At 37.9% G+C, this 72,089-nt stretch overlaps 1 protein-coding gene across 1 annotated transcript; it reads right to left on the bottom strand.

The window, feature by feature from the left end:
- Window positions 1-24,810: 24,810 nt before the first annotated feature.
- On the bottom strand, window positions 24,811-69,768 carry LOC112169853 (glutamate receptor 2.8). Its single transcript, XM_040508506.1, has 6 exons — window positions 69,552-69,768; window positions 53,162-53,299; window positions 26,468-27,786; window positions 26,171-26,369; window positions 25,504-25,910; window positions 24,811-25,365 (listed from the first exon to the last, which is right to left on the bottom strand). Exons 1-6 carry the CDS (start codon window positions 69,766-69,768, stop codon window positions 24,811-24,813), a joined length of 2,835 nt encoding a protein of 944 aa, XP_040364440.1.
- Between the last annotated feature and the right edge of the window lie 2,321 nt (window positions 69,769-72,089).

Below are 72,089 nucleotides of genomic sequence, written 5' to 3'. Positions count from 1 at the left end.
TTGAAGAAAGCATTGTAAATGTTGCTTCCCTAGAAAGTAAATCTATTGATTTGGATGATAAGTTGTTTAATACTACAGGAAAGATTAGGTTTCATGTCTTCCACGAGATATCAAAACCTTTTTTCTTAAAGAGGACTCTGAAATTGGATAACAAGGTTGAAGAAGCAATTGCTTTTTCAGCCTAATGGGAAACTTAATGGGGAACTGTCGCCATTGTCATCTCATTTGCCATGAGCAAGGTAGTTATGTTTGATAACTTCTAGAATTGTTGTTGCGATTGTAGTAGATAAAGGGAAGGCAAAACCCAATTCAGTGTTGGCGTTTGCAGAAGGATGATTCATGAATGGAATTTTTCATTTTTAAGGTGTGCAGACTCGCATCCTACTTTCAATTGCTATGTCACTGTTTTCTCTATAGTTCAGCAAAGAGAGAAGACTAGTGGTGATAAAGGATGGATACCAAGTCTAATTCAAGCATAGATGACTCATTAGCGTTGGTACCAGTGGAAGAGAACCAATCAGCCTAAAATGGAAGATCTGCTTCACTTTACACTTCTCCCGAAAAGTTGAAATCTATGTTGTTTTCATGGATTGATGAGGGGAGTGGCCTTTTTGTGCCAGCAAAGAAAACAAAGAAGCTTGAATTTACTTCACGCGTCATTGCAAAGTCTCTAGGACTAATTGAACTATCAAAAGGTACAATGTTGCCAAAAGAATCTATAGAGAAGATAGAGCCAAAGAAAAAACAAGGAAGACCATTGGGAGCCAAGTATAAGAACTCCCAAAGCAAACAAGAATATATGATGCTACTGAGGAAATTCTGATATTAACTTAACCTTGTAAACTCCTAGCCCTAGTTTTAAGGGCAACGAGAAAATTTAAGTTTTGTTTTTACTTTGCCTATGTACTATGCAATGTTTAGTCATAGTATCATAGGCTTGTTTAGAATAAGTGAGCATCGAACGTTTAATGAGTAGACCTATTTCTATGTACCACATCTTCTTGTATGTCTATAAATGCCAGTAAAAGAGTATGTAACTACCATTTTGGCATAAGATGAATGAAATCTTACATGATTTATTAAAAAAAAAAAAAGAGGTGTAAACTTGACTTAAAATATTATTCTCCTATCTTGACCATAATCTCTTCCATACCCAGTCAAGTCATGAGGTAAATGGAAAAAATATTATTTTTTTGAATGAAGAATTTTTCTTCTTAATATTAGAATGATTAATCCAAAACACAAACCCATAGACTCGAAACATGTGCAGTTGTTCTTTTAGGCGAGTGACTTGATACAAATTTATGCAAGCGTACGTATCGTTGTCACAAGGATATCTGGAAAGGCTAGGAGATCACCATGTTCCTCGCATGCCCAGTAGGGGCCGACCCAACCATGCTAGGTTTGAAAATAATAATATACTTGAAAATATTTACTACATAATATTGTGCACGTTTATCAAAAATACTTTAAAAAAATAGGCAACCACAAACATTTATTTCTTTTATAAAGCATATGCAGTATGCTTCACACAATTTGGAGCTCCGAGATACTTACCTGCCGGCTAATATAAAACAAATCGGTGACCGACCTGGTTCATCCTGAATTCGAGAACCGGCCAACTACTCTATAGTACTTGTGACTACAAGTAGCGAAAGTGTCCATTTCCTGGCCCTGAGTCTCCTATGACTGGTTCACTGTCTATACTTATCTTTCCTCGACAAACATAGGAGCACGGCCCCCCTCCGGAGGTTCATGGTTATCAACACCGTGGGATCCCTAGGAATCTACGCGTCTAGGTCCCATTCACTTTCAGGTCACAAGTGTAAACATACGATGGGTACAGTATCTCAACATGCAAGTCTAGCCTCGGTTTTCGCAATAAACATTTATCAGTTTTGGAAACACGGATATCACGAGGCATCGACTAATGAACGACCCAAAAACGTACTTGCAGGCAACATATTAATATACTAAATCATTCCACATATAGAAAAGCCTCTAACAAGGAAGGGACAGCTCACCCTACCTGGAATCGGAGTGCTCGCCCAAACTCGGCTTCGTTTCCGACGTCCAATACTTCTTCCAATTTCATGTGCACACACTCGAGTCCTTGAACAAAAATCATACCGATAAGTAATTGATTCATAACTCACTTTAAAATTCACCAAGTAACCCATGATCGAGAATTATTAAAAACCATTCCCGAACAACTCACTTAGAAAAGTAAACTCATTCGGGATATGGTGATCATACTTCTTTCGATAATATAGTTCGGATTAAATAGGTGGTACCATTGTCTAGCATTCCTTTCTTAAGCAACAAATACACTCACCATTCCCGAATAATCCAAATGATCGATGTAGCATTTGAATCATTCGTGATATGGCGATTATACTTAGCACTTTCACTTTCCTTTATTTAGCATTTTACTTTAAGAAAACAAAGGGGTAATTTACCATTCTCGAATGATTTAGCTTACATGTTCATTCCGAGATATGATACCACTTGAGTACTTCCATTTGTAAATTGTTTCATGAACTTTAATCCAATATCCTAATTTAACTCAATCAAGCAAAATCCACCATTTTCATTTCCGAACCCCACTCAACATTGATAATTACTCAAGCTCCTCATTTTCTTTTTCAACAACCATTTACTGTACAATATGACAATTCAAACTCCATTATCGTTTTAACTAACAACACTAATCTTCTCCACACATTTATTCATTTCATGCTTGTCCACAGTATACTTTATTGTAATCGATAACTTTAAGAGGCATTAATCAATCAAGCAATTAACCGGGTTCCAACCATTTAATCAACAACAATTCAAACTCAATGCTTTCAATCGATAAGCCACACTTACAACCATTTTAACATCACCACACCAACAGTACTCGGTAACTAGAGACCCAGACCCTTACCAATTCTTCTTCTCCAAACTGAGGGCTAATTCCAATTGCTGCAATCTACCATAACAGTCGTGTAACACCTTCTCCAGTTTCAATTGAAACTGACTCGGCCAGTAGTCATCTCCTTCTCCAAAACTTCCAGAAACGCAGAAATCCTTAACCTCACACAACCCAATTTGAACAACAACCATTAGGGTTTTCAATCTAGACCAAACCATAAGCTCCAACTAAAAGGGGAATCACGAAATTACGTAATCAAAAAGTCCTGACGATTTCCGGAGACCGTGAGCGACAGAGCTACAGTGGTCCACGTGCCTGCGGCGGCGAGTGTAGCTAGTACGGTGGCCCTAGTCAGAATCGGAAGGCGGCGTCTCGGGAACAGGTGGGTAGTGAGGTGCTGATCACATCCAGGGAGGTAGTCCAGCTCGATTTGGACTGGAGGTTGGAGAACGAAAGCATGCAGAGCTCAATTTCCGGCAATATGCGTTCGACGTCTTCTGGTGATGGGATGTTGGGGGCTTGATGTTCAGTGCTTTCGGAGCTCACTTGAGGCGGCAGTGTAGTGAAGGGATGGCTGGGAGCCGGCGAGGGTCGAGCAGCAGTGGCGTTGCAGCCTTGGGTGGTCGTGCGCAGAGGCTGCCGGCGATGTATTTCGACGGTAAGGCTCGGGCGTGGATTGGTTTTGGATGCTGCATCGATTGGTGAAGACGGTGTGGGGAGATGGTGGCCGGAGATGGAGTCTCTGGTGGTGGCAGAGAGGAGGATAGCGGAAGAGAGAGGACGGGTCGATGCATTGCTTCAATCTCTTATGGGTTTAGGTCGGATTGAGGTGGTGCTTCGATTGGTGGTAGCGGTGATGTGAGGCGGTGGCCGGACGATGTGGTTCCGGCGATGGCAGAGGGAGAGGATGAGAGAGTGAGGTCGGGGAGAGAGAGAGTGTGCGGCCAAGAGTGAGGGAGAAAATGAGAGAGTTTAGGTGTTAGGGTTTCTAATTTCCTATTTATACTAGTGTGTGAGAAATGTCGATTTTGCCCTTTTGACGAGGTACAAAACTCCTCTAACTAACTGCTTTCGGTTTTGAGCTCGTAACTTTGCTTTTATTCTTTTTTCGTCGTAAACTTCCCAAGTTAATTCTCGACTTCGTATAGGTCCAAAACTCGATTTGCTTAAGGATCCAATTCATCTCTTTGTAACATAACTCCGACAATCCTTTATCTCGGTAACACTTGGCGATCTGTTCGGCCCAAAAGGAAGACTTTGGCCCAAACTCATATTATAAGGTCCGAATCGTGATCTCGAGACCAAAATAGTCTACAAAGTCATTTCCTCCACTTAAATCACCTTGCGGAAAAATCTTATTGGTGAGAAATTACCTTCTAAAAATTAAATAAAATTTTCGGGGGCTCACAATATTTATCAAATAAGGTTTCCTGATTACATAAAGATTACAAGGAGGACGAAATGGAGTCCACATACATTGAATTCGGCAAAGCCTTCCTACTTTCCAGATTCAAGCTTGATTTCTACTTCTTTTGGTAGATTTCTATTGATCAGATGATGCGGAAGAAGTAGAGAAAACCCTAAACACTAAGGCAAGCCGTGCACTATATATAGGAAAGACTATGTGGTGTTAAAAATATCTCTCAACTTTGAATCAATTCTGCATACACTTCTCTTCTTTCTCTCAAAGTTTTGGTTCTTCTCGAAGTTTTAAGCATTGAAGTCGTGAACATCCTCTATGAACATCTCTTGCCGTAGTTCATTTTCAACGTCTCCACCACCTTTGAAGTTTCTTATTGCGTTCTTGAAGATTTCAAAAGTGTAACCATGACCATCTCTATATTATTTTCGGTTTTCTTTACTTGTAATTCAAAATAGATTTCTGCTATGAATATTTGGATGGTTCAAATTCTTTTGATATTCAAATTTATATGTTGATGTTTAATTTTCAAATACCATGAAGCATGTTTAACGTTTTAGGTTTTTCAAAACAAAAAATTGCAATTTTCATTATGTCATTGTTTGTTTGTTGATGTCGTGCTTCAATCCCACCATTAATATGTTTTATAATCTTTGGAAGCATGATTGGAATTATGAGCATATAATTGTTTCCATATTAAGATTTGCTAGCGTTGTAGGTCATAATTGCTAAGTGGAAAATCTATAGTGCCTTAGATAATTCTACAATGAGCTTCGCATGATAGGATTGGCGTTCCAACTTGTTATCTTTGCTTAAATCAATCAACCTACCATATGTTCTTAATGCATCAAAATTGTTCTTGTTAGTAGCAATGTTCTAAAAAAAGTTAGGCGCTGATTCGGGGATTAATGCTTAGGGGTTCAGGCGGGGACTATGCGATTTTTTATTTTTTAATTTTAATAATATTCTATGACATCATTATATAAATAGAAATATTTTTAAATTCCATAATTAATTGAGAATAGTCAAAATAATCAAAATATTAGGGAGAAAAAGTATTTTAAAATTTAACAATCATTTTATCAGTTAAGAAAAATATCATATTTATTAATTAAAAATTAATTGAGTGATATAAATCTAACAATATGTTAGTCAACCATACCCAATATTCTTAGAGCTCAAATAAGCACTATCTTATCTCATCTATTGGTTGCATAGAAGAGAAGAAGAGACTGCACAACAGTGGCGTCGCGTCTTCATCATCGTCATCACAATCATGGCACTTGCTATCTCGCATCACCTCACTCTCTTTCTTTTCTTCTCTCTGATATGATTCTCTCCTATTCTCACCTACTCTGAACTTGAAGACTTTGACGTTATCGTCGAAGACTCCTCTCACCCTGTGACCACCAACCATCCATCCCATAGTCTTCACCAAGATCGCCACCTCCCAACCCGACCTTAAATCCAATTGAAATTGAGGAGAGAGACGGACTAATGTGCGGCCGTAAAGCCTTCGAAGAGAGGGAAGAGGCAGTAGAAGAGAGATGTCGGTTTGCATATAGTTCAGTGCCTAGTGCGCAGCCCCAGGCTGCATCCTCCTAGCCTGCCTAGCAGCCTGCCACCGGCAAACTATTAGAGAAAAATCCGAACGGTACCTGCATGCCTAGCACCTAGGCATTGCCTAAGCCGATTTTAGAACATTGGTGATTAGGTACCACTAGTAATTGTATGTTTAATAGGGTTAACTATGATGTGTTCACCTAGTTAATTTAATTAAGGCAAGTAATAAAGACTTGGTATGCGTTCATCTCTATTCTTGATTGATTTCTTGCTATGACATGTTTAATTCATGTTTGATGTTTTGCTGCCTCGTTAATGTGTTAATGGATTGTTAATTTCGTCTCTACTATCTCCATTCACCTAATTCTATCTTGATTCAGATTTGTTTGATCATTGGAGTAATTTAATTATATTAGAATACAAACACTTTTAAACCTTTCTATCTCTTGTAATTTTCATACATGATTTATAAATATATACTTATATTCTTTTATTAATTCTTGCAACCCTAAAAGTATTGGCCACCTTGTCTAGCAGTGTTGTTGGCACGAACATTAGGCAACAAATGAAGGAGAGTTTGGAGAAAGATCACATGGCACAATCCCTCGTGAAAATGGTGAAGGAGGGGAAGAGTCATTGGTTCTAGATGGAGAATGGCATATTGTGACAAAAACAGGACCAGTGTTTGTTCTACGAGTTGACAGACTATGGAGGATGCTCATGAGTGAGTGTCAAGATACCTAGTCGGTGATACGCTCAAAATGAGTATTCAAATTAAACTCGTAGAAGATTGTAGTAAGATAAGTATGGATCATTCAAGCCGGAGATTAAGGGTAAACCTGAAAATTCACGCTACAAAATAATTGTTATTTGCAAATGTCACAAGATTTATACAAGGGAGAGACATATTTAACAAAAATATAAGAAATGGGGATTTTAAAGTATTTATCATAATCTAATGATCAAACAACAAAGAATCATGATAAAATTAGATAAATGGAAGAGTTAGAGAAGCAATTAACAACCACTATTCACGTTTAAACATCATTACTAACCCTAGAATTCAAATCACAAGGTGTTGAGAAAGAAATCAATCATGAAACAAAGATGAACGCATACAGTGTCCCTTACTTTACTTCCTTTAATTACATAGCAAGATGAATGCACCATTAATAAACCTACTGAATATGCAATCAAGATATAGAACGCTATCCTATGAATATCATATACAGTGAGTCATGCTCAATGCATTAAGATTGAATGGAAGTTTGATCGATTTTAGAAAAACAAATAAATGTGGAACGCCTACCTTACATGCAATCCTCATTATTGATTTATCTTTCGTCCAAAAGCCTTCCTATTTATGAATTAAGATCACAAAACACTGCTTCCGTAAAACTAGAAACAATTATACACTTATATCCTAAGTTGGCCATCAAAAACATAAAAACATAAAAGATATCTATATGCACGAAATCAACAACCAATCATAACATAAAGTCAAATCCAAAACAATGGGTCTATAAATCAAAACGTCATAAACATGAATAGGGTTCAAAAATTATCTTTTAACTACAAAGCATTAATCTCACAAAATTTCGAATCCAAAATACCAAAACAAAAATATGTTCTAAATTACAAGGAAAGAAAATCGTAGATCTAAAGAGGGAGGTCATGGTAACACTTTTGAAGTCTTCAAGAATGCAAGAGGAGCTTCAAGATTTGTCTATGGCTTAATTATGACGGCTATGGAAGAGGAGGAGCATGACTTCTTGACTTGAGAGGAGAATATCAAAACTAGGAGAGAAAAGGGAGCGATTTGTGATTTGATCAGGGTTGAGAGATGAAAAACTCGACATTAAAGCTCTCTCTATATAGAGGACGACAAACATAGGTGACTTGTTGTTGTAGACATCTTCTGCTTTGCTTCCAAGACAAATTCTGAGTCATAAAATTGTCTGATTGGTCTGTGTGTGTCACAACCAATGAAACAATGCCATGTCACCTTTTTTGCATCATTTAAATGAATTCAAGTCCTTGAATATCTCATTTGCCGTCCAACATTATCTCTAAAACTCTCTCCTTGGTCGCGATTAGGTCTAGATCCATTCAGGGTAAGATTGAGACGTCATTATCCAGAAAAAATCTTTGGAAATTCGTCCAAAATCAATCTTTTTATTTATTTATTATTTTTTTTTTTTTTGCAATCTAAGTCCAATAAGGACTCCAAATCTGATCTTTATTCATCTTTCTTTGTCAAAAACGACTTCCTATCCATATTATTTTTGTCTAGGATGTTCTGGACTTCTTCTAGATGCTTCTTGAATATTCTTATGCTCTCCTAGTCCACTTAAGTATCCTCATGTCATCATAACTCCTTAAGTAATCAGGTTTCCTAGTCCAATCAGGACTTCTTTCTCACAACATTTTGGAACCTTCTTAAGTACTTGTTGTGGAACATGGACTCCTAGTGACATTAGGTTTCCTAGTTATAGTAGGACTCGTAGAGTTTCACTTCAAATCAGATTAGGAATCCTACTCCAACAAGGACTCATTTCTCTAGCAGGATTAGGAATGCTCCATCTCTTCATTTCTGCGCCTTATTTGCCTCTTACGTTTCATTTCTTGCATCTCATATTCTCTTGGGCCAATTTCCTTCATCATCTGGTCTAATCTACCTATGAACACTAAACTAAGTTAGAAATGATAATGTTAAGAGAATAACTTAGCATAATGTGGAATGATGAATAGTTAAAACATTGCATAAAATGTTTTTATCAGTGGATAGGTCACCCTTACTGGCAAAGAACCCCCGCACTTTTAAAATAGGGTTAATATTTGCCTCAGATGCAGGACGATGTCATAGAATACACCAAGACCTGTCTACAAGAAGAGATCGAGGGTCAAAAGGCTCCAGGGCTGTTGGAACCATAGTCTATTCTGACTCGCCCATGGGAGAGTGTCTCCCTTGACTTCATTACTAACATCTCGGAGGCGGGAAAGTTGTCAGGCATCCTTATTGTGGTTGATAGGTTCTGGAAGTTTGATACTTTTGTGCTAACCCCAAAGTATTGCTCGGCGGAAGATATAGCAAGCCTCTTCTTCAAGCATGCTGTGAAGTATTAAGGTGTACCATAGAACATTATCAGTGATCATGAAACCAGGTACACATGGACATTCTGGACCGAGCTCAACATATCTTCGAGTTATCACCCTTAGAGTGATAGACAAACAAAGAGATTCAATGGGATGTTAAAAAAGTACCTACACCAGTTCATTCATGCCAATCAACAGAATTAGGTAAAGTTGTTAGATGTTTCACAATTTTGTTTCAACTCGAAGATGAGTTCATCCACCAAAAAGAGTGCCTTTGAAGTTGTCACTAGTCTACAGCCTCTCTTACCTCATACTATGCAAGAAGTTTGCAAAGGAATGAAACTACGTGCTTTCAACTACACAAAAGAGTGGAAGACCAATGCTATGATTGCTCAAGCCTATCTAGAGAAAGTGTCTGGGCGAACGAAGAAATTGGTGGATCAAGGCCACAAGCCTAGAGAATTGAAAGAAGGAGACATGGTTCTTGTCAAGTTGCTCCCAGAACAGTTCAGGTTCCTAAGCTCCAGAGATAAGCTACTTTACAGGAAGTATGAAAGACCATTCCCCATCATTTCTAACGTAAGGAAGTGTTCTCACAAAGTTGACATTTCTATTTGGATGAGAGTTCACCCCATCTTCCATGTCAACATTCTCAAGCCGCACTAGCCAGACCTTGAAGATCACACACAAAACCAGCCCGTTCGAGAGAACATCAACATCATACCACCCAAGCCAAAAGAAGTAGAGGAGATCCTTGCAAAAAGAATGATAAGAGTATTAGACTGTCCACGCCAGCAGTTCTTTGTCAAGTGGAAATACCTCAAAGATAAGAGATCAGTTCGGAGAATACCGAAACCCTGAAGAAGAAGTACAAGAAAAAGAGTGAAGACTTTCAAGTCTAAGGCAGTCATCGAGAGCATCGATATAGAGCTTAAGTAAGGGAGGATGTTAGGGGTTGCACTTGTAATGTCGTAAGCGACCTTGTCCAGGGTCATTAGTTAAGCATTGGGTTGGTTGCTTCTGTGCTAGGGGTGTTTTGGAAATTTATAATTTATGTATTTTATTTTTCTTAATCATTTAGTTTCCTCAGTCAAATAGATGTTTCCCACTGGTTTGGCCATTTAAGCCCGTTTATGCTCTTTAGGGAGGGTATTCGAGTCTGCGTAGTTTGGACTACAAAAATATTATAGGTAAGCACATGTACTTTTGCCTCACTTGATGTCTTACCATCAATAAAAGGGGAATTATTCAATCTGTGTGCCGTGAGATCATTTTTTAATCTTTCCTTTTAATTATTTATTTGTTCATCGTGGTTGTCTACCATTTCTATAATTGTGTTCTTGCTTACCGCTGGCCACTTTAACATCGTGTAACTTTCATTGTTCCTTGCAAGATACTTACTCAGCTGACTTACCTAACAACAAGTGCCGCATGGTCCTCTTTGCACTGCGCAAAGTAAGGCTCATGACACATGGCTTCTTGTCCTATTTGATTGAAAACGCAGAACTATGGAAGCTAGAGAGGGATTTCAGATTTTGTGTGAGACAATAGGATGTTGAAAGGAGAATTTTATATTGAAAATATCCTCTCTATATAGGGGTTGGTATCCTACAATTCCTTTTCCAACTTTGCTTCAATTATTCAAGGAATCAATTCATTGGTCCATATAATAAGAACCAATAAAATAATTCCACGTCATCACTTTGTATCATTCAATCAATATAAATCCTCTAGGAACAAGTAGAATCCAATAATGAATATGGGAAGTATATCTTAGCCAAAATCCCCTCAGTAGTTATCTCGATGTTTCGGCCAAAGAAATATTATGTAAGAAGGAATCCAAATCTAAAAATTATTCTTCTTTCCCTATCAAGTATGAGTTGTAATCCTTTTCTAATTCCTTCTCTTGACATCAACTTCTAGATTCTTCATGATTTTAATGGTAACAAAACTTCCTTCTTGAATTAGGGTTCTTCCTTTAACATTTTCTAAACCAATTAAGTTTAGGTTTTCTCTTGTTGCCGAAATACACACATCTTCTAGAGTTTTCTTGAACATTCTTGAGTAATCCTGATGCCACATATATAGTCTCCTAGTGCCTTCAGGTTTCCTTGTACAACCAGGCTTCCTGATCTGGATAGGTTTAGGTATCATCGTCTAACTAGGAATCCTCTTAAGTCATTTCCACTATTTTTTTGAGCTTGAATCCTAGTTGACCTAGGAAGCCAACTTCAGTTGGGATCCTATTCTAGTAGAATTAGGAATGCTTCATTTCTTCATTTTTGATCATTTATGCGCCTCTCATGCTTCTCATGAATCGAAAAAACACTAAGACTCAATGTATCGGAAATCTCATACTTTAAGGGCACCAAGGTTAGCACTCAACCAAGAATCAATCATTAGATATTCGAGAATTAGTTGAAACACATAGTTCACATATAAATGCATAGGACACGGGGTAACAATGGTGATGTGTGGAGCTCAGCATGTTTTAAACTAGTATGATTCAAAACCTCATAATTCCTTATAATACGATGGTTTTGTGTTGTGGCATTGGGTATTTGCTAACTAAAAAGCTTCAATTTTCCCTTATCTGATTTTAGTGGTGTTAAGTTATTTCAAGCATTAGATTTGATATGGTTAGAACTGCTGAACTAAGACAAGCAATGTGAGATCCCAAATTTTAAAGTTAATCGTATTTTGTTTTTGAGGTTGGAAATGGACAGTAGAGGTTGCCACGAGTTCGCAACATTTTTCAGGTTCCCGATCCATTTTTAAGAAATTTTTGAAGTTTAATTGGAAGAAAAAATTTTACGAACGTGGAGAATTTTGATTAGCTATTGGGGTGACATGTTACCTGATTAGTCACATGAAAATGGTTGGCAACATGGCAGTTGATCATGCCATGACGTCATCCATGTGGATAACGGTGACATTAACAAGGAGGATTATTCACATGACATGTGGCAACAAGGCCAGCAATCATTAGTTTACATGTGTCTTCTTGTAGGGATATAAATAGGAACCAGCCCCATCTTCGTACGTTTTCCCATTTTTCCCTAGAGTCTCTCTCATCATTTTCTGTCTCTAAAAATTCCACGGATCAAAATTTTTGATAATTTACTCCGATTTAGGATCTGCGAAAAGCTACAAATTTGCTCCCTTTCTATCCATGGAGGTTTGAGTTAGATTCAACGTTATTTCAAGAAGACTCATTTTAGGAGGCTCGGTTTATGATCGATATTCTAGGAGGCGATTCATATTGTCGAGGTAAGTGATGGGATACCTCGGAAATTCATTTTGGTATGAGTATGTAATTCGGAGATGATGTGGAAGTATTTCGGACAAATAATTTCTCATAATGTTTTACTTTCGAGGGGTCAAAAGATTGACTTTTTAGTAGTTGGGTTTCTCCGAAAACTTCCTTCACAAATGTTGTAGAGCGCGTCGATACGAGTTCATGGACATATGACACGGGTAAATTAGAATTTGTACAAGAAAGTTATGGTTAGCGGAAAATTTTCTATTTTCAGAAATTTTCCTATGAATAGAAATTTTCCAAAAATAATTTCAGAAATTCCGGATTATCATTTTTGGAAACCCCAAAACGCGCCGTTCTCTCTCCTCAGAAATCCTAGGTTCAGTCGAACCCCAGCCAACCCAACCAAACCTGACATTTCCGGCGCCTCGTTTGTAAATTATCTAGTTGTGTGAAGACGCAGTGAGAATTTCGAGGTGAGTAATCTTACAATGTTCATTTACGAACGGAGTTACCTTATTATTTTGGGAGTTATTTATTTAACTACAAACCATAGTTGGTATTAGTGGCATTCCTGAGTGAATGATTGTGTGTGTGTGTGTGTGTGTGCGCATTTACGTGAAATATATATGTATTGGTGAATTTGTTGTGGTGCAAGCAATCTTTGTGAGTGGGTTTCATATTATTGTTTTTAGGTGTGGCTTTCCAGGAACAATATATTGTGGGAAATATGATACGCTAAAACTGAGCGCTCAACTTAACCCTGCAAGATGTAGTCGTTAGCAGTATAGAGTAAGCAAGGATCGTTCGATGCCAGAGATTGAGGGTAACCAATTAATCATAAAGAAAAATAAACTAAGCTAAACTCACAAAGAACACAAATCAAACAAACAAAGAAAACTAACTAAAAGAAGAACAAAACGCAGAATAGGAAAAAGGAGAGAGGAAACAACAAAATAGAAAAATAAAATAAATGTTTTGGGGGTTTTTAGGTTTTACGAAAATAAGAGGAAAACAAAGAAAGCAATTTTGATTTTAAGTTTGAGAAAAATACGATGGAGAAAACGTTAGAGACTCGGAAATCCACCACCAATTATTTTCGAACAATGTTAAGTTAACCTAGTTTCAATTACTAAGGTGTGAACAGAAAAGAACCAAGAAACAAGTCGGAGCAGATCATGTCCCTTATTAATGTTTCCCTAATTACTTAGTCTATGTGAACGCATAATAGCTAAGCCTATCAAACATGCAATCAAGGTATAGAACGCTATCCTATCAACAACACATATAGTGTCAACATATTTGAAGCATTAAGATCTCATGGAAACGATTGATTATAGAGTTGCAGTCTAGTGTGGAACGCCTACCTAGCATGCTCTTCTAGTTGTTTAAAACATCAACTTTTGTTCAAAGCCTTGCATACTTGTGGATTAGAAAACAAGACGATTAGGTGAATTATTTTCTAAACCTAGCTCCAATTACATGCATAAATCCTATGTTGGCCACCATAAAACAAACACATGTAAAAGTTTTCAATCAATCAGAGATAAACAACCAATCCACACCACAGATCAAGAAACTAAATTTAAACAAACATATGTTCTACATAATTGGGGCTTCAAACCTCGCCTCTAACAAAAGGTAACCAGCCACACATCGTTTTAAATTCAACAAATAAAAGCATGAGTATTAGATTACAAGATGATAAAAACCGTAAAAGGGAGAGTATGAGAGCCACGAATTCACTTTTAGGCAGCCTTCAATGCAAGCACTCCTTCAAGATCGGTCACGGCAGAAGCTTGATGCATATAGGATGGTGCTTGATGCACGGTTTTTGCACGGTTTTTGCTCTTGAAGACTTGGGAATTTTAGACTTTGTGTACTAGGGTTTGGGAGCAGAAGATGGTGCTGTAGGATGGTGCTTTTCAACGTGTTTAGAGCCTCTATATATATAGAATATACAGCCCAAGTTTCCTATTCCAATTCTACTTTGAAAGCCTCTCCAAGTTGCTTGAGGATTACTCTACTTGGTGCATAATTAAATGATTTTCAAGCCTCAATAATCTTCCAAAAATCTTGATGAATCATTCTAGGACTCTCCTTCATATCTGCAGCAGCAATAACCTTCCAAAAATGCCCTGGAAATCCGTCCAAAGAAGAATCTCGGCCAAAATGCCCTGTTTTGACTAGGATTCAATTTCTGTCTCGGAAGCTTCCTTCTTGGACAACGAACGACTTCGTCTTGACAAGTTTCTGGATGGTTCTTGACTCCCACGTGTTCTATGACATCATATATTCAAGTTTGATCAACCACCTTTTGGAAGAACTCCAAGAAAATCACCAGAAAAGATCTCCCAAAAAGCTTCGTGAAAAGCTGACAGTTTCTGCCTTATCGGGAAGCCTATTTGCGCTTGGTTTCCTACTGTCTCGTTGATACTTCTGACCAGGTCTTTGGCTCTGGTTGAAGTATAACATCATATCTTCAAGGTTCGCTGGCTCTTTCTGCAAAGGTGCAGCTGGAATGATGCAAGAATATCTTCTCAAAACCGTTCCCAGAAAGCTGATTCTGAAACTGCAGTTTTCTGCTTTGCAGCAACTGTTTTGCACAACGATTTCCATGGACTTTCCTTGTAATTTCTGGCCAAATGGTTGATCAATATTGATGCTCTGCATCACTTCATGATCCATGGCTCCATTGCTCCCTTTCAGCTCCTATTTCTCTTGAATCACTCCACAAACTACCTAAAAAGAAAACAAAGTTAAAACTAACTTTTTAAAGGAAATAAGTAAGAAAAGTGTAAAGGATTGCACTTTGTATTTATTGCATTTATGCTCCTATTAAAATAATATTCTCTCTTGTTTTGAAAAGTGTTTTGAGATTTGGGTAATATGTTTATGTTCGGTGTGACCATTTTAATGTTTTTATCTAACGATCGGTGTTCTGAAGGTTTGGGAGTCACAGGTTGTGACTTCTCCTTTTGAGATTTGAGTAATATTTTGGGTCTAGAGGGACTCGTTTAATGTTTTGATCTAAGGGTCAGGTTGACCTAAGGATCTGGGGTTGCAGGTTGTGACCTCAGGCAAGATATCGAGAACCACGCCATGGTCAGGTTAGTGGTTACAATCAGTTAGAGCTCTAGTTTGTCTGCCATCGTACTTCATGATCTAAGTAGGTTAGTTACAACTATTGTGGACAAATTTTTATTGTCCAGGTTGGACCGATGTATCATATTTGACTTGTTAGGTTAACAATACATATGTTTTATCACTGTATTGACTTTTATTGTCCAGGTTGCACCGGATTTTCATAGTGAATTGTTAGGTTAACGATTTATATGATTTGTCACTGAGATGACTTTTATTGTCCATGTTGGACCGGATTTTCATATTGATTTGTTAGGTTAACATTTTATATGATTTTCATCACGATGTGGCTCGTATTGTTTCTTTTGAGAAAAGAATATTGAGTTTGTAAGGAAATTGATTGGTGTTTGTTGTTTCCTTAAATTGAATCGGAGGATTCCTCTTGGTTTGGGTGAGTTGTTTTCTTCGAGTTGAAAGGTTTTTCTCATTATTCATATGAGTTGTTTTCTTCGAGTTAAAAGGTTTTCCTCGTTATTCATGTAAGTTGTTTTCTTCGAGTTGAAAGGTTTTACTCCTTATTCGCATGAGTGGTATGGTTTTTATATTTGAGTTTACTAATACAAACTTTCATAAGGTTATCGGGTTTGTTGTGTGGTAACCCGGTACACTATGCAATGGTGTAGAGGTCTAGAGGTTAGAATAATCGTCGCTAAAGCTAAGATCATGTATTTGCAGCTTTACGATAGGAAGCCAATTTTATGACTTTAACGTTGATAAGACTTCCACTTTGCAGTAAGCTCTGAGGAGCATTTACGTTTTATTTTGTTGCGACAATTTAATTCATAAACTTGTGTAATATATGACTCTGCGGAGGGAGTCTGTATTGACATAGTATGTTCAAGGCATCAGTATGTACTTGGTTTAAAAGGAAAAAGTTTTCAGGCATTTTGTATTGATGACTGAACCATCACACATGTATAATTCTAAAATTTATATTGATTTTTAATTATGATTAAAAATCTGGGCATGGCAAGTGAGTTGTGTAGTATATTTCAAATATTCTTATTTGCTATAAAAATAGTGGAAAAACACGATTTTAGCTATTTACGAAATATCTTTTTTTTTTTTAAAGTAAAGCATGTCTATTTATGAGATATTTGGGGTTTTTATATGTTATGTGTTGGATCCATTGTTTGACTAGTCATGAAACATGTGAACTTTTTTATTGATTATGCCGAGGTAAGGATGTGTCACACGGTGGTATAGGGCTAGAGAAAGCCATTAGGGTTCCTGTGGGGTACCTTAAATTGAAGGATAATCAATAAGAAGGGATGATGCGATGTGATGAATTGATGCGTATACGATATATTACCTTCTAGCGTGTGTAAAATGACATGGCTTTACAGGCATATTACATGATCTACTCTAGGCCTGGGAATTCCAAACCGACAAACCGAGACAGAAACAGTCCTATCCGAGTCGATACCGATCGGGTCAGTTCGCAAATTCAGTTCCACATATTCCCGAATCGAACCGTACCGAAAAGGATGTAAACGGGTCGGCATCAGTATGGGTCAAATAGATGCCGTATTGTCCAACCGGACCTGATTTTCTAATCTTTTAAATAGGAAGTATGACTTGTCATAAATGTCAGCCACTCAGCCCTAAACTCCCAATTCATTTCGGGTTCTACCGTTCTCAACTCACACAATTCACAAACCCTAAATTCCTAAACTATGCCTCTCCTCTGTGTCCTCTCTACCCTCCATCGAAGATTCAAAGGCCCAGAGAGGAGATTCAAATTCGAAGGCTCTCACTCCTCTCTCCCCTCCATCGAAGAATCGAAGGCTCTCACTCGGTCACTCCTCTCAGTCCTCTCACAGAGACCAAATTAAAGTTCAAGAGTGAAGAAGTTAAGACTTAAGAGCCTTGATTTGACTCAACTGATTCTTCAAGCCTCCTACTCTGAATCAATGGGAAAACTGCGGGTAAGTCTCTCACTTTCTCAGATTTTTCTATTTTCATTCATACTTTGTACTTTGTAGCAGCATGATTGAATTTGTGGTTGATTAGTGGTTGGATCTGTGAGGTTTCTATGAATTTGGGGTTGATTAGTGGTTGGATTTGATTTGTGGATATGTTGAAAAGTTGGAAACAACTGAAACAAGAACCATGGTTGTTTGAGATGGAGTTGTTTGTAATTAGATTTGTTAATACTATGTATAAATGTTCATACTCCATTGCATTTTTCATTTTCATGTTTGTAACTTTATAACCTGTATTGCATTTGCATGTTTATATGTAATCGACTAATCTGACTATTGTGTAATTTACTTGTTTCAGTTTAAAAGCATTAAGAAGAGATCTCAAGGATACAAAGAAGCAGATTCTAGTCTAGTTGTTTCTTCAACTGGCACCTCTCCCTCAATCCTTGAGAGAGCTGAAGAAGATGTCACTCAAGCAGGAGCTCCATCTTCCTCGTCTGAAAAGGTTAGTAACAATCCTCGAGCTGATAGAAAACATAGTTGGATGTGGGAGCACTTTAAGGAATATAAAGATGTAAAAGTCACTAAAGTAAAGGGTCAAGAAGATATTGTAGAAGAATTTAGGAGGGCTCAGTGTATATATTGTCCTAAAGGTCCTGTACGAGACTATGCTTGTGATTCTTACAAAAATGGGACTCAAGGGATGATTAGGCACATAAACAAATCATGTAAGTATTATCCAGGAAGGAGAACGAGAGATAAAAATCATAAAGTGCTTGCTGGTGATAAAAGTAAGGCTAATTCTATGAAAATGGTAGCATTTAATCCTGATGAAGTTATGAAAGCATGTGTTGAAATGGTAGTAGTTGATGAGCTTCCTTTTAGCTTCTTTGAAAAGCAAGGGTTTAGGCATTCTTGTCATGTTGCAGTGCTGATGTTTAAGGTCCCTTGTAGGAAAACTTTGGTGAAACATTTTCTTACATTGTATGATAAGACGAAGAAGAAGTTGAAAACTGATTTAGCACACTATAGGGTCTGCCGAACCACTGACACTTGGACAAGTGTTCAAAATTTCAACTACATGGTGCTAACAGCACACTTTATCGATGATAAGTGGGAAATGCATAAGAGGATAATCAATTTCTGCACTCTTTCTAATCATAGTGGGAATTCCATAGGTCTTTTGATTGAGTCTTGTTTGCTTCAGTGGGGGATTAGCAAGGTTTTAACCATCACAGTAGATAATGCAGCAACCAATAAGTGTGCTATTGAGTTTGTTAGGTCCAAACTTAACAAAAGAGAAAAACCACAATCAATCTTAGAGGGTCAGTACAAGCATGTTAGGTGTACTGCCAATATTTGTAATTTGATTGTTGGTAGTGGGCTGAAGAGACTAAATAGAGCAGTGCTGGCCATTAGAAATGCGGTGAAGTTTGTTAGGTCTTCACTAGCAAGGTTGGATAGTTTTAAGGCATGTGTAGAACAGGAACAGATCCCTTGCAGAGGATTGGTTGTTATGGATGTTCCCACGAGGTGGAATTCAACATTCTTAATGTTGGAAGCTTCCTTGAAGTTCAAAGCAGCCTTTGCAAGGATGGAGGAGCAACCAGACAGTGGCTTTTCAGTCTATTTCAAAGAGCCTGAGGAAGAGTATGATGAGGAAGAAAATTTGGTTCCAAGTAAAAGCAAGAGGCCTAGAGTGTGGCCTCCATTCAAGGAAGAATGGGATAAGGTGGAAGTGTTTGTGCAGTTTCTTAGGGTGTTCTATGAAGTAACTCTAAGAGTTAGTGCAAGTAGTAGGCCCACAATCCATACCACTTTTCATGATGTGTTGTCAATCGAATCGGAGATTAGCAAGCTCTTCATAGAACCTGAAATTGCAACAGGTTCGGACACCGAGAAGGTTTTGAGTGATATGGCAGCAAATATTAGGTCCAAATTCATCAAGTATTATGGTGGCTTTTAGGATTTGAATCCTTTGGTGTTTATGGGGCTGATCGTTGATCCTAGATTCAAGCAAAGGCATGTTACTCATCTTTCGAGAAATGAAGGGTTTGAATTGGAAGATGTGCAGAATAAAACGAGGGAGTTACGTGATGTGTTGATGTCCTTGTATGAAGAGTATGCACCAGAGGAGGCCCCTGCAAAGAAGAGAGGTCAAACAGAGGTTGAAAGCTCATCTTCTCAAAGCATTGTAACAAGTACCAGCAGCAGAGGAAGACAATCTTACATCAATGATTGGAGAAAAGTAGTTTATGAGCTTGATGAGGCTGTGGTTTCACATGAAGTAGACAAATACTTGCTGGACCCTCTTGAATTCACAAATGAGAAGGAAGGGTTCGAGTTCCCGATTCTGTTATGGTGGAAGATCAATGGAGACAAGTACCCTATACTTAAAGCAATAGCGAAAGATGTGTTGGCTGTTCAAGTTTCGACAGTTGCATCAGACTCTGCTTTTAGCATCTGAGGGAGAGTAATCGACAACTTTAAGAGTTCATTGACTCCTAAATTTGTCGAAGCATTGATTTGTCTACAAAGTTGGTTGAGGGGGAGTGCTATTAGCTGCATAGAAGATGCACCATGCATCAAAGATTATGAGTTCAATGAAAAGTGTGAGAAAGGTGCAGATTTCTAACTTTCTGTGTTTGTTTTTTTACATTTCAATTTTCACTTTTTACACTTCAGTTTTTGCATTTATTTTTTACATTCTGACCATAGTTTCTTGTGTTTTGTAATTTGGTATGTAGATCATGTAACCTCAGCCTCTTCAACCTCTTGTCCTCCTCCAAAAGCTAAGGGAAAGAATGGTATTGGAACTGATGATGAAGTTGTTCAACTCAGTAAAGATGACTCTGAAGAAATGGTGTCTGAAGATTCAAAAAATAGTTGATGCCTTGATGTGATCAGTTTCTGACTTTATGGTTTATGCCGCAAGGATAGAGTCTTTCAGTTTTCATTTTTCAACTTGATTGTTTCATATTTTCATGAACTTATTTCAATTACTACTGTGGTTTCACTGGTTTGTGTACATTTCCATGTAATATTAAGCCGATAGTCATGGAACAGTGGGAACTAGGAACTATATGCAGTTATGCACTTCTGAGTTCTAATTTTATTATGTGATTTCACTACACCAAAAATTCAATCAGACGACAGTGTTTGAATATAGGGGTTGCTGTTGTCTATCTCAATGTCGTTTGATAAAATTTAGTGCAACAGCAGTTACTATCATGTATGTTGTCTGAGCACCAGAAAGAACAACAGCACCATATATGCTTACTGTTGTCTCTACGAAGCTTCCACATCAAAAGACTAGCTTTTTTCTATTGATGGAATTTAAACAAGACAACAGACTGCTAAAAATGGCGTTGGCTATCCGCTTTTGATACTATAGGCTTCTCTAAATAGCTGTTGTTTGAGTTTTTATTAGAATGGTTTTTGACGTAGTCTTGTTGTGCTAAAATGACTCCAACAACAGTTTTTGTTATCCTTTTAGTTGTGTTTAGCTCTCTCTAACAAATGTTTTTGCTTAGTTAAGAGTGGTATGAAAGTGATTCTTATGACATTTTTTTTCTTGTATGGAAGAACGTCAATCTTTATTAAATGAAAGTAAAGAGTACATGGGGCGATGCAATAGCATTGAAAAAAAAAATAATGAAACTACGATGAACAACATTTGGACTTGTATAAATATAACAATTGTTCCATATATGGGAAGCAGTCAGCTTGCAGGGCTTGCTTTTCCTCTATGACAAGCAGCTTGCTTCCTTGGAAGAAATCATCTGCCAACAACAATAACCAGAATTAGAAACTTCATGGAAACAAGAAAGTTCTACTTTGTTAACTTTTTGCAATGAGAAATTAAACTAAAAGAAAGAGTGTAACAGGGAGTGAAACATGAGCTGGATTTGACAAATGAAAGGTGTATCCAGTTATGTTTTTTCTAGTTGATTTGCAACTGACAATTCAGATAAGGATTTCTAAATTTCGTTTTCATAATTAGACATTCAGAAGAGCATTTGATGCATATGTGGACTTGAATGTGTCAGTCAAGTTAAAATAACAAGCTTAGAACATTTCCTTACCATATGCTGAATATGGAGCTAAGATTAATGTATGACAAAGCTCTCTTGATTAAGTACCAAAAAGGGGCAGTACTCCATGATGCCTTATATGGGACATGATACCAGTGAGTGTAAGGCTTAAATGTTTTGGTTTCACCCTGCAAAAAGATTAACAATAATCTCTTGAAAAAATAATTCATAGAAAGAATTTTCAGCAATTAGAAAATAAATTCACATAATGAGCACATTATGGGTTAAGCATTAGAACATTGAAAACTAGAGCTGTGAATAAAGTTAAAAGCTTGGAACATAATTGAGGAAGATGCGTATTCTTAGCTCATTAGCTATATTAGCTTATCAGAAACCTAATGTCTTATTAGATGCCTATTAGGTGATACTTTGCGATTGATTCAATGAACCAAGTTAAGAAAATTATTCTTGAGCCAAATAAGCTAACAAACGAATGTTGAATCTATTTGGCCCCTATCAAACTTTCGTTCATTCAAAATGCAAAAGATGCTCATAATTTGAGAGACCAAAAGGAACCATAAAATGCAGAAAATTCACTACTAATTATATATACACCTATCTGACGAAACAAATTTGAGCACAAAGAGAGAGTTCTAATAGAACCTACCATCCTCGGATACCTCATCCATATCCTTGGCCGTATTTTTGCAATGCAATGTGAATCAGTAAGTCCAAACAAGCGTTAAGCTCAGGATAAATCATGATGAACATTGAATAGTTGTTCAAGGTCTTCAGACAATCTCACCAAGTTCAAGGTCTTCAGACAAACCAAAAGCTGTTCATGGATGACTGAACACATGAGAAATGGAAAGAGGGTATCATATGAGAGATGTAAAGAGCAATGGTTTTACTGACTTTTACATAAAGAAAAACAAGTCCAAACAGCTTTTCGTTGGACCATGCCTCTGTTTTCCAGCAAAACTAGAACACTGTGTATAAGCAAAAACCTAATTCAGGTTGAAGCAAACATCATTTTAATAAAACAAAACCAAATAAATACAAGTTAACCCCAGAAAGAATATCCATTTCGGAACTGTCCCAGCATTTTTGTTTCAAATTCAGGTACAAATGAGTAAGTGTGATCTCTATGGAACACATAATGCCACAAAACAGATTAACTAACACTATGACCAGAAACCAAAATGAGAATAAAAACCTAACTTAAACTACTCCGATTTCAATGAAATTTTATAGACACTAAGCTAACACACTAAACTGGATACTGGTAAATTTTTAGGGATTCTGGAGATCATTTGCTATTCTAGTTAATTAAAAGAAAACAGGGCACAAAAACATACGAAAACAGAAACAAAAGAAAAAAACAAGACAATTATTTTAGCTGGTTGACAGTTCCAACAAAGGCCTCATGAAGTTCTTGTGTCCAATGCATTCTAGTTTTGGTTGAAGCTGCAGTGGACACTGGGTCAGGGCAAGTAAAAATTTCTCCTGAATCAAGAACTGAAGCACAAGTCATTGCATACATTCATCTACACCAAAATTTGAACTAGTTTACGAAACTATTATTACTCAAAATTAGTATTTAACAGACACCAACCTCAAAATTTAAAATTACAGAACCAAAAATCCATAATCAACAATCCAAGGATTCCAATCCAAACCCACTATTAGTAGCAATAATTAAGCGAACGAAGGAAAAAACAACTTGAAAAATAGTACCGTGAAGAGAGTCAAACCTGTTCCTCCCAACTGAAATTTTTCGCAGAATCTCTCAACCCCGAATCTATCTCAACCCTTACTACGAGTTGTCAAGTTGAACCCTTACCAGTCGCCGGTGATGGCAGAAAGAAGTGGAAGAGAGAGAAAAGAGAGAATTTGGTGTGCGGCCGAGGAGATGAGAGATAGTGTTGGGTTTCTAGGGTTATGAGTTCCTTTAAATAGTAGTCGACATCAAAGTCAAATTTTGTCGAATTGGGGGGGGAAGCAAAGTAGCAAACACTAAAACTCATACAACCTCAATTTAAGTACATTGTCTGAAAGAGAGTGGCACAACAGACAACTAAAAACTATTGTGTGATTAAAAACAATCAGACAACATCTTTTTCAACCATTGTATAATAATTGCACAACAGAGAAGTAATAACTGTTGTGTGATTAAAAACAATCAAAAACATCTTTTATCCACCATTGTGTTAATCAACCTTGGACAACATCACATAATAACTGTTGTCTGAATTAACTCATTCAAACAACATCAAAAAAATCAACCATTGTCTGAAATGCTATTGCACAAGAGCCAAGAAAAAACTGTTGTTGGATTCAAAAACTTAGACGACAGAATATTTCTTGCTGTCGTCTGATTAATTCAGACGATAGTTAAAATGTTTGTTGTCGTCTGATATGTGTTGTCTGATTCCGAAATTGGTGTAGTGTTTGTTAACCACTTATTTAGTTATTTTAGTTATTTGTACTTTTGTAGTTCCAAGTTCTGCTTTGATTTGCATTTTGGACAGAAATGTGCATGAAGTTCATTGGAGAACTAATTAGAAAGGTTTGCAAATTTACAATGCTGCATTTTTCCAGGTTTTTGGAAATTTTGATATTCAAAGCAGTTCAGACCGATTGGTACTGATTGATACCAAACTGATCGATTTCGGGACTAATCGGTATTGCAGATGAGATTCCGGCATCCCGAACCGAGCTGACTATAAACTCGGTATCGATATAGGCCTTTTCCCGAGCCGAGCCAAACCTATCCCACGCCTAATTATCTACTCACTGAGCACGTGGTTTTGCTCACCCTTCCATCTCTAAAATCTTTTGCAAAGAAGTACTAAGAGTTTATCTTGCCGGAAATGGGTTGGACGAGCCTAAAGGGAAAAGTTTATTTACATTCTACTTTGTAACACTCACACCATGGATTCGAGGTCAGGTGCTTAAAATGGACCGACACCGGGTCCTGGGAATGATAAGCAATGAGGGTAGGCATTTCATTCCTAGAGGACTACAAAGGTAGTTCGAAAATTATAGGACCAACTTTGGCAACAACTATTGGAAAATCAGGATCTGATAGTCAAATAGCTTAAAGCTCAACATTTCTTTTCTTCAAGCTGTCTTGGGATATAGACTTAAATAATTGTGGCCATGATCTGAATCAGGTAACAGTCACGAACTCAAAGTTGTTTATTACCAACACAAGTTAAGCAACAGTGTTTGTAAGTTATTTGAACGGGATATAGAAATTGATACGGTGGAACACAAGTTCAAATCTCCATGAGATAGGTGGGGTGGGGGAAAAAATTATCATTTCTACACTTCTATTAAGAGACATAGCAATTGGCCAATTGATCAACATCCACACGTAATTTAGAATTTTATTTCTTTCTTTCTTTCACTGAATCTCATATATTTTGCAAGTTCAATGCATGCATTTATTAAATAGTGATAGCAAGCTCAATAGTTGGAACTGGTTCCGGAGATGCTCCACCTGTAGATGGCGTTTGTTGACCTCCAAATACAGGGTCAAGATCTCCATGGTTTGTATAGCTGAAGGGGCATTCTGGCCAGTTGCTAATCGGTGATGCATTCGGTCCATGATCGCCAACACTAACGATTTTATTAGACGGTTGACTGCTTCTGAAAGTATAAGAGCTGGCATCTCTATCATCAAAAATTTCAATTAAGGCATGAATCCTTCTCCATATGGAAGCTCTTGAATTAGAGGGCATCAGGACATGCTTATGCTCGTAAAGGAAGGAAGAAAAAAATATTATGAGAGCTAATACAGAAGCGACTCCAGCAATGAGGAATAGTCCCCAAAAGCTCTCAAGGCCAAGACTGTTGCCAGACATATTGGCAGAACTCGAGCCTTGACAAATGCTTTCGTTCCCTAGCCAAGTGGCTTCAAGATTCAGAATCTCCTTTCCTTCGGTCAAATTTAGGATTGCGCTTGACATATCAGCTACAAGAGGTGAACGTTTAGGGAACACCTGCAAAGCCACCCAAAAAAAAAAAAAAAAGCCAGTTATGCGTAGGTATCGACAGTTCGACACTATAGATCGTTTGCTTTTGGGAATTTTAAAACTTGCACAACGATAACAAAAACAGTACGAGGAGAGAGTTCTTACGAAAGCAAACCCATTAGTTTTGGAGATAGGTCCAATTATAGTGTATTTGGAGCAGTACTTTGCAACAAAAACCTTCAACAATGGCGTTCCACCAACAAAAGCAGCAATACCACCCTTTGCAGTACCTTTTGTGAGCTCTTTATCACCATCTTCCGCGGATTTAATAACCCTGAGCCTGGTATTATTAAAACCTATTTCATACAAGACCTCACGAACAAAGGCATTCTCGATGTAGCCGACATCATCGCCATTCCTTAAAAGATCACTCAAGTCAGTAACAGTCGGCATGAGTTGTTGGACTGTTAATAGCGATGATAGACTAGCTGTGTAACTTTGTGTCACTATGAGCATAACAAATACCCATATAATCATCACAAATCTAGCCAAGTTGCTGACCACTCTCTCCCCTGTAAAGTGAATTAAACAGGTGTAAAAAAATGTTAAATATGGTCAATATATGCATAAGTCGGAAGGAATAAGAAAAAAATTTATGAATTCAAATCGGGATGAATTTCAAATTCGCAATTATATATAGAGAGGTCATGGATATTACTATGTGAAAAAACCATGGTTGAGAAAGAAAACCAGATGCTTGTTCCAACTTGATGTGAAGGAGGACCCCGAAAATCTTCATTAATTCGATGTTCCAATACCCAAACAACACAACCAATAAAGATGAAGAAACACAAAGTTGTCAACCAAAGGCCCCCTGTCAAAGGCTTCATGAAAATCCATGCATTTTTTCTTGTGCTGTCTTTGATTGGCATAACAATTGCTACATCAGATTTAGTGTATGGCATTGTAAAGTCAACATACAAGGATCTGTTTGCTCTAATTGTAGTATCTCCAACAACAGCATCAAATTTCTGTCGAATGAAACAAAAGAAATTAATTGAATTTCTCTATTTGAAACGAAAGTTGAGTAAAAAATTGAAACTCTATAGACTTGGATAAAGAACTTTACCTTGAGAAATACTTCATAGACCAATTCATCGTAAGTCCCAGCCATCGAGCCATTGGAATTTTCATAGGGAACGAACACATGAGGAAGATCATATGGTAATAATTTCACTGCTGCAAGGAAGACATCAATACAGAACCCTTTGACAGTCGTTGTGTTAGTGTTAACATCTTTCGTGATCTTAACAAACTCTTCAAAACCTTTCTTGACAGGAACACCTATTATCAATTTATTTCCTTTAGTTGGGATCTCCCATCCTTTAGGAACACAGATAGGATCACCTGGCCACTTAATGGGTCCAAAAATGCACTTGGAATTAGTAAAGATTTTGCTTGTGTTTGTTGGAACCATTCTTTTTTCTGGAGTCCACAACGCAATTTCCTTCGCTTTACCACCAATTACATTAATTATGTTATAAGTTGATGACTGAAGCTGCCCTTCTACGACATTGAAATCTCCAGCTAAACCTTCAAATCTAACGCCAGACAGGGCTCCAACAAGCTTTTTACCATAATGAGATACCTTAAAGGCATCAAGATCTGTTGCCTTCAAGGAATCACTTGGCTTTTGATATTCAATGCTTGTATATCCAACTTGTTCGACTGCCATAGCTAGTCCAAAGACAGCATCATGAGCTTGAAATCCGTAAACATCCAACTTAACCTTAGTTACGTTTGGATTCTCTTGTTGGAATTTCATTTTCCACCGCTTTTCAAATTCTCTAAGCTTTAGTGTTCTTCGAATGTATGTTTGTATACCTAATACACCTTCCATGGAATTTAGATGTGAATGTCTCATCAAACTTAAATGATTAGATATCCCACTAGCAATGATCCAAACATAACCAGCACTCATCATTCCAATCTTTTTTGCCCTGGCAAATAGCCTGGAGCACAGATGAGGATTCATATGCACAATGAAGACTCTAGTTGGCATCCCTTTTAACCTGTTAAGCTCAATTTCAATTTGATCATCAGTGGCTACTACACTTCTGTGGGGAACATGAGCTTCAACTGCTTGCAAGGCATCGATTAGAAACGGTATGATTCCCTCCCCATAAGAAGTGTCTTCAAAGATGGGAACAACTTGTCTCCATCCAAAGTTCTTAACAATATCACTTATGGCTTTCACTTGGATTGAGTCATTTTGTGTAAGTCGGAAAAAGAAAGAGCTCCCGAGTGAAGCAAGAGAAGGACTTGATGCAGAAAAAGTCAAAATGGGCACTTTAGCTTGGTCTCCCACATTAACAACGAAGTTTGCCTGCATTGATGTTCCGGGCCCTATGATTGCTTGGACTTGTGCATTGTTTATCATATCTAGAGCTGTGTATTCATGGAAAATAAAGCATCTTATCAAATAGATTCCTATTGAGAGAAAATTTACGTATAAGTGTATAACTATCAAGATCAGAGAGACATTAAGGACATATCCCTTAAACTGCAAAACCACAACATTTTGGACACAAGTGCAAGATCAACAGCATGAAATCACTTGATATGTAGAAGATTAATGTATTTTTAAGATGGCACGACCAACAAACCAAAAGTAGAATACAAATCGTCTTTCGTCATAGAGGGCCCCCACCAAGGCAACAACTTTTTCTTTTTAATTAAACCAAGACAACAACTTTCCAACATGAAAGGGCGAAAGGAAACAATAAATGACGGTTATGTAAGAAGGGATGATAATTTCTAGGAATCTATATTTAGGATGGTCTGGCTTGAAAAAAGAAAGAAAAACATACATGGCCTTTTGAGAATTTACAAAGGTTTGAAGGCTACAGAAACTAGAGGCATACTTTCGATCACTTTTAAACCATCAATCGCTGACTTCAAAATTTTCTTTTGGCATAAACTTAGCTTCTACAATCGGAGAAAAAATCACAGATAAATTCTACATATTGAAAAGCCAAAAAATAAAAAAGAAAAGAAAAGAATGTCCCCAATCGTACAAAAAGAATTAACTTAAGCGGTACGATCATATGTCAATTGTTTAGTGAAACAACATAGTAAATGAATAGCATTTTTCTTTATTCAAAATGGTAAAAAACCACAAAACTTTTTAGCTCTAGGGAGAGCATTTAGTATTCGTCCTTCCGTATGTTCACATTTGATGTTCACATCTCTACAAAAAGTGGGTTTTTTGTTTTTATTTTTTTAACAAAAATATATTTTGTAAATGTCATAATTGTTGATTACACATATTTTTATGCAGGTAATTATATCTAAAATACTAAAATTAAGCTAATCCTCGAATTAATTATTATGTAATTAATTTATTTTGTTTATATTTTAGAAAATAAGTGGAGTTGCGGAAATTGAAAATAAAATGTGCGAAATCGTCGTAGCAAGGTGGAGTTTTCAATGAAGGTCGATGTCGTCAGCTCTAGGTCAAAGCATCCTTAATTAACCATTAGTCTTAATTAACTAGTGGTTAATTAAGGTTAATTAAGGTCAAAGCATAATTGAAAGAGTCCAAGATCCTGTATTTTGGTGACACGTGGCAGAAATTAAATTAATCATTTGGTTTAATTATGCAAAGAAGGGGTGTAGCAGTTCATTCTTTCTCTTACCGCCAAACGCACAACAGCACGTGACATTATCCCTACACCATTCAACCAGTGTACTTATGACACGTGGCACACCAGTCTTCCCTTATTCAATTAAAGCCACATGCCCATTCGCATCTCATCTATCTGAGGGAGGAACAGCGCCGAACGGAAGGAAAGGGCAGAAACGGAGGGAAAGGGCTAGAAGGGCATCAGTAGCCCTTTCCTATCAGCACACCACCTCCAAGACCCCATCCATCTTCTCTCCTTATCCACACCTCCTCACCAAAATTCATTCTTCTCATCTTTTCTTCTCCTCACCAAGAATCCACACCACCTCACTAAAATTCCTTCTCCTCACCAAAATTTCATCTTCTCATCAATTTCACAAGATTCAAAAGGAGAAGCTCATGCATTAAGAGCTTCATCACTATCAAATTTGGGTAATAGTAGGGAATCGTAAATCAAGGCTAGCCATAATTGCTCTATAGCAATTTGTGGCTTGTTCTTGTTACTCCCTACTTCTCTTCACTTTTTCCTCTTTGAATTTTGTAATTTTGATGTCTATGATTATGGGTTGTGAGTAGACTTTGTTGGGGGTTAGGGTTGTGTGCCCTAATCCAAATTTGATGTAATGGATGCTTAATTTAATTTATATATGGAATTTGTTAATTATTGGATGCTTGTGTTTTGTGATAATTGATTATAAAGCATGCTTAGGAATTGTCAACTCTTGGGTATGTGTTTTAATAAGTCTAGATTAAAATTTAGGGGATGACATCCTTAGATTTTAGAGCTAGAACCCCGATTTAATATTCGTGGGAAATACAAGCATGGTTCATTACATGATTCACTTGATCGCAATTATGGTGAACTTAGATGCCTAATTCCTCGAACTCTAGGCCTCTTGATGTGAATTAGTGACCCTTGAACCGGCTCTAATTCATGTCAAGTGAGTTCTTACGGCCCTTGAACCAGAGTAGGAATACCATGAAAGGGAATTTCGGCCTTTGAGCCATGAAAAGCCTTGGGTACGGTTTCTACCATCTTTAATAAATTGCACGTAAATCAAATTAGCATCGAGAGCATTGAATTAGGGTTAGGATTCATCCCTAACTATCAATCCCATATTTATATCATTTCTTATTTTGCTTTCTTTATTTAGTTTAGTTGTTAGTTAAAGTTTTCATTTAAATTCTTGCAATATATTTAGTTATTAGAAATTTAAATTACAATTATCAATGACAATTTCGGCTCATTGTAAATAACCATCACTATGCTCTTAGTTTTGATTAGGCTTGGGTGACAACCAAAGCCGAGTATTGCTAAGACTTGGTGTCTTAGAGTAGCATTTTTATATATTTTCTTTTCTTTTTTTCTTTGTGTGCTAAGTGTCTTTATTTTCGATTACCCAAGGATTGTGGGTTAGCCACTAATCCCAGTGGTACGATAACTTTGGGCATAATATTTCCCTATCCTGACAATGATACATACACTTGCGTAAATGTGTATCAAGTCAATTGTCCATATGATTTAATTAATTCTCAAAGTTTATTAATTTTCTATGGTCATTTATGTCAAAATTTTGAATTTTGGCTAACAAACTCTCTTCTCTTAATAATAGTGCATGTGCCCATATTCTATATGTGTGGGTGTTTTTTTTTTTTTTTTTGTAAGGAAGTGGGTAGTTTCTTAACCAAAGCAGTTTTCTACAACAATAACTACTATTTATTTTATTTTAAGGAATTTAATTTCTTTTTATTTTTTAAATTGACATTATGTTTGTTGGTTATTTCAGTTTCTAAAGTTTTTTAATATTAGAGGGTTATATTCGTCAAATTTTTCAGCTGAGGAGAGCAAGCTCTCTACTCTTAATAATAGTATAGATAATATAATATATATAGATATTCATCAAAATATGTAGACGTCCAGTGAGCAAAGTCATATATATATATATATATATATATATATATTCTGTTAATAAATCTAATGACATTTTACAGAGTAATACGATAGACCGATAACTAGTTATTGGTTAGGAGATTTAGTAACCTTTTTTTTTTTTAACAGAAAAAAAGAAGACGAAGAAAATGATCCAAGTAAAAAATATACCGACATATTAATCTTAAAGAGTTTAATCAGCAATTCATCTGAAACGACTAGATTATTAGATTTAGTTGAGTGCACAACATTTAAGTTTATAAAAACTACTAGGCTGCAGCACATGGACGCCTTGTACAAAGCTCTACCTTGAAATGGGATAGACGTGCCTCCATTGACATATGTAGAGCAACCATATACTTATTGACTACGTGAAAAAATATCTTAATTATAAATTTACAATAGCTAGCTGCGAGCATATAAGGTTGAAAGTCAGATAAGGAGAGAGAACCTGCAGCAGCTGCACCAACAATAGTTCCTCTGGAGTTTCCTGGGAGCAAAACTAGCCTAGTCTTGTAGTGAGGATTGGATGCATAGAAGTCTGAGAGGGCCAGATTCATGCAACTCCAATAAAACTTATCAGTTTTTTTGCTCCCTGAATCAAAGTCAAGAATAACCCCCACATTCACTCGAATAGTTGTGTTCTGTGCTTTCATGGCAATGAAAATCCATGAAAACAGAACAAAGAAAAATATAAAAGGAACAAGGATGGTGTTGATATTTGTATGGTTCTTCATGATCATAGGAGATTATTCTTCTGATCTTTAATTGTATTTTCATTTAAACGTTTCAACTCTATTTATATAAGGAGTGAAAACAGGAACTGGAAGTCCCGGGAAATTAAAGGATTAGTCTTTTAGCACTAGCAAGTAGCACCTAATCCAAAAGGTACAAACAGAATCATACAAAGTATTACTTATTTTAATGTGATCAAATTAGCATAAAAAACAGTGTGGCAATGACTCAAAGCAGAACCGTGTGTAACAGGAGTCCTGGGTCTATTTTTTTATTTTTTGTCTGAAGACTCAAGTCTTTCTAGCTATAAATTCAATTGACTTGTATGATATAGAATTATAAACTTGTCCCTAGCTCTTACTCACTTCTGCTAGTCTTTTTCCTGTAAACCGAGTGAACTTCGAACTTACTCACATTTCATCTGCCGGTGGCTTGACCAAAACCAAACAACTTGCGCTTATAAAAACAAACCTGGACCGTGTTAATCTCCGAATCATTTTTTATTACATATCAACTTTTTGGAACAAATTTGTTTAGTGTATTTACACTGACAGATATCTCAAATCTAAAACCATATATTCATGCTGACAATCATATGCACATTAACTCGATAACAATCACAAAAGGACCAAAAACTTACCTTCAGCAATCACAGGCATGGATTCCATCTTCTGCAGCTACAAAACTCGATCAGTTGAATATAGCCTTCTGTTGCTTACCAACTTGCTTCTCAACGGACAGAACTAATGCAATAAATCATGGTAGCAACATGGACCAATTCATCTATTTATATAGGTGACTTAAACCTCAAGAAGCTTCCCATTAAAACAGTTCATATTGGATTAGGTCTCCTAGTTAGATCTTTAATGCAACACTTCATTGTAGTCTTTCTTGCAGACTAAGAATTGGATTATTAACCTTAATGAATTGATACACTCTTTCATTAAGCTATAATTATTGGTTTATAGTTTGTGTCCATGTTGAATTAGTTTTGACATTAAACTAATTATCAATTTACTCCATGTTAATGTGTGACAAGTCCATAATGATTCTAACGATCTCCCCCTTGGACTGACACAAATTAAGCTTGATAATTTGTACCAAAAAATGTTAGAAAACTACTCAACTTACTGTAGTGCTCGCCAAACAACAAAACAAACCAAAAATCCATTCCAACATGGTCAGATCACAGTTACTTATGCAAAGCAAGAAATAGTATACATTTTAACAAAAATGTAGAGTTTTAAAACCACAAACACAAGCTTCTGCAATCCACATATGTCAAACCAGAACTGATACGATATATGCTAATATGTATCAACAAGAAGGCATATACTAGGTCCTACTTTATGTTTCTTAAACCAGAAACTCAAGCAAATTTTTTTGAACATTGATGGATTAAAATTATTGCTTGAACCATAACATCATACTATACATGATTTATGCCATTTGATAGTAAGTATAAAAATTGACAATTTCAGAACAATTAACAAAGCTGCAGCAATAACCAAAATCTGAAAAATATCTCAAAGTTTCATTGATAACTTTAAACTGTCATTACAAATAAGTTGTGATAAACAAAACTAAAAGATCACAACCAAAAACACAAGAACTCAAAAACCTCAGAATTTTAAATGCTCCAACTGGACTAACTTTCACTGAATCTAAACATCTAAGCTAGCCAAAACTTCAATGCTTGTTGTATGCTTCTGGAATGCAGCCAATGACAATGCCTTGGTGAAAGGATCTGCTAGTTGTGAATTTGTGTCAATATTCAAAACAGCTATCTCACCATGCTTTACCCTTTCTCTAACACGGTAATACTTTAAATCAATGTGTTTAGAATTATTTGATCTTTTACTATTCTTACTAAAGAAAACAGTTGCTTCATTATCACAATAAATCGCAAGTGTTCTAGCCACAATGTGACTTAACACCTTGGTCCGCATCAAGAAATTCCTTATCCAAAGTCCTTCACACATAATCTCATACACTGCAATAAATTTAGCTTGCAAGGTGGAAGTTGAGACCAGAGTTTGCTTCATGGTTTTCCAAGCAATGGCACCTCCTGCAAGCATGAATACATATCCACAAGTTGACTTCTTGGAGTCCGGATAATTCCCTTCAAAATCAGAGTCTGAAAATCCAATGAGTTTCAGATCCTCCACTTGCCTATACACTAGCATGTAATTCTTGGTTCTCTGCAGGTACCTCAACACTTTCTTCCCAGCTACCCAATGTTCATGGCCTGGATTGGATTGAAATCTTGATAAAATCCCTATTGCAAAAGACAAGTCAGGCCTAGTGCAGACTTGTGCATACATGAGACTTCCTACAAGTCTGGCATAAGGCTTTGACTCCATATTCTCTTTCTCAATATCACTTTTGGGACTTTGCTTCTTGGTCGGTTTATCTCCTTTGGACATGGGAACTTCTACAGCTACACACTTCTCCATACTAAATCTCTTTAAAATTTTGGTAATATATATAATTCTGTTGAGACAAACCAAGTAGTCTCTGTGCCCTATCTCTTTTAATCTCAATACCTAGTACATAGGATGCTTCTCCTAAGTCTTTCATGTCAAAATTCTTTGACAGAAAGCTCTTGGTATCTTTAAGCAGTTTTAGGTTACTGCTAGCCAAAAGTATATCATCCACATAGAGAACTAGGAAAATAAAATTGTTCCCAACTGTCTTCAAATAAACACATTCATCCACAAGATTTTTTGTAAATCCAAAAGTAGAAATCACATAATCAAATTTCTTGTACCACTGTCTAGAAGCTTGTTTTAGGCCATAAATAGATTTTCTTAACTTGCACGCTAAATTTTCACTTCCAGCTTGTACAAAACCTTTTGGCTGCCTCATATAAATCACTGCATCAAGTTCACCATTCAAGAAAGCTGTTTTAACATTCATCTGGTGTAGCTCCATATCAAAATGAGCAACTAAAGCCATGATTATCCTAAACGAGTCTTTTGTAGAAATTGGAGAAAAAGTCTCAGTAAAGTCAATGCCCTCCTTCTGTGTGAAACCTTGGGCAACTAACCTTGCCTTGTGTCTCTCTACATTGCCATTTGCATCTCTTTTGGTTTTGAAAACTCATTTACAACCTATAGGCTTTTGATTGGGGTCAGGCTCAACTAATTCTCAAACTACATTTTGGCTCATTGAATCAATTCCTGCTTCCATTGCCAGCTGCCATTGATGGGATTCACTACTTTTAATGGCCTGATTAAATGTAGTTGGATCATTGTCCTCTGCACAATCCATTTCAATTTCTGCTTCTTGCAGATAAACAATGTAGTCACCCCCCCCCCCCCCCCCCCCACATAAGTTGATTTTCTTGCTCTCTGTGATCTTCTAGGCTGAGGATTTTCAGGACTAGGTTGAGCTACTTGAGGATTTTGAGGTTCTGCATCAGGGATAGGTTTAGGTAAAATTTCTGGTTCAACTTGATGACCATCAAGATGCATTTCTTGATCAAGCATTTGATCTTGTGCATCTTGATTTTCTGTAACAATTTCTGTTGCTAATGGTTCTTGTTCTAAAGGCAATGGTACACTTATATTCTCATTTAACACAATTTCCTCAAAATCTAAGGTTAAATCCTCAAAGTTTGTATTGTGAACTTTTTCACTTAGAAACTTTACTTGATGTGTTTCAAAAATTCTAGGTGAATGATGAGCATAATATAATTTATAGCCTTTAGATTTATCTGGATAACCTATAAAATAACAACTAACAGTTTTGGGGTCAACTTTATTCAAGCTGGGATTATAAATCCTAGCTTCTGCATGGCATCCCCAAACATGACAGTGATGAAGACTAGGTTTCCTGCCACACCAAAGCTCAAAAGCAGCCTTTTCTATAGCTTTACTAGGTGTCCTGTTACAAATATAATTTGCAGTTTTTAAAGCCTCACCCCAAAGAAATCCCCAAAGAAATTTTGGCAAACCAGTTGTATACATCATGCATCTAACCATGTTCGAAAGAGTCCTATTCTTTCTCTCTGCAATACCATTATGTTGTGGATTATAGGGTGTTGTGTATTGAGCTTTAATGCCATTGTCTTGCAAAAACAAGGCAAATGGACCCTTTTGTTGGCCGCATTCTGTATACTTGCAAAAACTAGTTGTATACATCATCACTACTACAAAAATCCAATCAGATGACACCTTTCAGACGACACATTACAGTTTTCCGCCGTCTGATTGATTTTTATTTTTTTAGACGTCGTTTTTATAAAATTCGTCTTCTGATATGCAATTATGAATTAGTTCAGAAGACGTTTAATGACAGAACCGTTGTATAACCCTAAAAAATTTGAGCGGCAAGTTTCCCACCATGTAAGTGGTGCCAAATCGCAACTCAAACCCCGAATTTTCCCCATACCATGTATTGATCATACGATGAAAAATAATAAAACTGTCGTCTAATCAATATGTTTGACAGAAAGGATGGAGATTTCCCACCACCATTTTTCTCCAACTTCCCAAAGAAGGAAGTCAATTTGATAGGAGACAAACCCCAAATTTCAAATGGCTGCATACATACCACATTTTTATAAAATTCTGTTGTGTGAGTCGTTGTCCAAATTGATAGGGCTTGTCCAAATTAATGAAGGCCGGGCATGAAACACTTTCAAAAAAGAAAATAACAAAGAACTCAAACCTCCTCACTCTCTCTCGACATAGACCTAAAACCAAAACCCGAATCTCCTCGTTGTCGGGACAGCGTCTCCTGGAAACCATAACCTACACTTGAAGTCCATCAGATCCAAGACCTTTGTTCTACACTGACACCATATTCATCGGATCCAAAACCTAGACCTCGCTCCTCTCTCCCTCTTATCTTCTACACCTATACCCCAAATCCATCTCTCCAACAACCAAAGCAGTTTCCACATCAAACTAATCTGAGAGGAGCCTCTCCGGCCTCAAAGATGACGTCGTCTTCGGCGGCCAAACTCCCTTGTCTTAAATCGAGCCTTCACTTTCCAGCACTAATGGGTATCCAACTTCTCTTCTTTTCGATTTTGACCTAACTTTTTGATTTTCTGAATTTTGGGGATTTTGATTTCTAATGTAATTATTTTTTGGTTGCAGTAAGGGGACCAAGAGGGAGGTCATCGGGCTCAAAGTGGAGGGTCCGAAGATCAGAATTAGAGCTCTGGTCGATGGCGAAGGTGAAATCTACTTTGGTCGAGAGCAGCGGAGGCGCTCATGTGAATACTGAAAAGAAAGACAAAGGTTGGTAGTGAATCAAATCCATTCGAAGCAAAAGGGATAGTGTGATTGATACAGAAATAGAGATGAGCCAACTTTCATCTCTTAGTTTCCAGCCTTATTATGGCTTTCTCAGTTTCTTAGTTAATCGAACTCCCTCTTTTTGTCGCTTCAACCTCCCCTTCCGATGCCCCACTACTAGGTATTAATAATCTCTCTATCTCTCTCTCTCTCTTCTGGGTTCTCATTTCTCACTTGTCTACTTTCATTTGCTTCATTTGTTTTTGTCAAATCATGAACTGTAACTGATGGTCTGTAACTGTTATATCTTTGTGAGTACTTGAAGCAATTATTCCATGAATTTCTGTGTATTGCATTTGTTCTTGCTTTCATGTGTGTTTTTGATTCAGTAGATTATTTACAATCCTTTGTTTTGTAGCTACTTTATTGTAGTTGGTAAAAGTCCTTTATTAACAGATAGATGATGCATGTATCTGCTATTAACAGTAGGTAGTGAGTCAATTTTACATATATGTATGAGCGTTAGAATACTATGATTTTCAGCAAGCAACAGAGAGCAAAAGGATTTGAGTGGTTTTTACGATTGAGTATCCTCATAATTGGTTATTCAACCATCATTTGTGTTCGATCTGCGAGAAAGATTGTATATGAATAAAGAAGCAGCAGCATCACGAGTCGGCCCGACTAGATTTTGTTATGGCTTTGTCTAACTTAATATTTAGTTGTTTAATGTTTTGGATCATGGATATTTTATTATTTAGTTCCTTTATTCTTCTCAATTAGTTTATGGGTTCGTAATTTGGATTGGATTTTAGACTAAATTAGTTTCAGTCTTGATTTCAATTGGGTACTTTTTTCTCTTTGATTTCTGCTAATTTTATTCAATTGGGTATAGCATGAGAAGTTTAGGCATATTTGATTGAGTGAGCGATTGTGTATCATTGATTTCTTATTATAGTTTGCATAATAGTGGCTTTTGGGTTTTCAGAGGGCAAAACCATTTGGGTTCTATGGACGAAAAGAAAAAGAGAGGAGACAAAAGAACAAAAACGAAAAAGCAAGAAGAGAACAGGGAAGAAGGGAAAAAAGATGAGATTCAAAGGAAGAAATAAAAGGGGGGAGAGGAAGAATGAAAGAATGAAAAGTAGTGGCTCTACCTCTTGGTATTTGATTTTATGTACTGCAAATCATCTATTGGAATTGGGTTTATCACATGACTATGTGGTGGAGGCTGGGGCTACACGAAATTTTGAACCTTGGCGTAATGAGGATGAGGTATTGGAAGGAAGCGTAGTGCTTATTAAATGAGTTTTTTGTGTCCGGATTTTTTATGCTGTTGTGTACATTGTTTGATGACTCGATTTGTATATGCTGTTTTGTTTTCAGGAAGTGGATGAGGAGAAGCAGAAGAGGGAGATGCCATGAAATCTTTGGAGAACATATGCTTGGATTCAAAAAGGGGAATGGATACGCTTGCCACTTTGGATAAGATGAAGTCCATGAAGGTAGATGCCTCAGTAGTTGTTACCAGTACAGGTAAAAAGTTTAAATCTATACAGTGGTAGTGTTCTGATTTATAGAATTTGAAACGACCATCCTTCAGATTATTTTGTGCTTACTGATTGTTGTTCATGAATCGACCAGTACTTAGGTGGAGAATCAGGGTTTAGGAACGATATATGTATTACTTGATGCTGGTTGAGAGAGGATAGATCGGATTACCTTGCGAAAGGTGTCTTGAAGTATTCTTTTATTGTTTGGCCTTTTTTGTGTGATTCTCTTTCGTGATACTCTTATTTTTTTTAAATTTTACATGTCACAAATTTGTTTTGAGATTCTGTCCAGAGGTTGCTTTATTGGCCAAGTTTTAATTTGTTCCCATAGTTGTTGTATGTGATTGATGTTCAGTTCATGCTGCATTCTCTGATTTTAATGCAATTTACAGTCCCTGCAACACTAACAGGTTTGCTCAAATTGGAGAATGGATGCCACATGGATTTTGATCAAACAAACTTTGCTTTGTTCTCCCCGCCAAACTTCTACACAAAAGTTAGTAGTGCGCTTGAAATTTCAGTTTCCTATTGGAACTGAAAAAAATGTGATTTGGATTTCACAGCACTTGGGAATTCATCAAAATTTGGTTTCTGATTAAAGGTTTGAACTTCCTTGCCTCAAGAACTGAAATAAATAAGTATATTCAGAGTGCTTAGTGATGATTAGACATACAGTTGCTTAATAATTAATGTAATTTGTGATCATAGGAAACAAGAATAGCATGTTGTTATAACAAAATCAATAGTTAATCACACTATGAAGAGGGTGATGTTGTTTGGTGCCATGACTACCATCTTATATTTCTTCCAAAATGCTTGAAGGAATATAACAGCAAAATGAAAGTCGGTTGGTTTCTCCACACTCCCTATCCTTCCTCTGAAATTCATAGGACACTGCCATCATGATCAGAGCTCCTGCGCTCAGTTCTTATAGCTAATTTAGTTGGGTAAGTATTGGTTACATTCTACTCAATGTGCTTTACTTTGCCTAAGATAGTTGATATAGAGTGCCACTTGACAGCTAGCATATCCTTTGAATTATGAAATCTGTCAAGAATATCAGCAAATAACTGATAACTTTGCAAGGCTTTGATCCTATCTGACCATCATGCTTGATGCATAATATTAACGTTCAGCCATGATAATAGTATGCTCTTATAGTGCTCAAGCTATGTTCTATTGCCACATAATTTTCTATTACTGACCATGATATATGGGCATCACATGGCTAGAAGACGCTGATTATATTACTCAACATTTTCTTATTTTCTTTTTTTGATCAAGTAAACTAATACTGTTGTTTCTCTCTCAAATTATGTTATGATTTATGAACATCTGGAATAACCATTGATGAGTGGTAACCTGTAATAGGTTCTGTACTGTTATATTGTCATTCCATTTTTGTTTCATCACATTACGAAATGAATTTCAAGGCAAGATAGTTTCAGCCTATTTTGATGACCAAAATGAAGAAGCAATAATTAGCATCCAATGACTAGGAAAGGAACTTCTGTTGTTGATTGCACAAGTTAACAACTAAGTCATTAAACTTATCACTTACATTAGCACTCTATATCTTCTGTAATAAACATTTAATTGGCTCCCTTTCATTTTATTGTCATTATCATTGTCATGATATATATATATATAGGTATATACGCACTTATGACTATGCACTACACTTCGTTAGTGCTTGCACTCGCATTCTTCAGCTTGAGGGGACATCCGAAGGAGTTGAGGATCAAGGGAGGCTTACTTGAGTGGCTGCGGTATCTCTCTCTAATTGTGTGTGAGTATGCAGGTATTGATCACGTACAACCCACATTTTCGATCCTTTTTTTCTAGTTTAGCACTTGTAATTTGCAATTGCCCCAGACTGAAGTTCTTAGGAAAAGTCCTAAGATTTATTTTGATTTTAAGTTCCTGGTGCATATTGATGGTTCATTGTCTTCTAGCTTTGGACCTTTGTTATTGTGAGGTTTAGTTGGGCAGTTCTGTTTTGTTGTTTTAGTGTTGTTAGATTCATCAAGTGCTCTTGCTATGATAATTACTACTCATGAAGATTAGGGTGCTATGTATTCTATGAGCCAAGTAGGATAAGCAACATTTCCAATACTCTGCAGTCTGGTTAAAAATAAATAATGCCTTAATGGCTCTACATTTTAACAGACACAATTAATACTTATCATGGCAAGGTTGAAAGCCCTTTGTATATGAAATAGAAGCTGTATCTCTCCATATGTATGATAGTTTGTCCAATGATAGTTTATCCTAAAGTTGACCATTCCTATTTTCCATTTAGTGGTTTGTTGCATTTGCTTTGTGACATGGCTCACATCAGTGGACTTGTTTGTGCTCAGGTGTGTTTTGGATCCTTTGTGTTCTAAAATTATAGTATTGTCAATTATTCATGATTTTCTTGAGTATTGTCATTGGCAATGCATATTGGAGGCAGTAATCTTTTTGATAAAGCAGCTGCTTTGCATATCTTAGCTTCCACATGCATGTGATGGGTTAGTGCTTGTAGGAATTATGTCATTCCAAATGACACATGCATTACGGCTATCTGTTCCCTTGAATTTGGTGAAACATGGAGCACTTAAAGATGTTTTAGATATAGTCCAGTTTGTTGCTTCCTTTCCTAAATGAAACATTTCCTTTCCTAAATGATGAGAACATGTATAAATTCAGTATTTCATTGACCACATATGTGAAGTATGTTGTTTTCTTTTTTCTAATCTCAGGTACATGATCCTAGCATTGACTGGTGAGAAAGGGTATAATTGAATTGCATTGTTTTTGTTTTGACATGTGTACCCCTCAGTGAACCATTGATCCATATGCAGCTGCAACTACAGAAAGAGAGCAAAAAGCTCTTATAGAAGCTTCTAAAGCTAGACTCCAATGAGGCCATGAGAGCAGGAAAGCTAGACTCCTTAAGTAAATATCTGGATGTATATTGCTAGGAGAGTAGTATTAGATGTACTCCTTTTGTGGATGAAAGATTACCTTTGCACAATCTATTTTGATGCATGATGTGGATTATAACAATTTCTTCTATATATTGATCAACTACTATTAATTTGATCATTTTTTATTTCAGTTTCAGCATATACAATGCATTGAATCATTCTATTAGGACAACAATATATAACCACAAAAAAACTATTGTATCTACACAATATTCACAATGACCCAAAAATAAAAACTGTCGTTTGAATATAAAATAGATAATGGATATTTTGAAAAACTGTCATCTGAATGAAAGTCACACAACGGGCATAAAATAAAGCAACCTCTGAATTGCAATCACACAACAGTTTCTAAAGTGGCTCGTCGTCTAAAGAAAAGTCACGCAACAGCTAATGTTGTTGACAGGCTGCTGGCATGCTGCCGAGCCCTTCACACGACGGTTCCCTACAATCGACCTTCATCAGACAACACCTCGATATCCTACGGTTTGCCTCCATATCAAACGACGGTTTTTAGCCGTCGTCTGATTCAATTTTTGTAGTAGTGCATGCATCTAACCATGTTCGAAAGAGTCCTATTCTTTGTTTCTGCAACACCATTATGTTGTGGATTATAGGGTGTTGTGTATTGAGATTTAATGCCATTGTCTTGCAAAAACAAGGCAAATGGACCCTTTTGTTGGTCGGATTATGTATACTTGCCATAGAACTCACCACTTCTATCTGATCTCACTGTTTTATTTTCTTTTCTAGTTGATTTTCTACCTCAGACTTAAAGATTTGAAAGGCTTTCAATGCTTCTGCCTTTTCTGAAAGTAGATAAATATAACTGTATCTAGAAAAATCATCAATGAATGTGATAAAATACACATTCCCACAGATAGTTTGATGCCTAAATGGACCACATATATTAGTGTGTATGAGTTCAAGTAAATTTTGGCTTCTATATGCAGTCTTCTTTCTAGTATTAGTTATTTTTTCCTTAAAGCATTCCACACAGTCTGTTAGATCAGAAAAATCAAGTTCATTTAGGATTTTGTTTTTCACCAAAATTTTCAGTCTCTCTTTCGAAACATGGCCGAGTCTTCTATGCCACAAAAATGCAGATTTTTCATTTAGTTTGGTTCTTTTAACACCTGTTAAAGTGCTAGTACTGTTTGTGTTATTTTCAACAAATAAAATTTCTTGTTGAGCCATTGAACAATTTAACTATAAATAATCATTCATAATAACACCATAACCAAAATGAACAGAATTTTTAGAAATAATAATTCCATTACTATCAATAACAAGTTTACAACCAGATTTGACTAAGAGAGAAACTAAAACCAAATTCCTTCTCATGGAAGGTACATAAAAAGCATTGTCCAAAACTAACAATTTTCCTAATCCTAGATCGAGCTAAGAGCATCTTTAGCAGACTCTCTATTTTGGCTCCTTAGCTATTTTGGAGAGCATGTTTAGCTTTTTATCTATTTTAGCAGCTGCACCAGACTCCTAAGTGGCTCTCTATTATAACTTTTAGCTATCTCGCTCCTAAATATAGAGACGGGATGAGGCTCTCTATAATTTAAAACATTCCTTTTAAGTTATTTTATGTAATTTATAAATATATTTAAACTATTTAATCTTCATTTAAAAAATAATATAAATTCAAAACTAGCTAAAATAGAGAGTATTGATGCAAATGTAATTCTAAAGTGGCTAGCTAAAATAACTTTTTAGCTACTTTAGCTAGAATATGACTCAAAAATGGCTAGCATTGCTAAAGATGCTCTAGGTGCCAATAGCCTTGACTGCCACTCTCATGCCATTTCCCACACATAGGTTCACTTCATCACTTTTTGGGATTCTCCTCCTTATGAATCCCTGCAAAGAATTAGTAATATGAATAGGTGAGCCTGAATCTATCCACCAAGACTGTGGTTCAACATTTATAAAATTAATTTCTAAAGAAAATACTGTATTAGAAAAAATCTTGTAGCCAGTGTAGTCCTTTTTCATGTGTCCTACTCTTTTGAAAAGTTAGCACTTGAACCCAAATGGCCTGTTTTCCTTGGCCACTGCAGCTGTTGAACTCTGGGTTATGGCTTTGGTAGGCTTGAGCTTGTTATAGGGCTTTTTCTTCTTAGGCTTCTCTATGAGATTGATGGATGTAGCAGGCTCTTTCTCTTTATTGATCCTGTCTTCCTCATCCACACAAATGGATATGAGTTCATCTAAAGTCCAGTTTCCCTTTTGAGTATTATGACTGGTTCTAAGGTGGCTAAAACTGTTAGGCAAGGAATGTAATGCATAATACACTACCTGCTCATCCCTAACCCCCATCAAGAGCTCCCTGAGTCTGCTATTTATGTTGATCATCTTCATAATATGCTCTCTAACTCCCCCTGAACCCGTGTACTTTAAGTTACGAAACTCCATGGTTAACCTAGCTGCTTCTGATTTTTCACTTTCCTTAAACTTAGCAGCTATGAGTTCCAAAAAATCTGATGCTAGCTCAGGCTCTTCTATACTTCCCCTGATAGTCTTAGACATAGAGGTATGGATGAGGTTCTTAGCCATTCTATTGGATCTATGCCACTTCTTGTAAAAATCAGTTTCTTTCTTGGTACTCTTATCAGTAAAGTACTCTACAGGCTTATCCTCAGTAAAGCAATAGTCTCTGTTCTCATGCATTCCCATATAATTTTCTACATAGTCTAGCCAAGCTTTATAGTTGGTTCCAGTTAGCATCAAGACACTGTTCAAGTTCATGTAGGAGTTACCTAAGGAGCAAAATAAAAATTCAAGTAAGTTCTCAATTTGTTAAGAAAATAACTTTTAACTTTTCTGTGTTTTATTAAGCTTTAAGCAACCAAAACAAAAACAATCCAATACAAGATCATATAGAAAACTTAATCAATCCATACTTGCATTCATATCAGTCCACATATAAAACAATATTAAGCACCAGTTTTGAGCAGAAGCCTAATATCCTACAGTTCTTTATCAATATGCCATGCTTAGTCAAAATATGTTATCCAAGGAGATTCATCCACATCTTTAGACAGAAGAAAAATTTCCAAGTATCCAAATATATTTCCATTAAGCATGCATACTGCTGTCTTGCATTCTAAGACCATACTTGACCACTTATTTGGAAGACCAACATCAATGAAGAATGCTTTATCCACCATGTTCCCTTATGCCAATAGAAAACCACAAAACTCATGAGCTTTTAACTTTATATTCTACCCCGATCATTGTCTTTATAAGAAAATTAAGCTCTTGCCTCTGTCAATTTCTACAATGTGTAAAGCTTTTGGGAGATTCTTATTCTTCAAACATTGTCATAGATGCAAAACCATATAAGCAATCAATTCATCATGCATATTCAAGCACAATCAAAATTGTTTCGATTCTAAGAAACCACAGAACAATCAAGAAATTGTAAGTTTCATCCGGTCACCGTCTATTCTAGCCTAATGCACGCCCGGAATGTAACTAGGGTTCTTGAGCACAATCAAAAACTTAATTATCATGCTATGAATTGAAACCAATTTCCAAGGAAAAACCTGATTTTGCTTTTTCCCCAATTTGCTGCTAAAATCGCAACAGAAGCATGAATTCAATATCCAGATGCAGCAATCGACTCTATTGGCTTCTTGATTCACAGCTGTTGGGGTTTTAAATCCCTTATTGAGATGAAAACATCTCGCGTGTTTCCAAATCCAGTCCCAGACCTTCGTCTTGATCAAAACTAACCATTGTGATACAACGGTCACCTGTTCTTGATGTTTTAGTCGGGTTTGGGCTTGGATGGTCCGCATGCTGTGATTGGGCCTAGATCCAGTTGTTAACAGGCTAAAGCAAATATATATATATATATATATATATTTTGTTTGTTTGTTCTGCAAAACCTTGAAACAATTTTTATGTCAAGCAAAACTAAATTCATATTTGTGAGCCTATGCTCTGATACCAATTGTAAAACCATATCTTCTTGCTCACAATCATATGCACATTAACTCGACAACAATCACAAAAGGACCAAAAACTTACCTTCAACAATCACAGGCATGGATTCCATCTTCTGCAGCTACAAAACTCGATCAGTTGAATATAGCCTTCTGTTGCTTACCAACTTGTTTCTCAATGGACAGAAATAAAGCAAGAAATTGTGGTAGCAACAGGGACCAATTCATCTATTTATATAGGTGACTTAAACCTCAAGAAACTTCCCATTAAAGCAATTAATATCTGATTAGGTCTCCTAGTTAGATCCTTAATGCAACACTTCATTGTAGTCTTTCTTGCAGACTAAGAATTGGATTATTAACCTTAACGAATTGATACACTCTTTCATCAAGCTACAATTATTGGTTTATAGTTTGTGTCCATGTTGAACTAGTTTTGACATTAAGCTAATTATCAATTTACTCCATGTTAATGTGTGACAAATCCATAATAATTCTAACATCAAATATATAAAATGGTAAAAATCTTCTGTTCAATTTTCCTCAAATAATATATGAATGTTTTGCAAGTTATTTGATCCTGTTTTGTATCAGAAACGGACTTAAAATTCTATGAAGATATTGGTGGGATTCCAAAACCCTAGGGGAAACAATTCTTCAAACTATTCTATATTTGAAAGCACCCAATAACAGTTTTCAATATTGACAAAAACAGAAGCTCTTACTTGGTTAAGTTAGTCCTTAAAATGACTAAACAATTGCAACCATCTTTTTCTGAACTACTTGACTTTGTGGTACTCGGTAATACTCGGTCAGTGAGGAGATGTAGGTCTAATAATTCAATTGACATTAAGAAGAATAACAAGAACCTTTCAAAAAAGAATGATTTACTTGGTTGGAAAAAAATAATTACCTGAGAAGAGTCAAAGTAAGAGGTGGGTAAGCAATATGGAGGTTGAATCGGATTCAGCTATCCTAATCAACCTTCTTAAGAGTTCTGACACATTGTTACATCCTCTTGGTACGTTGCTCACAAATTGCAGGAAGCTTATGGAATCTTTCTCCAACTGTTTAATCACTCACATCCACCGTGAGAGGAATATGGTTGCAAATGGGTTGGCAAATTAAGAAAAGCATTGATCGGGATTGGGGGTTATGCAGGCTGCCTATGCCAAACTTCATTGTCCACGACGTTCTTGATGATGCTAATGGCCTCGTAAGGCCTAGAGCTTTTGCCACAACAATTTCTTAGTTTTTTCCTTCTTTTTTTTTGCCTATCTTGGGAAAATTCTACGGTACCTATATGTATGTGATACACTCATTTACAGATCTGACAACAAAATCTATAAAAAAAAAGGAGGTTACCGTTTGGGGTGTATTTAGGGTGAGGTTTGAGAGCGGTTTAATAAGAGACTTCTTGAGGATAAATCAATTTCAGAAAAATTTAAGTGAGGATAGATCTAGTCGAGGAAAGTTGAAATAAGGCGCAATCCTTCGAGGAAGATCTCAACAAGGTAAAACTCTTTGAAAAATATCTCAACAGGGTAAAACCCTTTTAAGGAGGATCTCAGTAGGGTGAAACCAAAAAACGATCTCAACAAGGTAAAACTCTTTGAAGAGGATCTTAATAGGGTGGAACCCTAGCTTTGATGGAAGATCTAAGTGAGGAAGGATCTCCTCGAGGAGCGATCCAATTAAGGAGAGATCCTCACGAGGAGAAATCTTCTCAAACTGGATCAAGATAAAGTGAAACCAGTCAGTGGAGTTAACCATCCAAATCCGTAGCAAGCGGCAAGCACTCCTTCACATTGTCCTGACACGAATACTCTACCGCATGAATTGCAGACTAAGCACACCATTATGCGCACTAGTTGAGACATTCGCTTGAGCTCGCCTATAAGTACTTGGTAAAATTAACATACAACCCCTTTTACACCTACTACAACTCAAGCTATTACTAACTTAGGCATCAGAGTATTTTTTGGCATCCCCCTTTCTTTTTTGAAGCTTGACTTGTGAAAACACTATACAAAATTTCGTAAACCGTTGACCAATTTCTTGATGGCAAAAGGTTTCAGTCCTGCTGATCTAGTATGAAGAAGTAGGTGAGGAGATTATGACAGGACCCGCCCCGGATTTCACCCTGAAATCTGAAGTGGCCCTACGGGGTCCACCTTAGAAGAAATTCTTCCAAAAATTTGGCAGAACTTCTCCTAAAATGAACTACCCAAAACCTGTAGAAAGAAAATTTACACTTCTAAATCAACCCATCCTTATCCTCCTGGAGCCACCTGCTCCCCAAATCACAACTCCAATTTCACAAATAACAATCTCAACCCACATTACAAGATTAATTTCACGGGTTATCAGAGCAATACTAATAAAAAGTATAAACAAGGAAAACCTAATTCAAAGGAAAACGCGGAAGTCATGCTGTTGACTATGCCTCAACTCCATGTACGCCCGACCTCAACTAATTTCGCCTGCAAACTGGGCATTTGAAACCGAAGGGCCCAGGGGAAAGTATTGAAAAACACGTTAGTGTGAGTGGACAAAAATAAACAACTAGATAAATAATTTAAAAGAAGTAAAGTTGTAATACTTTCCCGCATTTATTTAAATTTATAAAACCTCGATGCATGCAACGTTTATAAAACATATTTCTTTAAACCAGGAAACTGGAAACTGTAATTCAAACCTGCTGAGTATCGTATCATCGGACTAGACCCTGCTAGCCCATAAGTAATATAAAAGTAGGGGAAGAAGATAGCCATACGAATGAGCCTCCCAGGCTCGGGTGATAGCCTCCCAGGCTAAAGTACTCCCATATACTCCCGTTATATACCCACACGCCACTAAGTGTAGCGATTAGGATACTGGGCTTCAGCATTATTGTCACAAAGACAGTAACCAGCACCACAAAGGCGGACAGGCTTAGGTGATCCCATCACCTCGCCACAAAGGCGGACGTATCAGTGCTAGCATGATAAATAATCACCCAAAGTATGGTAAAAGAAATCCGAAAACCACATAAATCCATAAAACTTCCCTAACTCTCGCAAATGAATTTCCAACGACGTGTCCCACACGCCAAGATAATCTCAAGTTCAAAAATAAATAGGAGAGAAATAATAATAAAACATAATCTCCATAAATCGAAACAAAACCAATTCCAAGATCATCATCAAGGCATTCCCAATGCCAAACCGAAAGTCGATAAATAAATAAGAAATATAACTCCATCGAAATCCAATTTTGAAAATCCTTTAAAAATCTCAAATCGATGAATAGAAATATAATTAAATAGTATACTTCCGGAAATCACCTCGGAAAATAATTCATTGAAAATCACATAATCATAATTTCAAATAATAATCAATCTCTGAAATCAATTCATATTCTCAAAAATAAATCATAAATCCAAATCCGAGCATAATAAGTTCATATCCGAAATTCATGAAAAAAAAATCAATGTCAAATTATAATCCAAGACAAAATATCATGCTCAATAAATAAAATGATAATTAAATAAATAAATAATTTCAAATAAATGCATGCATCATTATTTAAAACAAAAGTCCACTTACAGTTCAATTCTGACGATCACGTATACGAGTTCCTTCATCGAGCAAAAGCTCGGTACCTCGTCATGTACACAATTATTCATACATAAATAATTACCGGACCGAAAATAATTTTATGATAATCAATAAATAAGTCTCAAAACCCAAAACCTCAACTTCTCCAATTCTCTTCCACATCCAACCAAACTTCACCAACACTGCCCACTCGTCGATTTCAGACAATATAACAATTATGGAGGAAATCCGACAATCGGATTCACGATTAACATTAACCGAAATCCAAATCTTGTAGAAATTTATAACCAATTCAAAACTCCACCAATCCTCACCAAACTTCATATATAAGCTCTATGATAATTATAGAATTCAACTAGCCAGAAATTGAAATTAAAAAGCTACCCTAGCCGCTGCTACCGCCGCCCACAGTGGCGGCGCCGCCGCTGCTGCCACCAACTCCAATGGCCACCAAAATTTGGCAGTAGCACCTTCTCAACACACCCATTAATTCTTTCAACTACAACTAAGCCAGCAAATGCCTAGAACTACCTCAACAATTAAGGTGAAGATTATACCCGAAACGTGAACAGTGACAAGAAATTCAAACCTCAAATTCATCCTCCACGGTACGAATCGCTACAAGGGATTTGAGGAGCATCGTCTACGTCTTCATGCGCTTCCAGAGAATCAAGAAAATTGGCCGGAGGTGGCCGGAATCCGGGGAAACCGGCGTTGACCCAAACTGCCGTCAAATTCTTCTCTGCGTCGAAACTGCATTTTCCGGTCGATTCACGGCGATCCACCACCACTAGCGAGTCCAGGAGGAGGAGACGAAGCTAGGAGTGGTCGCGGCTCATCCCCAGGTGGCCGGAAACTGAAGATATGCCGAAAAACCAAAAAAAGAGAAACAGGAGGGAGAGAGAGCCCGGGGAGAGAGAAAGGGAGAGTTACCGAGTGGGTAGTTTCTGAAAATGGAAGCTTGTCACGCCCCTGATTTTTACACAAATAAAAATCGATATATATAACCCCATAATTATATATGCGTGAACGTTCAGTCATCAATACAAATACCTGGAACATCTTTCCCTTAAAACAAGTACATACTGATGCACTGAACCAATCCAAATTAATATACACTCGCTCAACAGAGTTATATATTACATAAGTTTACGAATTAAATTGCCATCACAAAATAAAACGTAAATACCCTCAGAGTTCACTACAAAGCGGAAGTCATAACAATGGCAAAGCCAGATCAAATTTGCTTTCTACCAGTTCTGCTGCCAACTAGATACCTCAGCTTCAGCCACGATTTCCCTGACCTGCAAGATTAACCCCTACACCGTTTGAATAGTGCACCGGGTTGTCACACAACAAACCCGGTAAGCTTTTGCAAGCCCGTATGAGTAACTCAAAATAACTCACACCAATTTACGGGATAAAAGCCCGCACAACTCACGCCAACATGAGGAAAACCTTTCGACTCGAGAATAAGGAAGACATACCATGCTTCCCAAAACAATACTCTTTCCCAAAAAGGAAAACACAAAAGCCACACCGTGACAAAATCATATAAATCGTTAACATCACAATTCAAATATGATTAATTGATCCAACCTGGATAAAACACACACGCACATCAATCATACCTATCGTTAACCTAACAAATAGCATATGATTCTTAGTCCAACCTGGACAAAATACGTACCCAGGAGTCATAAGTAACCTACTTAGATCCATGAGGTACCATGGCAGACATACTAGCGCTCTAGCTTATCGTAACCACTCGCCCGGCTAACTGCGTGATTCCTTATTTCTTGCCTTGGTCACTATCAGCGACCTGTCACCATCTGTGACATATGATCTTCAGACCCCATTCAATCTCGAAATCAACCATTGGTCACCATCTGCGACCTATCACCATCTGTGACATATGATCTTCAGACCCCATCTGGTCTCAGATCAACCATTAGTCACCATCTGTGACATATATAATATGATTCACAAGTCCTCCCAGGACATTTAAAAGAAAGAATCCCCGAAACTCTCTTTTAAAGAAACACGTACTCATGAGCATCAGATAGCTCCCCACTAACCCCATGATGTACCAACAACAAATCAGTCCAACCTAGACACACAACACATCAACACAGATTCACCACGAAGCCACTAACACATCTATGGTAACTAGACTCATAACACAGATAAATCATTGGTTACCATCTGCAACCTATCACCGTCTGTGACTCTTGGTTTTCATACCCCGTCTGGTCTTAGAACCAACCGTTGGTCACCATCTGCGACCCATGCTTTTCAGACCCCATTTGGTCTCAAGTCAACGTTAAGTAAGTCACACCTGACCTAAAAACGTTACGACTATCTAATTCCGGCTTTCCCTATCCCTGCTCACCATCTGTGACCCTTGGCACAAAGACCAATACATTTAAAATGAGTCACGCTTGACTCCAAAATGTAACATCAAACTCAATGCTTTTCAAACAATAGAAAACATCTTTTTCCACAATATTGTTTCCTGAAAAGTCGCATTTAACAATAATATGAACACCATCATGCATATTCTTATTCATCACAATCATTCACAAGGATATATATATTTCATCTAAATATATATATGTAGTCATTCGCTCAGGAATGCCTACTAATACCAACTATAGTTTGCAGTTAAATAATTAACGCCAAAACAATAATGGTACTTCTGTTCATAATGAACCTTGTGAGATTACTCACCTCGAAACTCCCGCTGCGTCTTCACACCACTAGACTGCTTACAGAACGTCCTCTGTCAAGCACCTAAGGAAGTACAGCCTTGATTCAGTCAATGAAACACAAGGAATAACATTCGAAAACCCTAATTCGAACCAAAATTCCCAAAGTAACGCCAATCGAGGCGAAACCACATCCGAGACCATCCAATGTCTCCGAAATACTTCCACGATCGATATACCAAATTCACAAGTCGATCGGACGCTCGAATCCTCACGGATCGAAACATTAAACGGTCCGAAACCGTAAAAATCACAACATGCTCATACGATCTCCAAAAATTACAAACAATATATCGAAATGCTCGTATCGACGAGTAGATCGAACTCAGGAACAGAAACTATCCCTGAGGTGGCTGGAAACCGCCAGAAAACACCACCACAGTGGCGGCACCGCCGCCGGACCAAAGTCGGAATTTGACAAAACTCCCAACACCAAAGTTCTTCATCTCAACTCCAATTTAAACTTTCATAACTAACACAAAGTCTAAATCATAGCCGTTTGGCCGGAATTTACCTCGCAACATCTGAAATTCGATGAACCCTAGAATTTCAAAGCTTCGATTCGTCCTCCACAAGTGAAATCGTCCCAAGCCGCTTTGGGAGAAGCATCAACGTCTTATGGGCTTCAAAAGCCCTCAAGAAACACCGGCAAAGGTGGCCGGAATCGCAAGTTCCGATCTGGGTTAGAAGCATCGCCGCCGCCAAACTTTCCGGCCTTGCACCGTCCTCCACAGCTCGCTTCATGCTCCAATTCTTCCACAGACCTCAAGAGGGGATTGAGGCGAAGAGAACCCACTTTGAATCGCATCCTATGGTGGCCGGAGGAGGGAGAACGAAGCCGGCTAAAATGGAGAGGCGATTCGGGCTCGGGGAGAGAGAAAACCGAGCTGGGTTTCCCAAAATGGAAACCTGGCCTTTTTTGCAATTTCCGGAATTTTTTGTCCTTTTATACCAAAATGGAAAGTTTTTCTAAAGCCCATAACTTCTTCATACGAACTCCGATTCTCGCGTTCCGCATGTCCACGAACTCGTATCGACGCGCTCTACAACTTTCGTGAAGGAAGTTTTTGGAGAATCTCAACGTATCAAAAGTCAACCTTGAAACCCCCCCTAATTCCACACTTTACGAATAAAAATTCGTCCAAAACACTTCCGCTCCGTCCACGAGCCACGAAAACATCCGATACCCACAATTTAAATTCCGGAAAATCCTCGGAAAGTAAATACGAATTTCTGGGGCATCACATTCTACCCCCCTTAAAGAAATTTCGTCCCGAAATTTAAACGTACTACACCAACAAGTACGGATAAATCATCCCCACATCCAATTCTCATTCCTTAACAACCTGTTCTTGTCTCACTGTGCAACATACCTAGATCAACAACAGATACAGGTACCCTGCCTAGTATCACAGCACTAGGAATCTTTACCACACCGCTCGGTGGTAACCCAATCATTCCATGGATCTCATCCTTGTACACTATCCAACAAAGACTCTGTGACTGCAGCACTACACACAGATCACAGAAGAGTTCAGAATCCTGTTATCACAACAGTATCTGCATCATATCGTCAATAATGCAAACCTTGCATTACAAGAATTGAAAATGAAACCTTCATTTCAACTCACCTTGAACCTATGCATCACAACTTAATAAGTGTCTACCCAACCTGGGAACACAAAATCAAGCTAAGGTCTGGCCCCGCCTGACCCGCACACACATCATCACCTGTCATTGTAATTACAATCAAAGTGGTATAGACCCTCTACTACCACAACAATGAAGGATGCATCACATCACATGCCACACTCAAAAGTCTAACTATAGACAACAGAAAAAACTCAACACAACACAACACATGGAAAGAAGTACACAACTATCACACATTATTCTAGCACACAAGCAGAATTAGATAAGGTACCTTCTTATCCTCACACATATCAGCTTGAGGAAACCATGCAACCATGATTCCATCTAGCACTCCATAACCTTTCCATCTAAAGGAAAACATAAATCACCGCTGTGACAATGTTCTATTTGCTAACTTAACCATCAAGAAGCAAATCAAGTCTCATCTAGACAATAAAGGAAGAATACTTTCGGAATTCTCCTATAATATCATACTTATGAGTCTCCAGCAACCTCGACTGTTACTCCCATAAACTAGCATGGCAGACAAACAAGAACTCTGACTGGCATCGTAACCACTCGTCCGACCAAGGACGTGATTTCCGATAACATGCCTTTGTCACCATTTTTGACCATCTGTGATTCAATCTCGATCACCATCTGAGATCAGTCACCGTCTGTGACTCAACATATCACCATCTGTGATGCAATATCGATCACCATCTGTGATCAGTCACCATCTGTGACTCAATATCGATCACTATCTGTGATCAGTCACCATCTGTGACTCAATATATCACCATCTGTGATCAGTCACCATCTGTGACGCAAATCGATCACCATCTGTGATCAGTCACCATCGGTGACTCAATATCGATCACTATCTGTGATCAGTCACCATCTGTGACGCAATATCGATCACCATCTGTGATCAGTCACCATCGGTGACTCAATATATCACCATCTGTGATCAGTCACCATCTGTGACGCAAATCGATCACCATCTGTGATCAGTCACCATCGGTGACTCAATATCGATCACTATCTGTGATCAGTCACCATCTGTGACTCAATATATCACCATCTGTGATCAGTCACCATCTGTGACGCAAATCGATCACCATCTGTGATCAGTCACCATCGGTGACTCAATATCGATCACTATCTGTGATCAGTCACCATCTGTGACTCAATATATCACCATCTGTGATCAGTCACCATCTGTGACGCAAATCGATCACCATCTGTGATCAGTCACCATCGGTGACTCAATATATCACCATCTGTGATCAGTCACCTTCTGTGACTCAATATCTATATCACCATCTGTGATCAGTCACCTTCTATGACTCAATATCTATCACCATCTGTGATCAGTCACCTCAACCTAGACACGATATACACATAGCTCACACCTACGGCTATCAATTCCATAATCTTCCATATCGTGCCTACATAAGTCAACTGGTGACTACAGCCTCATGTTTAGATTCTCAACTAGCGTTCCATTACACAAATTAAATCAAACAAGACTTCCTCAAGAATTGTTTGATGCCATTCTAACGCCCTACTGCGAATCCCAAACCACACTCATTTCCTCCCCACTAGGAGCCTTTGTCATCAACATGACATCAAAGGTGAAAACAATGAATCACCTTTCTATCCTCACACAGAGCACAGTCGTCACCACTATGGTCTTCAAGATAAATCAAGCCAACAATCAATCAAATCAAGAAGAAAACAAGGCAATCACAATTTAAAACAAACAAAACAATTCATAGTAACCCCTGCATATAATTTAGTTCAGGAGGTCACATTAAGTCAAACAACATGACTTCAACAATCTAACAACTAAGCTCGTATGAAAGGATACAGTTTTCCCCGAAACAATCCTTATCACCCCACCAGAGTTCAATCCAGAGGTTCCCATTCCTCAATGACTGCAACTCAAAGAACCAACACCTAGGTTCACAACTTCACCAACAGAGCAAACCAATGCTCTGACAATTTCTATACTCTAACTCACAACTAGCACTCCTACATACCCAGTGATTATATCAATACTGAAGAGCATCAGATGGGGATCCGCTGCAGACGGGCCATCACTCGGATAGTACTGATTATCACCAAATATGTACCTTACGCTCTGATACCAAACTGTCACGCCCCTGATTTTTACACAAATAAAAATCGATATATATAACCCCATAATTATATATGCGTGAACGTTCAGTCATCAATACAAATACCTGGAACATCTTTCCCTTAAAACAAGTACATACTGATGCACTGAACCAATCCAAATTAATATACACTCGCTCAACAGAGTTATATATTACATAAGTTTACGAATTAAATTGCCATCACAAAATAAAACGTAAATACCCTCAGAGTTCACTACAAAGCGGAAGTCATAACAATGGCAAAGCCAGATCAAATTTGCTTTCTACCAGTTCTGCTGCCAACTAGATACCTCAGCTTCAGCCACGATTTCCCTGACCTGCAAGATTAACCCCTACACCGTTTGAATAGTGCACCGGGTTGTCACACAACAAACCCGGTAAGCTTTTGCAAGCCCGTATGAGTAACTCAAAATAACTCACACCAATTTACGGGATAAAAGCCCGCACAACTCACGCCAACACGAGGAAAACCTTTCGACTCGAGAATAAGGAAGACATACCATGCTTCCCAAAACAATACTCTTTCCCAAAAAGGAAAACACAAAAGCCACACCGTGACAAAATCATATAAATCGTTAACATCACAATTCAAATATGATTAATTGATCCAACCTGGATAAAACACACACGCACATCAATCATACCTATCGTTAACCTAACAAATAGCATATGATTCTTAGTCCAACCTGGACAAAATACGTACCCAGGAGTCATAAGTAACCTACTTAGATCCATGAGGTACCATGGCAGACATACTAGCGCTCTAGCTTATCGTAACCACTCGCCCGGCTAACTGCGTGATTCCTTATTTCTTGCCTTGGTCACTATCAGCGACCTGTCACCATCTGTGACATATGATCTTCAGACCCCATTCAATCTCGAAATCAACCATTGGTCACCATCTGCGACCTATCACCATCTGTGACATATGATCTTCAGACCCCATCTGGTCTCAGATCAACCATTAGTCACCATCTGTGACATATATAATATGATTCACAAGTCCTCCCAGGACATTTAAAAGAAAGAATCCCCGAAACTCTCTTTTAAAGAAACACGTACTCATGAGCATCAGATAGCTCCCCACTAACCCCATGATGTACCAACAACAAATCAGTCCAACCTAGACACACAACACATCAACACAGATTCACCACGAAGCCACTAACACATCTATGGTAACTAGACTCATAACACAGATAAATCATTGGTTACCATCTGCAACCTATCACCGTCTGTGACTCTTGGTTTTCATACCCCGTCTGGTCTTAGAACCAACCGTTGGTCACCATCTGCGACCCATGCTTTTCAGACCCCATTTGGTCTCAAGTCAACGTTAAGTAAGTCACACCTGACCTAAAAACGTTACGACTATCTAATTCCGGCTTTCCCTATCCCTGCTCACCATCTGTGACCCTTGGCACAAAGACCAATACATTTAAAATGAGTCACGCTTGACTCCAAAATGTAACATCAAACTCAATGCTTTTCAAACAATAGAAAACATCTTTTTCCACAATATTGTTTCCTGAAAAGTCGCATTTAACAATAATATGAACACCATCATGCATATTCTTATTCATCACAATCATTCACAAGGATATATATATTTCATCTAAATATATATATGTAGTCATTCGCTCAGGAATGCCTACTAATACCAACTATAGTTTGCAGTTAAATAATTAACGCCAAAACAATAATGGTACTTCTGTTCATAATGAACCTTGTGAGATTACTCACCTCGAAACTCCCGCTGCGTCTTCACACCACTAGACTGCTTACAGAACGTCCTCTGTCAAGCACCTAAGGAAGTACAGCCTTGATTCAGTCAATGAAACACAAGGAATAACATTCGAAAACCCTAATTCGAACCAAAATTCCCAAAGTAACGCCAATCGAGGCGAAACCACATCCGAGACCATCCAATGTCTCCGAAATACTTCCACGATCGATATACCAAATTCACAAGTCGATCGGACGCTCGAATCCTCACGGATCGAAACATTAAACGGTCTGAAACCGTAAAAATCACAACATGCTCATACGATCTCCAAAAATTACAAACAATATATCGAAATGCTCGTATCGACGAGTAGATCGAACTCAGGAACAGAAACTATCCCTGAGGTGGCCGGAAACCGCCAGAAAACACCACCACAGTGGCGGCACCGCCGCCGGACCAAAGTCGGAATTTGACAAAACTCCCAACACCAAAGTTCTTCATCTCAACTCCAATTTAAACTTTCATAACTAACACAAAGTCTAAATCATAGCCGTTTGGCCGGAATTTACCTCGCAACATCTGAAATTCGATGAACCCTAGAATTTCAAAGCTTCGATTCGTCCTCCATAAGTGAAATCGTCCCAAGCCGCTTTGGGAGAAGCATCAACGTCTTATGGGCTTCAAAAGCCCTCAAGAAACACCGGCAAAGGTGGCCGGAATCGCAAGTTCCGATCTGGGTTAGAAGCATCGCCGCCGCCAAACTTTCCGGCCTTGCACCGTCCTCCACAGCTCGCTTCATGCTCCAATTCTTCCACAGACCTCAAGAGGGGATTGAGGCGAAGAGAACCCACTTTGAATCGCATCCTATGGTGGCCGGAGGAGGGAGAACGAAGCCGGCGAAAATGGAGAGGCGATTCGGGCTCGGGGAGAGAGAAAACCGAGCTGGGTTTCCCAAAATGGAAACCTGGCCTTTTTTGCAATTTCCGGAATTTTTTGTCCTTTTATACCAAAATGGAAAGTTTTTCTAAAGCCCATAACTTCTTCATACGAACTCCGATTCTCGCGTTCCGCATGTCCACGAACTCGTATCGACGCGCTCTATAACTTTCGTGAAGGAAGTTTTTGGAGAATCTCAACGTATCAAAAGTCAACCTTGAAACCCCCCCTAATTCCACACTTTACGAATAAAAATTCGTCCAAAACACTTCCGCTCCGTCCACGAGCCACGAAAACGTCCGATACCCACAATTTAAATTCCGGAAAATCCTCGGAAAGTAAATACGAATTTCTGGGGCATCACAAAGCTACCATAGTAACTTTCTATATATATAGAAAGTTACCATGAACAGTAACTCCTACCTTTTTGGTCATAACTTTCGCATACGAACTCCAATTTTTACGTACCACATATGCACACTTTCAGTTTAACGTCCTCAACTACTTTCATGAAGAAAATTTTGTCAAATTTTAACCCGAACTAAAAGTCAACTTTTAGGACCACTAAAAATTACCGAAACGACAGTAAAAGTGAAAATAATTTCCGTTTACCGTCCAAATAATTTGTAAACTAAAAATTTAAGATACGGGACGTAACAGATTTTTTATTGAATTTTTCCGCACCAACAGTTGGCACCGTATGTAGGAAAGGATTTCCCGAAATTAACACGTGGGAGAGTGGAGAATTTTGAACTAGATTCATCTAACAAGATTGGATTAGATGGGTAATAGTCAAAACACTAAACGAAATTTCGTAAACCGCTGGCCAATTTCTTGATGGCAAAAGGTTTCACTCCTGCTGATCTAATATGAAGAAGTAGGTAAGGAGATTTTTTATTGAATTTTTCCGCACCAACAGTTGGCACCATATGTCGGAAAGGATTTCCCGAAATTAACACGTGGGAGAGTGGAGAATTTTGAACCAGCATCTAACAAGACTGGATCAGATGGGTAACAAAACTACCAACACGCCATCATGCTCAAGTGGATGAAGAAGTTAGAGGAGGAACTTGCTCAGCTGCTGACAGGACCCGCCCCGGATTTCATCTTGAAAATCCAAAGTGGCCCTGCGGGGCCCACCTCAGAAGAAATTCTATCAAGAATTTGGCGGAACTCCCTCTAAAAGTGGACTACCCAAAAACCTGTAGAAAGACATTTACACTTCTAAAATAATCCACCCTTATTCTTCTAGAGCCACCCTGCTCCCTATATCACAACATCTCCCATTTCACAAACAATTCTGAACTTAAGAATATTAATCTCATAAGTTATCCGAGCAATCTAATGTACATGCATACAAGAGAATAGAATACAAGATAAAGGACTGATACTTTTATAATGCGGAAGCTATGACAGCTATGCCTCAACCCCATGTACGCTCGACCTCAAGCAAAACTGGCCTGCAACTGGACATTTAAAACCAAAGGGCCTAGGGGAAAACATTTAAAAATCGTTAGAGTGAGTAGACGAAAATTAAGTAATTTCGAATGAATAAGTAAAACTTAATGCTTTCCCAAGTTATTCTCTAAAACCTCGCATGCAATAAAAATCTTGTAAATACTTTCAATCATCATCTTTACTGCAATCATAATCACGTAAAAATAGAGCATCTTGCAATCTCTTAATATCTCATCCTCAATCCTATTTAAAACATCCTTTTCAAGAGGTTCGTTTGATGACTAGAAAGGACTGCTGTCTAGTCATCTCATGCCATCAGGGGGGGACTGCCACCCAGATGACGCATTGGAAGGGACTGACAACCAGGTGACTCACCGGAAGGGACTGCCAACCGGGATGTAGTCTGGAAGGGACTGCCAACCAAACTATTACCTAGAAGGGACTGCCAACTAGGTAACATACGCATGCACCAAAGATAGCCTCCTCAATAAACTGGAAACAACCTCTTTCAATTACTTGCTTTCGTAAAGAAACTTGATATTACTTCAATAAATCATTAATAATTCACCGAAAGCATAACTCAGGATTATCTCGCTAACTCATACCTCAATATCTCAATAAATCCTCGAAAGCATAAATCAAATACTCTGTAAATCAATAAATGCTTTCGAAAAGGAAATAAATCTCAATCTAACTTCAAGGCTGATAAGTGCGGAGCTCAAAATTTCAATAAATCTCGACAATTCAATCATGCTCAAATATTTGATGAAACCTTCGTACTCATGAATCCTCATAAGAACCGATATTTGAAATCAATAGTTCTCATAATATTTTCTTAATCAGTCACTTCCCGAAAATCATTTCCCAACTCAATAACTCATAAATAAATGGCTTGAAAAATCTATTGAAAGCCCTCGGGAAGGAAATCCACTAAAAAATCCCGTAACTCATAGAGCATAATAAATCTCAAGAAATTAAGCTCATAAAATCATAACACTCAATAATTCAAATAATAAATTAAACCTCAATTGGAAAAATAATAATATACTGCATGAACATTTAATTTAAAATAAATGTCCACTCATAGTACTATTTAGGCTATCATGCATATGAGTTCCTTTATCGAGCAATAGCTTAGTATATCGCCCCGTACACAATTATAATTCATGAATAACGATTCGGCAATTAAATATGATTCCTAAAATCTAATCCTCATAATCACATCTTCACTTCTTCTCGGATTCAACCCAAATTATACCACTAATACCAATTCGTGAATCTAAAGGTTCCAAGGCAGAACTGAGAGATATCCGAAGGTCGGATTCTCGTAAATCGGTAATGAAAATTCTAAATTCTAGAAATTTCATAATCAACACAACTTTTCTTCAATTCCAACCAAATTCACATTTACAAGCTCTACATCAATTATAGGATTTAATAGGCTAAAAATCGAAGTCAGAAAACTGCCCTACATGCCTCCACGCGCCACCTACAGTGGCGGTGCATGGGGCCCACGTGCCGGCTGCCACCACCTCCGATGGCCACCAAATTTTGGCAGTAGCAACATCACAACAGACCCAACAAGTTTTTCAACTACAGCACATTCCAATTTTACCTTTAAGTGCTTGAAATTGGCCGGTGAAGAAAACCCAGAAAATCCAAGAACCCTAGGATCGGATTTTGATCGATTCTCCCTCTACACTGCAAATCGTGGCTCAAGGCTAGGGGGAAAATTATCCTTGGCGAAAACCGCACCTTCGACGCCGGTTAGGTGGCTGGAGACGGTCGAAATTGCCGGAAATTGACAAAACTTCCAAATTGCTACAGTGAGCTTCACGGCTCAAATCCGAGCTCCTCTGGCCGAGTCATCGAAAAACACCACCGCAGGTGTGACAAGGAGGAGGAGGCGAGCTTGCCGGTGCATGGATTTCGTCATGGGGTGGCTGGAGGAGGAAGAAATCGGTGGAGGAAAAATCGGGCCAAAGAGGAGGAAAGGAACGGGGGAGAGGAGAGAGAAAACTCGGTAAGTTTCCGAAAATGGAAACTTACCACAGTAGTTTCCACCTTTTATAGAAACTTACTATGAACAGTAACTTTCGTATTTTGCTCATAACTTTCGCATACGAACTCCAATTTTTACGTACCACATATGCACGTGCTCGGTTTAACGTCCTCTACAACTTTCTTGAAGAACATTTTCTTAAATTTTGACCCGACCAAAAAGTCAACTTTTAGGGCCACTACAAGTACTGAAACGACAGTAAAAGTGAAAGTAAAGATCGTTTACCGTCCAAATGACTAGGAAACAGGTGAATTCAGGTTTGCGACGTTACAATCTCCCCTCCTTATAAAAATTTCGTCCTCGAAATTTCATACTGCTGAAGAGTACACACCAACCCGAAATACACTTTTACGAAGAAAGATAATAGATCAATCTCACAACAGTGGGGATGGTAAGACACAGAAAAGGTGTGCCAAATTGCTCAAAACATGTAGAAATTAGCTTCACAACTATTCCAAGAGTTGGCCGATTGGACAAGTAGGTCAGCCCTTAAAAGAAACAATTCTCATTCGATGCTACCTGAAAACTCGATACTTGTCGTCTCTTCCTTGGATTAAGTTTTCTTTCATAACTTCACGTCACTAATTTGACAATCTATATAGTCTCCAACAATCCCAACTACCCAAGCACATCACAACATGTTTATAGTTCAGATAGCACAAGGTATTGACATCACAAGCCATTTGATTGGAATAGAAGTATCCATAACCTTTTCATATAAGTCGCACGATGAAGATCCACCCTGTTCACCAACAACATTGCGATAATATATTAATCCATAATTAGAACATTTTGTCTCCGTGCGTGCATTCATGGGGTAACCCAACCGCTACTAACACACCACAAGATGGTTACTGTTAACCAACAAGTCCAAAACAAGTAATTTCCTTAGCTACCACAAAACAACACTTTCTTTTTGCCTGTTTGTGCACAGATTGTTGATCAAATATCATTCACATAAAGGTTCCACAATTGTCAAGTATAACAAAAGGTAGCTCTGAACAAACCTATGGGTTCTTAATCATGTAAGTTAAGAGGGTCACTACACTTTCTCTGTGCTACTCAAATAACTGACTGGAACATCGATCACGCCTTGAAATGACATTCCCAGTCTCAAGAAAAACTCATTTAATAGTCACCTTGCTGGCCACACTTAGCATCTCAAACTGGCTATCTAGCGTTGTCCCTTGAAAACTTCTTATAAATATAATGTGGTAGAAAACTCTTCTAAATCAAATGTGTCTCAAAGAATTTACCAATTACCAATGCCTAAAATCAAAACTGCTCACATCATGTACTACATCTTTCGAACCCTAGTGCGAAGCAAGATCCATAACTGTTCGCTTTATTCCAGCCCAAAGATTCAAATCCAAGAGGAGATGTATCACACTAAAGTTGTTCTTAGCTGAGATTACACTTCTTTAATAGTCATAGGTCAAAAATCTGGTTGAATCAATGTTATTCTCGCTGGCTTCTAATACCACAAATGATAAATTTACTTCATATACCAACGTAATTCTCACCACCGGAACACTACAATCTATGTCATTAGCTGCTTGACTAGAATTCTGGTCAAACATAATTAAAATAGCTTCCTTGATTAACTATGAAAACTCGAAGTTGACATCCTCAAGTGACAATTGTCTTCACTGGAATAAGAATATGATGACTGAAATTCGCTCTCCGAACAACACTTAATTGATAAAATTTCATCCACAACAACAATCCCAACGACATTCCTGCGCTAACTAAAATTGAACCAAAAACTTTTCCAAATCTTCTCACTAAGAATTAATCCAATAACATAACTCAACCATAGCAGGTCAATAATTAGTACTTAAATATTTGTTGAACCCTTGATAGTACATAAGCCCAATCAACTTATTCCACCTCAACTCATACTTCCTGTTCAAGTCGTCTTACTGTTAGACAAGTGGTGACTGGATTTCACTCGTACCAACAACTTCTTGTACATTTCCAATTAAGGGTCACCAGGGTGGCAAAACTCGCTCAATTCCTCCAAAGAAATCCATTACATATATTCGATTCAAGCAATAGCCAATTTCCCGAGGTAGCTAACACAATTCACAATATCTTTCCTGAACAATTCTTAATATAAATCAAAGGACACCCGTCCAACATCTTGTAGCATACCAAGCGATATCCGGATCCGAACGTGGTCCCACCAAAATAATGAACCAATTTTCTCAAAGTAATCATCATTGAAGTACGTCACTTAAAAAAAAAAAAGCTACAATACCTTCCACCCAAAATAACAAGAGTCCTGGTCAAGCCTTGACTTAAAATATTTCCAAAGCCAACTAAAAACTTATTTCCTTAAAGTTATTCCACCAACCACAAATATCATGTCACAACCCATCCGTCAGGCAAACCTTCCACCAAGAGCCTATCACAATTCAACCTTCAAGGCTCTATGATTCAAAACTCGAATCAGATTCCGTATCACATAGTAATTCCGTTCGAACTTCTATGGACACCCAACAAGGTCATTACTGCTATTCCCCAAACTTATGTGTAACTGTTTCACTCAAAAGCGGATAACCAAGGACACCCATTTGCATAATATCACATACGAAGAGTTGATTCCAGCTCTCCAAATTATTTACCGACCAAAACCGTAAATCTATTATAAAACCTTAAGCATTCTTCTTATTTCTCGAACTTCAAGCACATATCAACTACAAAAACCCACTCTTGTTCATCTCCCTACTCGTTACCATCCAAGACTCAGGAAGACAAAACTATAAGTTGTGGTATCTAAAATCAATTTCTTTTATTCCGAGCAAAACTATGCTCATACACCCTGGTTAGGTCAACGACCCAAACTGACAATTTTTCAAAAATCTCATTATACTTACAATTCTCATTTACTGTTATCACTTCCCACTTATCAACACCAGTGACCATAGCCACTTGAAAACACAGCCTCTAGCTATAACAACCCAGAATATTTCTTCAATTTTCCCTATTGTCTACTAGAGGGTAATGCGTACATGATGCCGACATAAGGTGTCCAGTTGGGATACATTCCAATCTGGATTCTCAATAAATGATTTCCAACAATGAGATTCACAAAGAATCTCCATCAAATTCCAGTAATATTACACCTGCTGCTTACAGGGCCGATCGTATCAAGTAACACATTCCCCAAACTCGGTTCATAGTCATAACCATCATTATTACTAATTCCAATTCCAACAACAATCCTGATTCTGAAACCGTTATAAGACTCAGAAATAGCCCAAAACAATGGTCGCTCATCTCTAACAATCAAGCACAAAATCAAACTCTGATCTCGTACCATAAACCATGCCCCAACAAACTTGTTAGCATCAAGGAAGATATACCCACAACATTTCCTCGAATCATATTTCATAGCACAACTCGAATCTGTAGAGTAGTCTTACTCTACCATTACCAGGAAAAGGTGCAAGACACGTAAACAATCTGATATGCAGAGAAATCCCTATGAGGTCGGCGTATAAAAGGCATAGCACCTGAAGGAAAATCAACTAACCATGTACCTTACACACTTGATGAATACTTCAGCATTGAAGAGTAAATGATGGGGAACCGTTGCAGTCGGGCCATCACTCGGGAGGTACTGAGTAACATCAAGCATATAAGGTAACTAGATGGAAACAAGTCTACAGAATCTTACAACCTAGTGCTCTGATACCAACTGATAGGACCCGCCCCGGATTTCACCTTGAAAATCCAAAGTGGCCCTGCGGGTGTCACGCCCCTGATTTTACACACATGAAAATCGATATATATAATCTCATAATTATACATGCGTAAACGTTCAGTCATCAATACAAAATACCTGAAATCTTTTTCCCCTTAACTTACACACATATTGATGCCCTGAACCCTCAAAGTTAATATACACTCGCTCCATAGAGTTATATATTACACAAGCTTACGAATTAAATTGTCAACAACAAGATAAAACGTAAATGCTCCTTAGAGCTCACTACAACGGAAGTCCAAATAACGGTAAAGTCACAAAATTTGCTTCCTACCATCTAGCTGCTAGTATGCAACCCCAACTTCAGCCCCGATTATCCTGACCTGCAGGATTAACCCCTACACCGTTTGAATGGTGCACCGAGTTGCCACACAACAAGCCCGGTAAGCTTTTGCAAGCCCGTATGAGTAACTCAAACCACACACAACTCACACGAATCACAAGAATAACTCACACGAATCACGAGAATAACTCACACGAATCACATTTAAATCAATAAAAAAAGCACGAGATAAACTCACTCAAATCACGAGATAAACTCACACATTTAAATCAATAAACAAAGCACGAGATAAACTCCCTCAAATCACGTTTAAATCAATAAATAAAGCATGAGATAAACTCACTCAAATCACGAGATAAACTCACACGTTTAAATGAATAAACAAGCACGAGATAAACTCACTCAAATCACGTTTAAATCAATAAACAAAGCACGAGATAAACTCACTCAAATCACGAGATAAACTCACACGTTTAAATGAATAAACAAGCACGGCGAACAGACTAGAGCTCTAACTGATCGTATTCACTAACCCGGCCAAAGGTGTGAAGTCCCGATTTTCCCACCCACGATCCTCAACTCGTAAGTCTTTGGACCCGCGGTATAAATACCAAAACATTAAAGGAGTCACAGTGGACCCAAAATGTTACACGAATCTAAAATGAAAGATTTCCCGTAATTGATCCCTATCAATTACTCCCGGTAAAAACCCATATTTAAATAAACCACCCGCGAACTAAAATGTTCCTCAAATACACAAATCTCAACGCTTTTCAAAACAAATCGAAATAACATTTCCACAATCATTTGTTTCCAAAAGCCACAACCCAAAACAATACAAAGCATCATGTCATGCATATTGTTTCAAAATCCACAAACCACCAAAACATATATATTTCACGTAAATATATATATATATATATATACGTAGTCATCCGCTCAGGAATGCCTACTAATACCAACTATAGTTTGCAGTTAACTAAATAACTCTAAAAACGATAAAGGTAAGCCCGTTAGTGAATGAACTTCGTGAGATTACTCACCTTGAAATTCCCGCTGCGTCTTCACACCACTAGACTACTTACAAAATGCACTCTGTCAAGCACCTAAGAAAAGTACAGCCTTGATTCAGTAAATGAAGCACAAGGAATAACGTTCGAAACCCTAAATCAAACCAAAATTCCCAAAGTGACGCCAATCGAGACGAAACCACATCCGAGACCACCCAATGTCTCCAGAATACATCTACGATCGATGTGACCAAACCACAAGTCGATAGGACGCTTGAATCCTCATGGAACGAATAATTTCACCGACATGAAACGGAAAAAATCATAACAATTCCATACAAACTCCAAAATTTGCATATTATATATCGAAATGCTCGTATCAACGAGTAGAACATATATAATACCAAAAACAGTTCCTTAAGTGGCCGGAACACCGCCGGAACCCCGCCACAGACTGTGGCGCACCGCCGCCGGCCAAAACTCAATATTTCACAAAACTCCCAACATCAACGTTCTTCATCTAAGCATGCTTGTGAACTTTCATAACTGGCTCGAAGTCAGAAAACAAGCTTAAGGGATCGAAAATTACCTCACAAGCCTTGAACAGTAATCCAATCCGAGTTTATCGAAGTTTCACGTGAATCGATCCAAACAACCACCAAGGATTGATCAACGAGGCTGCTCTGAGCTCAACCAAGAAGACTTGAAGCCTCGCCGACGTCGGAACAAGGATTTCCGACTGGGTCCGAAAACGCCAACCTGCATCACCTTCTACCGCCGCTACCACCGAGAATCGGTGCTAGAGGACACCACAGGGACGACCAGACGGAGGAGACGAACTGATCTGGAAAGCTTCGTCGCCGGAGACCGCCGCAGTTCGCCGGAAAAGTCTGGTCAGATCGTCCTGGTTCGGGTCGGGTCAGCCGGATAATTTTGATTCTGAAGGTGCAGCCGAGAGAGAAGAGAGAGAAAGGAAATAGTTTTCCGGAAAAGGAAACTTATGAAAATAGTAAGTTTCTCCTTCGGGAAACTTCTATTTATACCAAAATGGATATTTCTTCCAATGGCCATAACTTTCTCATACGAACTCCGATTCTCACGTTCCACATATCGACGAACTTGTATCGACGCGCTCTACAACTTTTGTGAAGGAAGTTTTCGGAGAATCCTAACGAATAAAAAGTCAACCTTGAGCCCCCCCCCCCCCCCCCCCCCCTAAAGTCATACCTTTCAAATAGAAATTCGTTTGAAACACTTCCGCTCCATCCACGAGCCACGAAACCATCCAACAACCATAAATTAGATTCCGGAAATTCCTCGGAAAATAATTACAAATTTCTGGGGCATCACAGCGGGGCTCACCTCAGAAGAAATTCTACCAAAAATTTGAAAAGTGGACTACCCAAAAACCTATAGAAAAACATTTACACTTCTAAAATAATCCACCCTTATTCTTCTAAAGCCACCCTACTCCCTATATCACAACATCTCCCATTTCACAAAAAATTCTGAACTTAAGAATATTAATCTCATAGGTTATCCGAGCAATCTAATGTACAGCCGTACAAGAGAATAGAATACAAGATAAATGACCGATACTTTTATAATGCGGAAGCTATGACAGCTATGCCTCAGCCCCATGTATGCTCGACCTCAAGCTAAACTGGCCCTCAACTGGACATTTAAAACCAAATGGGCCAGGGGAAAACATTTAAAAATCGTTATACTGAGTGGACGAAAATTAAGTAATTTCGAATGAATAAGTAAAACTTAATGTTTTCCCCAGTTATTCTCTAAAACCTCGCATGTAATAACAATCTTGTTAATACTTTCAATCATCATCTTTACTGCAATCTTAATCACGTAAAAATAGAGCATCTTGGAATCTCTTACAATCTCATCCTCAATCCTATTTAAAACATCCTTTTCAAGAGGTTCGTTTGATGACTAGAAAGGACTGATGTCTAGTCATCTGATGCCATCAGAGAGGGACTGCCACTCAGATGACGCATTGGAAGGGACTGCCAACCAGGTGACTCACCGGAAGGGACTGCCAACCGGGATGTAGTCTGGAAGGGACGGCCAACCAGACTATTACCTAGAAGGGACTGCCAACTAGACTATTACCGACCTGGTGGATCACCTCTGGAGCTTTGTATAGGAGATAATCACTGAGACAAATGATGAGGGACTCTTTTGCAAGTTTGTCCCCTAGAGCCTGACCGGCGAGGTAGGAACGTGATTCCGCGATCTAAAACCTAAGTAAATTCCCAATTTCAAATAATTGATCGAGGGAATCATTCATGTGAGCCCCATCAAAATGTATCGAGCTTAGTTGATCGTGCGAGGAATTGTTTAATGATCTCGATAATCATCTAAGTGCTAGAGAAAATTTTCAGAAATTTTTACAAAGTGAAATCCTCAATTAAAGAGTTGGACTATAAAGTATACGACACGACGAGTTTGTGGAAATTTTCAGGGAATTTTTCGGATACTCGAGCTATTTATCGTGACTTTCCGAAGTTTTGGGATTTTGAAAATTAATTAAAGAAATGGAAAATAAGTGGAGCGATCCTAGCCTTCCATTTTCCCCACCGCTTGATCCTAGCCGTCCATTGTTAATTGGACAAGTCTATATAAGGCTGTGAACAGTGGGAAGAACCAGAAGAATCGAGAGAGGGAGAGCTCCGTGCTCTCTGACCCGAGACGTACCACGACCCGACAGAGAGACCCGATCGGAACTTCCACTTCCGGCCACCCCACGACGGCGCAAGGGCACCCACATCTTCGTCTCTGCGTCGCCTACCTCCCTGCATCCTTAGATCATCCATGCATTGAACGGAGAAGGAGACTCTACGCCTGGAATCTCCGAGACTTCTCAAGCGAGTTCTGCAGTTCCCGGCGACTCCGGCCACCATTTGGGCTGTCTGTGGTATGAAACTTCCTCTCCTCGTCAAGCTCTACACCCCAGTATAATTAGATTTTGAATTTGATCGCGTGTTAATGATTTCATTTTTGGGTTTGGTTTCGAGTCTAAAATGTTCTTCGACACCGGCGACTTTTCCGGCCATGCTTGGCTTGGTTTTCATCTTGGCTGAACTTGTGGACTAGAAATGAAGAGGCTTGCTGGGTTATTGGAGTCAAAATCCTCAACTCATCAACATTCTAGTTCCAGCGAGAAGTTCGGTGAAGCCGAGCTTGATCAACGTAGACTTTCGAATGTATAATTCCAAACATTGAATTAAAAGGTTGCTCTGGTGATGTTTCAGCCTTGGAATTATGGTTACTGTTGCCGGTTGGGTTTGGTAGAAGTTGTGAGATTATGTTCTGTGGCTATTCGATGTAGCTTGCGTGCACAGAGTAAATGCTTATGTTTTGGTTTGAATTGGTTGATTTGCGTTGAATGCGAAGTTGTTGGTATACGTTGTTTCTTGGTGAATTTGGTATTTGAATATGAACAAGTTAATCGTGGGAATTCTTGAAAGGCATGAATGTAATTGTTGTGAAATCATGATTAGTAAGATACATGGATTCTCATCTGTTTGTACTTATACTGATACTGTTTGATTTTGAAAATTTGGAAATGGTTAGGTCATGTTGGGTGTCCATACGGGATTACTATGTGACGAAAATTGTTAAGTAAATTTTGAATGATTCGTTGATGGAATTTGGAATGGAAGTAAAGGCGTAAGTGTTGAATGATAATCCAACCATGAGTAGTGCCCGGTAATCGGAACTAATTGTGAAATTGGTGAAACATTGGTCAATGTTAGTCAATGCGGTCAAACTTTGGTCAATCCTGGTCAAACCAGGAAGGGTTGGCTTTAAATATTTGTTCGTCGGATTATTAACATTAATTATGTCGGAATCTAGGATTTCCAGTTACCTGAGGAACAGAAGGTTCGTGAATCTCGGACAACGTAAAAGGTTAAAGCATCGAAATCTAGGTAGGGGACTCGGGACTCATTCGGTTAGTTGTTTCCGTTTTGAATTAAATGTTTATGCATATTTGAGTTGCATGGTTTGGTTATTGATGGCTTGAGAGTGAGTGGAACATAGCAATTCCTTGGGCTTCGATCCCCTAAACCTCCGGAGGGGCCATATGGACGGAATGGTGTCTGACATCCTCTGAGGTGTGGCACTATTGCTCAGTGATACGGCGTAAGTGGACACTCTTACTACGCTTACCTGGTGGTGATTTTATTTGAGGTAAGGCCGTGTATTTGTCCATGGGACTGGCCATCAGGTGTTATGCATTTCTTTGAGTTTCGTGCATTGGATTTTGAGTCTGAAAGATATTTAAAGTTTGTCGTTCTTTAAAGAAATGGTTTAACTTTTCATACTGGGATTCCAAATTATTATCTTATGTGTCGGTTTTCAAACCTAGTCGGGTGAAGCCCCTATTGAGTAGCGAGGACGAAAACTCACCCCTACAACAGTGTGGTTGCAGGTACTGTGCACTGGAAATGGGATTGGAGCGGACGGAGCTGGGTGAGCAGATTTCAATAGTAGTCAGGTTCTGGGTTCCAATCTTATTCATGTTCCTACAAATTGTATTTTCGGAACTTGTCACAATTTGTTTGTTATATGCTAAGTCCTTTATTCCTCGGTTGTTTGCGATGCTAAGTCCTGGATGAACATTTGAATTTAAAGTTTTAGAAAGGTTTTCACCTCAAAAGAATTTAAAAGTTTCCATTGCGATTTTTTGACAAAATTTATTTCGAACAAATGCCTAGCGAATTTCTAGAATGTAAATCAAATTTTTGGTTTATGTTTTAGAGACTCGCGGCACTGTACGTACTCAAGCTGGTGAGGTGCGGTTCGGGGCGTTATAGTTCATCTCTCAATATTTCTCCAACAGGAAACATAAGGGCGTGACAACACTATTCATCTTGAAGCAAAGAGTGGGAGAGAGACACAAGACGTTCTATGACCGTTTCGAGTCAAGCAAATACAAACAGAAGGATGCAAATTCGAGTACGCAGTAATAGCATTCTGCGAAGGACTTCTTCCTAGTACACAAATATATAAAAACTTAGTGAGAAGGCCCGCTAAGGACAGAGGTGAGGTCCAAACTTGGATCGAGGGTGAAACGAGGCTCGAAGAAATTTTTTGGGAGACCTTTTCCAGCGACTTGCTTGGAGTTTTTATAGAAAGTTATTGATCATTCTTGAATATATGTTGTAATAAATCATGGAGAAGTCAAGAATCGTCCAAAATCACAGCAATATCAAGTCAA

The sequence above is a fragment of the Rosa chinensis genome, chromosome 6, assembly GCF_002994745.2.
Source record: "Rosa chinensis cultivar Old Blush chromosome 6, RchiOBHm-V2, whole genome shotgun sequence".
Classification (NCBI taxonomy): Eukaryota; Viridiplantae; Streptophyta; class Magnoliopsida; order Rosales; family Rosaceae; genus Rosa; species Rosa chinensis.
Note: the sequence above shows the minus strand (reverse complement) of the source record. Positions and strands in the feature narration are given on the sequence as shown.

Coding starts and splice junctions, on each gene's coding strand:
- LOC112169853 (XM_040508506.1), bottom strand. CDS start 69,768: ATGGTGGCCGGAGTCGCCGGGAACTGCAGAACTCGCTTGAGAAGTCTC. Junction 27,787..53,161: donor TGTATCTGTTGTTGATCTAG/GTATGTTGCACA, acceptor ATGAATACACAG/CTCTAGATATGATAAACAAT. Junction 26,370..26,467: donor TCTATGAAGTATTTCTCAAG/GTAAAGTTCTTT, acceptor TTCATTCGACAG/AAATTTGATGCTGTTGTTGG.